Here is a 71,105-nt window from a genome sequence, read left to right on the forward strand (position 1 = left end):
AAACAGTGTTGTCTTGTAAGTTCAATACTCAGTTGGCACATACCGTATGACCTGCTCGCTACTCGTTTGTTCGTTTACGCTTTGAGGGTTGAGGACTAACATCATCACCGACAACATGTTGCTTGGGAGAATCATGCTTTGCACCCATTTCCGGTGAGCCTTCATCAACTGCGATACTACCATCAGCTTGATTGGGTCCTGACCTGCAACCGTCCACTTGTGATGCTTCCAAGTCACTTTTGACTCCAGATGGGTTGTCAATGATAGATGGCGATGCCTTAAACGTCTCGATACCGGGTTTACATTGCTTCTCAAACATCATCTGGAGGTACCTTCCTTGTTCTTCTATTCGCAACTGTAGATTTCTTTGAATCTAACAGAAAATGAAGGGGAGGACAACTATATCAGACCCGGATCGAAAAGATTTGACTGCCATAATAGAAACATGCACGATGCATCCTTAAATACATTATATAACAGATGCACCTTACCACTAAATGCTACAGGCATAATGTGTATGCCAAACAATATAAGAGAAATCAGTTCCATATTCAATCAAAGAAAAAAAAGATTCTGCATCAATAAACCTTATAACCGTATTCTTTTTATGCTATTAAGATGAAAGGAACAAAAAGAACACAATATTAAGAGAATGTGCTATGAGTCTTAAAGAAGTCAAATTTGTATCTAAAACAAGTCAAGAGTGTATGTATGGCCATGGGGTACGCATGGTGTATGGTTAGTATCTAATTTCTAATCCAAAACGAAGAGCTTTTCACATTTTTTTAATGTATATGAAACTGATTGTCTGTGTAAGAAAAACATAAATAAAATGGAAATAAAAAATACAGAGACAGAGAAAAATAGTATTGGTACAGAATATTAACTCCTCTTTAAAGGCAAGTTATATCAATTCAGTTTCTTTCTCCAAGCTCACAAACATTACTATAGTTCATTTCAATTACAATCATCAAGTCCTAACTAGAGCTAGCAGCAAACCTTTGAACCAAATTTTAGTATTTTAATTCAACTCATTGATCATATTAGAAGAAATTTGTAAACGAACAGAACTCATACCTCAAGTTGCTCATGTAACCGCTTCTGAACCTCCATTTGCAGTTGTAGAGCTTCAGTGATCCCAATACCACTGTCGACAATGCAATAATAAAGTCAGCAAAACAATTAACATTCATGAAATATGACCAGAAACTTCTATGGAACCATCAAATATTGTCACTAATGGCCTTAATCCCGGATCACTGGAAATTCTAAACAATTCACTTTCCGATCCTTATTCCAATCTAATCATTTGCGTGGTCCATGCAGCAGCCTGTGTTCAATAGTCTGGTAACAAAGCTTCTTTAAAATGAAATAAAAATTTAATCCTTATATTCATTCTTGAAAATTTCCCCTAATTGCCAGTTTATCTGAAATCTTTTCAGGTTAAGTGGTAAGATATGGGACCATAACTGCCATGAGGAGAATTGAAGTTAGAGGACTAAATTCCATATATCCTACATGCCAATTCTATGAGGGCTAGTGCCAGTCTCCAGAATGAAATTCCCAGCTCGCATTAGTGAACATGCAAACTGACATCAATGATAAGAGCCACGTTCTCTTAAAGCTTTAGGTTTAGCTGATTTTAGACATTCACTGTCAAAGCTTAGCTACCAACCTACCACATGTCGTAACTCGTAAACTATTTAACATCTTCAGAGAATGTGACATTTGTACCAGCAACATGTTAGAAAATGAAATGCTATCTAACAATTTGATGCATCAACATTTAGAGTAATACAGCAAAAAGAAGTTAAAAGTGACAGTAAATAGTTTACTTACGTTTTCAAATCCAGAGATGAAATATCTTCAATGGAACTTGTTTTTTTCTCTGTGACTCCTGCCAACAGTAATCAACAAACTATATATTAGCTGACTACACAGAGGTAGTATGGTATGGTTCTGGATTCAAAGGAACTGGCGACTCAAGAAACACCAATTCTAGACATCAAATGTTGTGCCTAAGATCAATAACATAGTTCACAATCATGCTATTTCAATTGAGAATGATCTAAATGAAATGAGCATTTTATCCTACAGTAAATTTTTAAAAAACCATCCTTAAAATTCATTAAATAGTAAGAGGTTGACTTTAAATCACATATTCACACCACTGTCAAAGGATCCTAAATGATATTATATAGAAAACGGCTACTTATAATTTATGCATCCAGGTAAATATACTACAACGTGCGTCTTATGTACCTTCAGATGACTCCGGTCTATATCGAGCGGTCCTGTATTTCTGCATTTCAAGCCATATCTGTTTCACAAAGCACTTGCCAGCAAACAAGCAATGTTGTTAAAAAAGTGCACATACCTGCAAGTGGCTTTTAACATGATAAATAGTTAACCCTTCAACTTTCATGAGCTTCAGCACACCCTTAGGAGTAGCTCCTGTAGAAAGAAAATAGAAAAACAAGGGGGAGGGCAGAGCCGAAGTTTATCAAACTAAAGTTAAGGAATTAACCAAGAGAGAAAAAGAGATGAACATACTTTCACTCCCACCAAGTTGGTTGACAGCCTCCACAAAGGCCTCATGAAGTTCTGGTGTCCAACGCATACGTGGCTTGGCAGAAGCAGAATTTGCTGAGGAAAGGGGGGCAGCACCATTGCAATTTTCTCCTGATGATGCAGGAAGGTGTTGGTGGCCATGGGCTTGATGTCCTGGAAATTGTGAAGATGGCTTTGAAACCTGAAATGAAATCTAAAGCAACAAAGTGAGATACTAAAATGTTGCTGGAATAAATTACAAACCAGTCTCCTCTGAAACTGAATCTTGAATTATCGATTTCTGATATGGAAAACTTAACCTTTGGCTCTTGGATGTTGTCAGCAAAAAGGTCGTTCCAGTTAGAAGTCAAAGAATCATCGTCATTGATTAGCTGGTCAGCCCACTCCTGCCAATCTTTTCGCTGACAATACTCGTCAGATGCCATGATATTGCAGACATCGCTTTCTACCTGACTATGACCAGTGGAGGTATTTGCAGAAAAATCCAGAAAGCTGGGTATGGAATCTGTATGGCAGGAAGCACTATTTTCTTTGAAATATGATAATGGTAATGGAGCTACGCTAGTAGTTGATTGTGAAATGAAATGAGCATTTGTAGAATGCTTTTCATGAGGTGAAAGGGATGAGTGATGAAGATCGGTCGAATATCCAGGAGAAGATGAAAAAGTATGCCCAACTACTCCATGGGAATTTGAATGAGTAAAAGGTCTTGTAATAAGCTCCTTTTCAACCAAAGCCAGTTGTGAATCAGGCAACTTGGGATATGTCGCTTCTACGGGTGCTGGAAGTGGAAGGACTGGGCACGATGAAGAAAGTGGTCCAGACATTCCCATGTTACTGAGCTGTTTCACACTTGTTCTTTCAACAGAAAAAGCAGAGCGAGCTTCCATTATTTTCCTAATTTTTTAATTAAAAAGATAAACTGTCATTTATCAGTCAACTAATAAAATTTTAGAATCTGCATTTTTACAATGTTAATTCTCACCAGCAAAATTCTACACAAATTGCTCTTTGTAGTTGATGCCCAAATCAAACTAGTTGTCATCAATTTTCAGATCTGTGAAAGGAAAACAGAATTCTATAGTCTGTAATACAAAAGGTTACTCAAAAGAAAGGAACTCACTTTAAGAGTATTACTTCTGAAGATGATAAAACATCGTAATCAATGCAAGACTAAAAGTAAAGAGCATGCATGATACCGAGTACAAACCAAAGCTTGATAGCAGGAACATACGAAAGGTAACCATCATAACCGTTGATCACAAACCTCAAAAATCCATGTACGATTAAGTATTCAGACTAATAATAATCCATACTACAAAGCAATTTATGGAAGTCACAACCCGTTCATATTAAGAAACCACTTCTTGACATCATTAGCAGAGCATTGTTACCCTTTTCTCAAATTACACAATACCTACTTTTCAAATGACATGTAAAAGTCAAACTACAGAGTACAGACAAAAAACTCAAACTTCCTTTAGGAAACATAGTAGATAGTACCTTGATCGTAAAACCTCTGAATTTCTAAAGTGAAATTCTCAATCTCTCATGTTTTCAATGTATATCAGTATAGCATTAGTAAAGCATTCTCATTCAACAATCATCTTTTCTTCTAATATTATCAATTCACCCATTTTTAAAGATAAGAATACTAATTTTAAAATTGACCATAAGTTTGGTTTACAATGTAAAAGCACTAGCAGAGATGCAAAAACAGTTTAATTTAAGTGTAGCTGATGGACTCAAAAAATCAACCCATGATGGAACTGAAACTAAAACACTGTACTGTAATAATACTATGGAGACTAGAGTAGCTCCTTAATTGAGAGGTAGACCTCTGTAATACAAGAGTAGATAAAAAAACATAAAGAACCAACAAAATGGAATTTCACAGATGGCAAGGAAATTCCCAGACCCTTTCCAACCTAACTCGAATAACTGACTATGCTCTTTCCCTCCTTACCACCCTTTATACCACGTTCCTGCATGATACGAGTGATAAAATCACCAGGCCATCATTCCCGAATCACCCTTCTTTCCAATCATCATGTGGCTGCTGTCCATTCTGTCAACTAACTCAACATTCTCCTCTTATGTCTTTCTCTCAGGTGAGCTCATTCCTTCGAAGCTTCATTCAGTGTTGAGTCCCAATTTCCTCCATTTCTTCCTTCTAAAAAGACTTGGGAAAAGGGCTTATAAACCCACAAAATTCTAAAGCCAGATTTAAGTACGAAGACTCGGTTTCCCCTTAACAAACACCAACACAAGGTTTTTATCTACAAGGAGTCTCCTCCTTCAACATTTCACAAACAGTAAAACTACCCCCTTCGCAGCCCATACACATAAAATACCACCAATACGCGCCATACAAATCCATAACTTCCTAAAGATACAACATACTATTAATTGAGATACATTACCACCTAAACATACAATAACCACATAAATACTACTAATTCAAGCCTAGCGGTCCTGGACTGCTTATCTCTATTAGTAGCAGTAGTGCAAGACCTAACGACGAAAAACATATATACTTTCCCAAGGAAATAGTGAATATAAATTTGAAGTTTTAATGAAATATACAGTGCAAGCTGACCCCATGTAGTAGGCTAAAGACTTGTTTGATATTGTTGTAATGAAATATACAATACCGGTTTTTGTCCCTATTGACTATTGCTACTATGAAGTTCAGAGAAAAAAATCATCCTACGAGACTCCCACCTAATGGGTTTGGGGTAAATATATGCAAGATTACACTCAGAAGCGAAAATGCTGTTTCTCGGATTTGAACTCATACCCTTACCTCACCCCCTCTACGTCACAAGGCAATCAACTTTAATATTGCGTTGAGGCTAACCCTCTAAAAATATTATCCAAATACATAAATAATGAAACGACAATCAAAAACACTTTTAGAAAGAAATTCAGACTCAAATCATAGAAATAAACATGCAAATAATTGCCATATCACATATGTTCCATCATACATCAAAATCGATTAAATTAACAACAAATAAAAAAAATTATCAGTAACTAACTCGGTGGCAACGAAAGAAAGAAGCAGCATCGGAGAGAATGAATGAGAAATTGAGTGAAAGGGGGAAAAAGAAGAGAAAGGAGTTATAGGAATTAGTATATTCGAAATAAGATGATAAGCAGAAAAATCTTGGCGAAAACGGTGTATGAGATTATTGGGAATTATAATTAAGAATCGATTCTGAAGAGGTGAAGCGGGTGATTTTGAATTTCATCACCGGCAAGATAGGGAAACATAAAACAAACCTCCTAAACCATTGCGTTCACCCCTCATGTGAATTATTCGGCCGAATGGTCGTTCACCCACGCGCCACTATAAGCCGCGTTTTTAACAAACACCACCATTTCTCCTTTCTCTTCAATTATCATTATATTTTCAACTATTTCTTTTTTATTTTCTTTGACCAATGACATTACACAAGAATGGCAAAAATATTTGTTTTGAGGTTACCTACTAAAATATCTGGAGTAGGTATCTATCAAAATAGTTTATGAATTGGAATGGATACACAATTACCTGTATATTTATTAATTCATTTTTAATTAAATATTTTATATACATTATTCTTTTTATTATTTTATAATTAAATATTATGTATTTTATTATTATTCTGTATTTAGTTTTGATATTAAAGTATAATGATAAATTTAATATATATATATATATATATATATATATAAATTCTGCCACTCATATAATAATTATTATGTAAATATATTATTACAAAATTTATATATCTATTCTATACTATATATAAAGGGAAAACATGGTGTAACTTTCATCATGTGTATAAGTAATCACAACCAACATATTAATTAACCACATATCTCACCTTAAATTGAATATTATTATGAACATAAAAAATATATAATATATAAATTTGAGTACATAATACCATATAATATTCAGTGGCAGACACAAAATACATATACACACTAGTATATATAAACTTAAAAATCAGTTAAGTACTTATGTCATGTGTTGTTTATAATTATGCATTAACTAAGTATTATTGCTAGTGTTATAAATTTTATAAGATAATTACCCCTATAAACACAATTAGTTACACCTCTATCTTATTTTATCTATTTGAAATTCATAATTAAAAAATGATAAGGTTTGTGAACCATTAGATTTTATAGAATAAATGATAAAAATGTAGAATAATTTTTTAATTTACTCTTAATATAAGTCGATCCCTTCCGATTAAAAATGATTTGAATTTTAAAATGTAATAATTAATTAATTTTGTTTTGCTACTCACGTAAATGATAGATAAAAGTATAACAAATTAAGAACATCAAATATATGTCGTTCAGACCTAACTTCACGTGCACAACATTAGATATTTTTAGATTACATACTCGACCACTTGCACATAATAGTGCAGATTCTCCTGTGAACACGGGATGCCTTTTATCTCCTATGTACTATAGAGTTATCATACTCTAAAAAGTTTTTGAATAATTATTCATTTTAGTCTTTCGTAATTTTTTATTTTAACAGTTTGGTTCTTCAAAAATTGAAAAACTTAAAATTATTTCAAAAATTTCAAATGTTGGTCAAATTAGTTTTTTTGGAGACGATTATTCTCTATCAAGTGTTTTAAAACATGTTAAAAATGAATAATTTGACTCACATTTAAAATTTACGTGAATCATTTTGAGTTTTTCAATTTTTAAGGTCCCTATCAAACTGATAAGGTCGAAAAACATGAGGGACTGAAATAAATATTTACTCAAAGTTTTTTTTTTTTCATATTAACAATAGTATCATTTATCCTAAGAGTGATAAATTAATCTCTTTCAAGATATATGATTGTTCATTCCTTCCAACAAGTGTTGCTTTAATGAATTAAACTTTTAAACTTTATGTCATCATGAATGAATGAGACATTTATACTACTATACCAATATAACTTTAGTATGTTATTTGAGAAGTTACACAGACATTATATTTTAGTTTTAAAAAATGATTCACAATCTTATTTAAAGATTAATTTAGTATTTTCCTTTGTTTTTTTCATAGATTTTCAAGTTGGGACTCCTCTATGTATAATTTATTTTAATATGTGCATACAAAATGCAAGCTTCCTCCGAAAGCTAAACATATTATTCCCTAATTCATTAAATACACTACTTTTAGATGATCTTTCAATAAAATCTTACCCCTTTTACGGCTTTATTCTATACACTTTGTCCATACATATATTATTTATAATCTTTTATTATTGTTTTTAGGAACATATTATATCTTTATACCAAATAAGAATAAAATTAATTGAAGTAGGTATCTTTTACTTGCAGAAGTAGAACAGAAAGCTAAATTCACCTGTCAAATTCATTATTTTATAGAAGTTATTTCTTTTATTATTTTACCTAATTTTTTCAAACACTTTATAACATTTTAAAGTAATTATAATTTCAGTTTCTTATGTTTCTCAATCTTATCAACTTAATTCCTAATAATTTTAAATTACTAATTTAGTCTCCAACAATTTTAATGTGGAAATACGTTAATCCTTTTATCTTATGTGTCACTGGATAACATGTAATTTTTATTTTACAAAAATCTTCTTTTAAAATGACATCATTTTACATTTCTTCACCCATCCCCTAATTCTTTATTTCATTGAAACCAAAATTAGAAACTTTCCTACAAATGATTCATTGGATCATTATTGAAATAATTACGTATGATACACCTTTATCGCAAAAGCTAAGTGTTAGTGTTATTCCATCTTTATATTAATATGCTTTATTTCCATTGAGAAATGTTGATTGGAAAAGCATTTTAACTTTTTTGTTGAAGAATTTTAGATCTGTTTTACTTCTATTGCTGGTTCAATCATCAACAATAGACCCAGAGAAAGAGAAGTAAAGGAGAGAAACATTGCATCGTCTGCATGAGAATCATGATTATAACCACACACACGACCACGCATGCACTAACTCATGATGTCGCAAACCAGAGTCGATAGTCAAGATGAGGTCAAATTGTCGATGACTACCAACAATGCATGACAACTGATTTTGCCATTTCTAACCAAAAATTGTAATATTAACAATATTATAAATAATACAGATAGAGATACTTTAACAAATAGTAATATTAACAGTTATACCTTGTTAATAGTTCTTTGTACCATTCACATGTTAAATTAATATTAAATTAGTCATTTGAATCATGTTGTACAATATGTGATATGAACTAATTTGAACCTAAAAATCACTAATATAATCCACATTTGAGTCAAGTTAGTCATTTTAGTATGTTATACGATATGTCATATGGACTAATTTGAACATAAAAAACACTAATATAATCTACATTTGATTTTTTTGTAAATCATTTTAGGTTTTTAATTTTTGAGGGACCAAACTGAGAATGTCAAAAAATTGAAATGAGTATTTATTCATGATTTAATTAAGATAATGGTCTATCTTAAATCTCATTCATAGTTTTTTTAGTCAAAATATTTCCTCTTGGTAGGTAATAATCTCCTTGCTCCTTTCAATCTCTCTATCTTTAAACTTAAAATACAAAAGCCAACTTGAAGACATGATTTTGATTAAAAATAATAATCAACTTTCAGAATTCCATTACCGGAAAGAAAAGGCTAAAGTATAATATACGTGTATACTTGTAGTTAAATATGTCAAAACGAGTAACTCGGATAGGTTTATATTAACCCGCATAAAGTTTAGGATAAACTGGATCGAACTAAAATATTAGGTATAATTTATGTATATCAAAATAGAGCTCAAACCCCTAGGTGGATTGCCTATTGTGGCTGGTCGACCCATATAATATTAAAAATGATATTTCAATTTTAACCTATTAATCTATTTTAACTATATATAAGTTGATATTAATATATAACTTTATTTAACACATTTGTTATGTCAAATTCAATCAAACTCATATATCTATGCATTTTGTTTTAGTTAAGGTGTGATATCAAGTCCATTTACACGACTTTTAATATTATATTCCTATTGAATTCTCACTTTCTAAAAAATATAATTTGTGATTCTATATTAATATATAAACCTTTGGACACTATAAAAATAAGATCATGTTAGTTTATAATAATGATAGTATAAGCCCAAGTGCAGAAGAAATCCTCTATGTCAAAGTATAACTAGTATCATGATATATGATCATCATTTTTTCAATTTTTGTACGGAGATCCTTTGTATATTCATTATCAACACTTTTATAATGAACCGATACAAATTAAATTTGGTTGTGAGAAGTTCCTTTAGTTTCGTTGTGAAAGTTATTGTTCTTTATTATGTTTTTGTTGTAAAAGTTAAATCTAATTAAATACACAATTAAGATAAGAAAAGTAAAATCTATATGATTGAACATTTCTTCCTATTTGGTATAATGTTTTGTTCTTGTGTTTAAAAAGACGTTATGCAAAATATGGCGAATAATATAATGTTATTTATAAATATTTTATGTTATAAATATTACTATTTTTTTATTCAAAGTTCATAATATTAATATTTAGTATATATTTTTTATTATAAGTTCATGGTACCATTATGTTGTAAAACAATGTTCATTTAAGATTTACTACAAAGTCAAAGGTACCAAAAAAGATTTTAAAAAATGGATAACTCAAGGCTGCCCAAGTAAATCGGGCCCGAACATGATTTGAGTATAGTCTCGTCAATCTGGGCTAAAATCTTATATTCAAAACACAATGAATTTTCATGGTAAAAAATTTCCAAGGACCACTTAATGCTATAGTTTATAGTAGGAATGACAACGAGATGGATCAGGGTCATATTTGTTTTTACCCAAACTCGAACTCGTAATCTAAAACTCAAATCTGAATTAAGCAGGGTTGAAAATAAAATTATCATCTCCGAACTCGTTGGGTTTCGAGTAACCTGAACTCGACGGGAACCCGTCCAAAATATGTATTATATATATATATAGGATTTATAATTATGTGGAATTTATATGTATATATTATATGTTTTTATATAAAATTTAATAATTTTCTATATATCAATCGAGTTCGGGGCAGATTTAGGGTATGATATTTACTATACCAAACCCGAAACTTGATCCCATCCATTTTGGATTAAGTTCGGGCATGTACCACATATTCGTTTTTATTGCAATCCTTAATTTAGAGAGGTGCATTGTCTCACAACTATCAAATGTGATTAGTTGAAAAAATGTATTTAACTAAAAAAACTAAATATTTTCTCACTAATTACTATTGATAAAATATGCAATGACATCAAATATAATCTTAATGTAGATACATAAAGGAGAAATAGAAATCTAGATTATATTTTTTCATTGGATCTTAACCAATGATGACAATAGCCATGTTTGCACCACTTGGCTCCAAGTTGCATCCAGCTAACGCCGCAACATAAGAAATACCTCTAAATCTCTAATGGACTAAATTATATGTTAAAAGAAAAAAAATACTATAACACATATTAAGTTAATCAATCTCATTTTCTGCTCTTAATCTCATATAATTTTTTTGTGATTATCCTATCATGATACTTTAAGGATTAACATTTAATAGATTGAAATTAATTAAAGTTTGTTTATATTTTAAAGTGCTGCCTTTGAGTTTTTTTACTTCTATTTAAGTTCATAGAAAGTATGTGATAAAAACAGGTGACTAAAACATTATGAGTAACACCAAAGTATTAACAGTGTAAATATTTATATACAATCAGTGCATCATGTATTATTCATTTATATTAGTTTTTTTGAAAAGTCAATAATAATTAAACATAAATCATAGATAATACAGTAACAGTATATAAAACTCATACACACATACATTTTTTTCTTCTTCTGGTGGACAAGTAATTAACTCATAATCTTCATATCTCATTGTTGGCATTAACCAATAATGTGTGAATATTTTAATAGAGAAAAATGACTTTTCTTAAAAAAATAAAACAAAGCCAAAATATTAAGCAATATTCATGTGTCGCAATAGTGAACTCAAACATGTGAAATGATAAATAAGAGAATCGCACATATACTCTGTATAGAGTGTGGACCGAGAAGGATGTGTGAAGAGCACCATGATATAGGTGATTCTTAATCCATTACTATCCTTAACATTCCTCATCTCCTCAACTTCATCAAAATTCCAAACTAGTAACTAAAATCAAAACTTATAATGTTACTCCGAATTGAAAGTTTTCCTATATGAATAATGAGATTTTTACTTGTAAATCATTTCTTTAACACAATTGTTGAACCCATATGTATTTATATTTTCAAATTACAGTGATGTTATATCTACATTCAATCTTGACATTCAACCTTGGTATCTGCCGAAAGCAAAAAAAACAACTGAAATAACCAATTTTATAATTTTCTTTTCTTTCCATAAAAAATAGATATCAAAGTTAAGTGTTAAAGTTGATTATTCATGTAACACTGTTCTTACATTAGTTTTCTAGTGACTTGAATCCTATTTTATATACGCTTATTTCAAAAATAACAAAAGAGAAATACAATTGTTAGATGAGTGTAAAATGTATACACTGATAGTATAAAGATTTGTACACATGTATTTTATCATCTACCGTTCATTTGGATTACCTTTTCTGAAAAGTCAACAATAATAAAAAATTAATTGTGATGATACAATGACAGTGTATAAAACTCATATACTGTCAGTGCATACATCTTTTTCTCTGGTTGGATATTGTTGTTAATTGTCAAATCATGTTGTATGAACATTTTCTTTAAATGTTTAAATAAATACATTTTCCATGTAAAGCACCCACCATTTTCTAATCACTTCCAAGTTTTACTAACACTTTTAGGAGCGCCTCACTTCCAAGGATACTTTGAAGAAGGTATTCTGCCTCTTCTGGAGTGCCTCAGTTTAACTTGCATCTGATACTCTACTAGCTCGGGTTCTTGATGCATTTGTGTGTCTACCACCACTTCATCATGATCTGACTCTTCATTAATCTAGTCAAGTTCTGTGTGAGCAAGATCTACATGTTGGTCTATCTGTTCTGGATCTATTTAATGATCAGGACCTGTTTGTTGAGGAATCTCTCCCCCTGAATCAATGCAAACTTTTGACTTGCACTCGCTTTTCTTCTGAACATCTTTGATCGTCTTGATCCTCAAAGAATACAACATCTCTGCTTCTCACAAATTTATTGTTTATCGGATCCCATAGTCTGTACGCAAATTCATCTTTTGGAGATCCAAGGTAAATGCACTCCTTGGTCTTAGCATCCAACTTCTTTCTATCATCTTTTGGAATGTGAAAGAAGGCTCTGCATCCGAATACTCTCAAGTGGTTGAAAGATACCTTCTTCTTGTACCATACTTCTTCTGGAATTTCTTCATTCAAGGGTCTTGAAGGTGTTCGATTTATGGGATCCACTATAGTCTTTACTGCTTCACCCAAGAAAGACTTGGGGAGATTGGTATCTTGCAACATGCATTTGATCTTCTCTTCAATTGTGTGGTTCATCCTCTCAGCTACTCCATTCAACTTAGGAGTATTTGGTGGTGCCTTCTCCAGTATGATACCAAAAGCCTTGCAATAGGCTTCAAATGTGCCACGATACTCTCCACCATTGTCTGCTTTCACACACTTCAACTTCTTCCCAGTCTCACGTTCTACTAGTGCATGGAACTCTTTGAATGTTGATAGTACTTGATCTTTTCTTTTCAACAAGTACACTCATACTCTTCTCGAGTGATCGTATATGAATGTGAGAAAGTAGTAGGCTCCTCCAAGAGATCTTTCAGATGGTGCACAAACATTTGAATACACCAATTCAAATACTTCATCTATTCGTTAGGGATTGTTTGTTCTCTGAGACATGTCTCACCTCCTTCAGTATATCTGGGACATGTCTCACCTCCTTCAGTATAAGCTTTTCTCCTTTGTCTGTTAGCAGCACAATATCATCAATTCTCATAATTTTGCTAGTAGCATGGTTTCCCATTTTCACAGTACCATAATCACCTTTCTTGTAGTTTGAGAAGAAACCTTTATGTGGACTTACATGGAAAGAAGCACCAAAGTCAACGATCCAAGCACAATCACCATATGTAACATTTAGGTAATTGTCTTCTCCAATGAGGAGAACATCATCATCTGCGGCGACGGCTGTGGTAGACTTATGACCATTTTTCCTTGGATCAACTAAATCTTTATGGACATTTTCAGCTTTCTAGTCTCTCTATAAGGACCTGCATTCAGATCTTTTATGTCATTCTTTACTAAAATAATAGCATGTTATTGACCTCATGCGAGATTGAGGGTGACCTCTGAATTTGGTTTTGCTTCTTCCACGAGATTCATTCCTCCAATGAGTTTCACTTCTTCCATGTCCCTCCATAATATTTGCTTCAGAGTGGAAGGATGTACTCCGTTCTTTCCTTCTAGATTCTTCATTCAATAGACTGTCTGAAACAGTGTCCATTGAGACCTTCCCATCAGGGACTGAGTTGCTGAGCATGACCACCAATGTATCTCAGCTTTCAGGCAACAAACTCAGTAACAGAAGTGCTTGCAACTCATCATCTATCTTCATATCTATCTTTGTCAATTGATTGACAAGACCCTTGAATGAATTCAAGTGCTCTATCATGCTTTGACCATCTTTGTAGTCGAGTTTCACCAGCCTTCTGACAAGAGATGCTTTATTTTTAGGAGTTTTCTTTTGAATCATAAATTCATGTTTCGACCACAACTCATAAGTATTTGTGTATGTGGACACATGCTAAAATAAACTTCTATCAATATCCTTCCGAATCATTGCAACAGCTTTTCGATTCGAAACCTCCCAATCTCTGCCAGCCTTATCTTCTGGCTTGTCTTAGCAAGAAATAAACTCATACATATCCTTGCAGTATAAATGATCCTCCATCATGGGCTTCTAATAAGAATAGTTGTTAGCTGTCAACTTGAACATATCTCTATCAATGAGATATTAGTGGCTCCTTCCATCTTGGACTACACAGGCTAAGCTCCCCGAATGAACCTGGCAGCTCTGAGACCACTGTTGGGGAATTCAAAACCAATTTTCTTCATCTGTATGATGCAAATTGGGCACTTGCGGAAGCAACAAGTGGATAAAGAAAGTATAGAAGAGTAGAAGAATAACACCAACAATTTTAACATGGAAAAACCTCCTCAATGTGAGAAGGAAACTACCACAAGACCTAGTCCAAAAAATATATCCACTATAGAAAGTAGGATTACAATATTTGACTATCTCTTACAAAGAGGATAACACTCAATCTCACCCAAAAAAGATGAAAATACAAACTTTCTAGTATCTCACTAAGAATACAAACCTCACACTATATGGTTATAAACTCTCTCACTTTCTATCTATGTTGTTTTTCTCACTTGCTTATTGTATCTCTTCCTCACAAGCCCCTATATATATAGTGAAGGGGAAGAATGCTCCATCATAAAGACAAAATGGAGGATTAATTGATGTCATACTTTTCAAGACACTTTGAAAAGTGCTACTCCAACTTTCTAAATTAGACTTCATAATCTCAAGACTTAAGTTGTACTTCCAAGACCTTGGAATAGCCATTATTAAATTATTCAATGCTTTACCAAGATTCATTACTCGTGCTTTCACATCAATTAGGAAGGATTCCCAACAAGTTTTTTTGTTTCTTTTCTCATGTGAGAAAGAATGGGAAAGTAAGAGTTTTTTTAAAGTACTAGAACACCTTAGATTTATTAGATATTCATTATTATTTATAAGAGTAAAATTGACTTTTTAATACATATTTTTCTCTCCATTTCATTTTTTCATATCTCTTTCCAACAAAATAACTCTTATAATCAACTTATTTTCTCATTTCTTTCTCTACTCACACTCTTTCTTTTCCACTTAAAGCACATGTACACATTTGCTGCATAAATAATCAACAATGTTGGTCAGAAAAATATTAATTATTAATTTTTAACTTCAAAACATTTTTCAATCAAATAAATCCACCATTACTTTCTAGTTTCTATTGCGGACCTGTAGGGCTGGAAACGAGTCAAACCGAGTCGAATCAGAGTTCAGCTCGGTTCAACTCGATATGGATTGACTTAGTTCGAAACTCGACTCGAGTTCGATACGAGTTCTTTTTTTAGCTCGAATTCGGCTCGGTTAAAGTTCGCGAACTATTCAGTTCAGTTCAAAAATATATAATTTTTTTATATAATAACAATAAATATAAAAAATAATGTACGAGTTATAATAAACATAAAAATTAGTTTATATAAATATATATGTATATATATAAATAAATAAATAATTATATATATATATATTTATTTATTTATTTATTGAGATAACTCATGAACCTAACGAGTCGAACTATATCTAACTCAAGTTCGGCTCGTTTATTTAACGAGCTCAATTTCTAGCTCAAGTTCAGCTCATTTGGTTCATGAACCAAGTTTATTGAACTAAATAACAAATCAAGTTTCGAACGAACACCGAGTTGATTCGATTCATTGCCAACCCTACGACCCGTATCACAAAATCTGATGGGGAAAATGCAGGACAACCATTTACTGACTCAATTCAAGTAGAAAATATATTTTTAGACTAAGAATAGTAAATACAACACTTGTATGAGATAATTCAACATTAGTGTAGCAAATACAACACTTTTGAGATATTCAATATGAGCACAATTTTATAGGATATTGTTATTAAAAAGAATATAGCTAGTAAACTCTAATAAAAAGAATATAGATATTACACTAACAATATTAAACTCTAATATAAAACTGAAATGAATTTATTGTTTTTTTTTAGTTAGATGGAAAAAAAGTTGAGAACAACCTCTCAAGTAGCTAATAGTAAGCAAGATTTTGGTATATATGCAAACACCACCAAGACACAACAAGCAAAGAGATATATAATTGTCCCACAAGTTATGCCAACACATGTGCCATCATATACTAATGGTGTATACAATAGTATAACTTGTGGGACAACAAATGCATATCCGATATATAGAATCCCCTCCAAAAGAAAAAAAGATTGAGATAAGTAGAAAACCTAGAAGTTAGCATGGAAAATAAATAATGGCAAGCTGACCCTTAACAGATATGATGCTTAAAAACAGGAGATAGCAGACAGCAGGCCCAACGTTCAGAATTTAAAAATTAATATGTATGCTACAGTTAACGTCGAGAATCAAAGCTTGTCTTGGTTGGGACAAGATGACACTTTCACCTTGCCAAATGCTAAATAAATGTTACTGGGGATGTGTTCGGATTTGGGCTATAGATCCAAATGCTAAAGTGGAAAAATAAGCATTCAACAGAATTTGGGCTATAGATCCATCCAAAACGGCGATACATGTTTTCACAGCACTTGGAAAAAAATGGTGAAAACCTCATGTTGTATTTCATTCATCGTGTTTCACATGACTCATAAGTAACTGATTAAGAGTGTAAAAATTCAATTCCATTCAGTTTTTGGTGCATTTTAGTAATCGAACCAATAAAAAGCAAATGATTCGGTTCCACTCAATTAACCACAAGTTTAACTATAAGAACCGAACCGCTCTTGAATAGTTCGGTTCAATTCGGATCCACTGTTTTTCCATTTACTTTTTTTATAAAAAATCTTCCATAAATTGAAAATTCAAAATGTATTACAAAATATAATGTTTATCCATAAAAGGATAAATATTACTACTACTATTATAAAAAAGTATGAATCATATTTAACAATAAAATTCATAATTAGTAATATATATATATATATATGAATTAGTAAAATATATAATATAGTAAAATATATAATAGTTACATTTCATAATTAGTAACATATGTAACAAAACATATATAACAATATATGATATATGTTAGTTTCAAACTCTATCACAAAAGCTTCAAATATGTTTCAAATAATAAGACACTAGGAAACAATTTAAACAATAATAAAACATTATTCCCTAATTCCTTGTAGATATTTCTTTAATATGTGGTTCGGTTCGATGCCAACGGTTCCTAAATTTCTAAAACCATAAACCGAACCGAACATCAACAATTCCTTTAAAAAATAACCGAGCTAAACCACAAAACTGAACCGAACAATATTTTGCAGTTTGGTTCAGTTCCATCGATTTCACGGTTTAAACCAAAACCGCTAATACCCTATAACGGATACAATTCAATTTCGATTTTGATATATGATGCACTGATGAATTTTATAAATGAAATATAAAAAAAGGATAACACATCAAAATGGAGACAATAAACCGGAATAATTCTTAACTAACAGTTAATCTCATTTTTTAAAAGCCTCAAACTGAGCTGACAAGTTGTGAAAGGATAAAAGATACTTCAGTGCATTTTTCAAGCATAAACAAAATCTGACAAATTAAAATCCTAAAAAGCAGAAACATAAGGTCATATAACTAGAACTCCCACTCAAACAATGGCATTGGCTGCACTTGCAATCCTAGGCCACAAATCAGCACACTCCTTACCAATAGGACCAGTGATAGCAGAACCTACATTTACAGGTATAATATACAAATTAAGACCACAATAAAAAAGACAGTTAAAATCATCCGTCAAGTGGCAAGTATAAAGAGACTAAGTGTTATCTATTATATTAGTAGCCCACATTTACACCATATGAGAGAATGAGAACTGCAGCAAAGTTACAATCAAATAAGCACTTTGAGGAAAAGAGTACAAGGAAAATAATTAACTACACCTATTCTGAACATCCCACATACACCCAATACTAAAGTAGTTACTTTTAAATAACTCTATTCAGTTGAACAAAGACAGGGCATATGAAGGGAACTAGAACCCAACTGAATGAGTAAACCAAGTTATGTGAATGAGAGTATGAAACTTCATAGAGGACTATGAAGTATCACTAGTTATTAGCTTTGTAGAGACAAGAACTGCTTTTATTTCTTCACCTTTGAAGAAATTATATTTCAATTTGAGAGCACTGAGATTTAACACTATCATAATGTTCACATCACTTGCCAGATTTGAAGCTGGCCTACAACAACTAGCCTAAAGTAGGTTACTTGTAGTTGGCACAGAAAAGCTCCTGAAAGTACTATTGTAGAACCTTATGTTGGAGCACTTACTTCTGGTTAGGTGTTTAACAGCCAGATAGAGCTTCAACTCTTAATCATGAAGCAAAATACCACAACCATATGTAACATAACAACGCAAAATTTGAATATGTCTTAATTTATACTCCTGTTATATTACATAAAAATACGGACACTAAGTAACATAGTTAATAATATTTGCTGTAAATATCAATGATTTGACAGAGTGATAATAATGAATATATTTAAGAGCACATATGAACAACTAAACACAGAAAAACATATGAATGGAACTTTCATTAACAATGGGAGAATTAGAAATGATACCTTTCATTTCACCCTTGGGATTCACAATGACACCAGCATTATCTGCATAATACAATGTCTTAAGTCAAAAAATACATTACAACACATAAATTAATAAAATCTCGGCTTAAAAGTTCCAGATCAAAGAAACAGAATCTCAAAAAATAAAATTTCAGCTTTGATTCCGCTTATAAATCACAGCCAAATAATATTTTCACATAAAAGCAACATTTAACAACAAAAAAGCAAAATCTACACCGTATAGAACCAACAAAACAAAACGAGAAAACTCAATTACCTTCAAAGTACATGAAAACACCGTCCTTTCGGCGCCATGGCTTGCGCTGACGAACGATGACAGCTGGCAGCACCTTCTTCCTCAGATCAGGTTTCCCTTTCTTGACGGTGGCCATGACCATGTCACCGACGCAAGCTGAAGGCAAACGGTTCAACCTTCCCTTGATTCCCTTCACTGAAATGATGTACAGATTCTTGGCGCCGGTGTTGTCGGCGCAGTTAACCGTCGCCGCCACTGGGAGACCCAGTGACATGCGGAACTTGTTACCGGCAGACCCTCCCCTTCCTCTCTTCGACATCGTTTCTCTCTCACTACTATGGCTTCTCGCTCATCTCGTGTTTTTGTTTATATAGGTAGGGTTTTAGGGTTTATATGGGCCGGGCTTAATGTTATTGAGTCTATTCAGGACCATGTGGGCTTTTTTTATGAGGAGGATACAGTAGACATACATCATTTTTTTCTGTGAAAATTCATAATAATGTTGTTAAGACATTACACATTATGAGGACAAATAAGGCGTTGATGTAACTGAATTTAACATATATTTAGAATAAGGAAGACCATGCGTTTATCTGATAGTGTACGGCGTAAAGTCTGATTAATTTCTTACTTATATAGTAATAAAATATTCTTAGGAGTACCAAAAATAATAAGGAGGGAAAACATTAAAATTAATTTGGATATAAAATATAAAAATTGTGGTAAGAAAAGTGTATATCCGTACTGATTAATGAGATGATGAAGATCAGATCAAATTTGACTTTTAGGTGTGTATTGATTTTATCTATTAATAAAGTTTTCCTATACTCTAGCTTATGTTATTGTTGGAAATAAAATAAACTTTTGCCAAGTGGACCAACCCTTGTTTAATAATTAAGATGATTTATTGGGAGATGACTTAGGAAGTTTATAATTATTTATTAATATATCATATGAAAAAAGTTAAATGTAAATATTGGTTGTGATTGGTAAAATTGGTTGAAAACTAAAAGATTGATTGAAGACTCACAAGTTACCTCAAGACCAAAAAAAGCCCAAGACAGGTTTAGAAATAAGTTGAAGCCCGAAAAGCCAGATGTTGACAACTAAACTAGCTTTCAGCTTAAAAAGTCAATAGCATGAATCTTATCACCTATAGTTTTGTAAGTTAGCTTTTATAGGGACATTTTAGTAACTTGATTTCAAGTATGCAAATGTGACTTTGATTTATTGATAAACACCATGGATAGCTTCAAGTACTCTCAAGATAAATCGAATAAAGAAGTTAAAGCTTTGAACTTATATTGAAATATCATTCGGCAAGTTTAAAGTAATCAGCCAACAAAATAGAGCATTTTTTTGAGTAAAATCATAAGCAAGTTCCTATTATGAGATAAAATACTCATTCTTGGCCTGGCCCTTTGTAATAGAAAATCTCTTACATTTTCCTAGTTTGTACCATGTGGTACACAAAACGAAGGATAGAAAGGTGAAATTTACATGTTTATCCCATGGAACCCCAACTGACCAAAAAAAAAACTTCCAAACTTAGCCAAACTAATTCAACCTTAACCAAAAAGCACAAATGGATTTATCAAAAAGAGTCAAAAGAATATGAACCTTAGAATTCTAATAGCAAAATGAACATAGTAGACGAATAATAGAAGATATGAGATACTGAGCTCATTTTTAGAAAATTTTCAATGAGAGCGAATTATTCAAGCTCACTTTGTGAGGATATGATGGAATAATCTAAAAAATGAAGAAATATTACTTTAATATAATTATAAATTTTTAAATATTTATAAATTATATAGTACATCATTTGTTTCAAGTAGATAATTTATCCAATTAAATTCAATATAATTTATTTTTTAATTTGATTTTTGACTCTTCATTTCATAATATTGCTTCTAGTTCAATATAACTTTTCCATACAAATTTTTTTATCTCTTTTCCTATGCCATGTAAGTTTGTGCTTGATGACATGTTGGCCACTGTAAGTCACATGGGTTCATAATCCAATCCTAGTAAAAAGGCATACATATGAAAAAAAGACCAGTCTATTTTGTTGCCATCAAAATATCGTCAAAACCCTCTATTAACATCCACCAATCATCTAGTACAAAATTTTGTATAAAATATTTAAACTTTATCATAAAAAAACCAATAGTGAGAAGTTGAGCTCACAATAACTGAACTTACTCGAAATTTTGTTCGAAATTTCATTCATTATTTAATTCGATAAATTTGATTTATGAACCAAACTAGCTGAATTTGAGCTAAAAATTGAGCTAATTAAATTCATGAGTTAACTCATTTATATTATATATGTACGTAAAAGTAATTTAAGTGAGAACAATTCATATAAAATATTAAAAATAATAATAAATAAGTATCATAGAAACATATATAGATGGATAAGATTAAAATTAGTTAATTGTCACGTAATTACTTCAAAAGTCATGTTCATTTATCATTTAATATTGATAATTCAAATAAGATCAAATATACATATTAATTATTTTTATCTATCACATGAATGATTGTTTTCACATCGGTCACTTTCTATACATGCAAACAATCATTAGTCATTGTGAATACTCAATTTTATCCGACCTACTTTTATAAAATCAAGAATACAAGAATTTCAAATAAAAAAATATAAAAAATAATAATAAAACTTGAAAATAATATTTTTTTTATGTTGAGAACTGATATTGTTATCTTTGTGTGTTAGATCCTTAACCATCAATAAAAAACTATTGACCTTTTTGAATTTGATTAAAAATATTTAAACAGGGGATGTGCCCTTTTGGATACTCTCTATGAGCATGGATCTAAAGGATATAATTTGTCTTGAACGTAAAAAAATTAGACACTTACGATGTTTAGCAAGATACGTGCATACTCACATTAGTGCATCTTCTCTCTGTTTTGTTTTTCTTTCTAATTATCAAATGTTTTATTTCCTTTGAATAATAGTTTTATACATTAGTTGTGATTAAAGAATTCAGATCAGTTCCTTTTAGTAGTTAATGTGTGAGTTGGGCATATCAACTTTTCCATGTAGAATAGTATTGATTTCCTTGATCATCATGAAGTTTTTTAGTAAACCATTTGTTTGTTGGGATCAATATATTGCTGGAATGATTACCAGATGCAACAAAGGTGAATCATACCATGTCAGCTTTGTAGAGATTAATTGAGCAAGGAGACACAAATAGGTAGTACAACAATTAGTCTCGGAGCCACATCTTTAATAGGCAAGTGAAGTCATAGACTAATCAAAACAACAGAGGTTGATGTTGTTGCACCTTTTCAATTCTGCGTTTTTTACAAAGACCCTCTCCAACTTCGATCTCTCTAAATCAAAGTCCACAACATCTTCAACTATAGAGGGCAGTTCAAGTTGTGTGTTACTTTTGTGCGGAAAATCAAACACAGAAAATGAAGCTGTTAAAGCTATTAAGATCAATAACACTATCAAAGTTTCTCAAAATGGAGATTTTTCTGTTATTTTAAATCTGAATTGGATAAAACAGTTATGCAACACTCTTTTGAAGTTGATTCCTTCATGAGTTATCTTTCCATCATATGAGCTTGATTAATCTTCTTCTGAAAGGGAGTGCTTAAAGGCATTTGGAGTTGAGCATAAAAGGCCCCCTCGATTATGGCCTTTGGTAAAAACCTAGCAACTCATGTTGCACATGAATTCATGAAAAGAGAGTAGAATCAGAGAGTTTTAGTATAGTGTAATATCTTTAAACAATAAACCATATTCAAACCGGATTCAGAGAGAAATAAATTGGCGTTGATGGAAATAAACCAGATTCAAACAATAAATAGTGAGACGTCGAGACTTACACATATTTTATTCCTTGTGGGTGGTTATAAAGTTGAGGCATCAATGGAATAATGTTAAGAGAAAGAAGAGTCAGGTTGTGAGTCATCAAGTAGTGGAAAGATGGTATTAATCAAATGGCATATACTATTTTCAGTTACATAGTATTAATCAACAATAAGATGCAATGTCAATGAGCAGTATCAATATAATCAAAGGAGAGGACGTCAATCAGCCGTGAAAGGATTTCAAAAGATGCATACCAACAATCAATTATCTCTGTTACACATTCATATTTATTTAGGCAACATGAATATTACAAATCATATCAGTCATGCGATGAATTTCAGAAAGGAATTGATGCTTCAGTTACAACCAGCAATAAAGTTTCAGAATAAAATCTCAAAGATGATAATTAAGAGGTGCAAATCAGAGGCCATTACACAGTTACATATGCATGATCAGAATTAATGGGCAGTTTCAAAATGAGCAAAGAGAAAGGCAAAGGTTCAAAGAGAAAGGCAAAGGATCACAGTTGGCATCCTAAAGGTTTGCTTTCAAACTGTATAAAAGGGGGATATCCATTAGATATGCATACACCACTATAAGAAAAATCAGAGAGCATACAGTTACACATGTGAAGAAATCAGAAACATTGCAATCCAAAGAGTTTTAGAGAGAACACCCAACGACAGAGAGAAAAAAGCATCCAAACAAACAAAGAGATTATCCAGAATCAACATACCACACAAATCGCATAGTGATAAAAAGAGAACATTTAGAGCATACACATAGACATTGTAACGGAGACTAGAACATAGAGAATTCAGAAAGAGATCACAACACAATAAGAAAGAGAGCATTCAACGCACATATATTGCAACATACCACAATGATAAAAACTGAGATATCTCAATCAGAAAAGGGAGGACACAACAAATACACAGGAAACATCCAAAAGGATTGACACTCAAATTTCAAAGAGGATAAGGCATATACTCAGTCCATGTTGTAAAATTGAATAAAAAGGATAAGAGATTAAAAAAGGTAACCGAAATAGAGAATGTGATTACCGTTCTCGGTGCCATCTTGTTACCCGCAAAAAATGTAGTGGCGACTCCAAATCAATCGGAAGATGTAGAAATCGAGTTCGCCTCTTCCTAAGTCATAGAGTCGGCCTTCCAACCGAAAATCGGGTTGCGACAGTCATGAATTTTAATCGATAGCTACATTTACTATTAAAATTCACAAACTTTATCTACGTGTATAAACCACCAACATTTTATAGGCCTTTAATTTTTTGTTGAATATAGACATAAATTTGAGCTTGTTAATTTTCTCGAAGGTTCATGAATTTTAATTAAGTTAAATCATCTGGAGCCAACTCTTAACGAATCAAGCATAAATCATCTAAGTTTGACTCAGATCATTTCTAGTGGAAAGTAACACAACCTTAGAGGAGTGATCAAAACCTTATCAATGGTTTCTTGAACAATTTCAGGATGCATGCTATAGCTTCTTGTTCTTGTCATGAGAACATGTGGAACTAAAACATATAGATGTTGCCTTACATTTGGGAGGTTGTTATTTGTTGCTGAATAAGGAGTGGTTTGCAACCCAAAAAAAAAATCTCAATAAGGAGAATTGCATTTACTGTTTAGTTGGTCATGTAGAGGTGCTACTTTTTTTATATGCAAAATGTATTAAACTCAGTACAAGGGGTGCTAATCCAATACAAAGAAAGATTAAACATTGATTTTTTTAGTAGCTAAAGTAATACAAGCTTTAGGATCATTATATCAATTAGCAAAAACTAAAGATGTTGGAGATATCTTAGTCATGAACCAAGTCCAAGATCTAGCTTGGATCAAATTCAAAATATGTGCATAACTAACTGCCTTTCCTGAGAAGATTAAATCATTTCTCATTATCGAAATAGACCACAAACAATAAACCAAATCATTTTCCACAACTGGGAATCTTTTGCATTAGTAAACATTAACTCATGCAAATTCCAACAATCTAATAACAAACTTGGTATAGATGAGAAAACCTGAAACCAAGAGTAGAATCCTTTCCAAATATAAGTAGCAAAATCACAAGACAAAAAAAGACATTCAACATATTCATCATGATTCAAACAAATGGCACACTTCACATCTTCGACCCTATGAATAACTTCTCTCTTAAATAATTCTACCTTTGAAGGGAGTCTACATCTAATGAGTTTCCAAACAAAGTAAGATATTTTTGAGGAAACACAATTAATCCAACAGTTTTTTAGAATGTTACCTAAAGGCAAGATACCATTATCCACTTGGATGAGATAAGCTGATTTAACAACATAATACTCAGATGCATCTAGGCTCCATTTCCACCTATCCACGACGTCCCTCTGACAAGAGTGAGGATGAATCGAATCATACAAGTTCCTAACCAACAGTTCTTCTCCTTCAAATAAACTATGTCTTTATTTAACTTCATACGATCACACATCGTTATTCCAAACACCACACTCATTCATAGTTGCCATTCTATTCAAAGCTAAAGAAAAAAGTCTAGGAAATACCTCTTTTAAGCTCTGATTCCCCACCCAAATATCCCGTCAGAAAAGAGTTTGAGTATCGTCTCCTAAGACCCTCCACACATTCTCATCAAACCGTCCCCTATGATCCCCATGAACATAACCAATTTTATAAAGATCTTTCCACCACCTAGAGTCTGCATTAGAGGCCGCAGAATCATTGAAAGTAGATAAGTCTCGGACTCCCAATCCACCAAGGGATTTTGGCTTGCAAACCTCCACTCAAGAAATCCACGCAATACCTTTACCACAACTCTTGTTACCCCAAAGAAATTTCCTTCGCAAACTAGCAAGCTTAGTCAAAACGTTGTTGGGGCTTTGTATATAAATAATAAATAAGTAGGAATATTGGAAAGAACATAATTTAGAAGAACTAGTCAACCTCCAAAAGATATATGTTTACATTTCATAGATTCAAGTCTTCTAGAAACCATATCAATTATGCTTTGCCAAGTTGTCATCATCCTTGGATTCGTCCCAACTTGAACCCCAAGGTAAAGAAAAAGAATAGTTCCAATTTTGCAAGCTAGGAAATTTGCTGCCACTGAAGTAAAGGAATCAGGCACTGCAATAACAAACAAGAAGATTTTCTGTGCATTTACCTTTAACCCTGAAGCTAATTCAAAATATCTTAGAATACTCTTTATACACCACAAGTTTTGGATCGTAGGCTTGCATACTAGAATTATGTCATCTGCAAATTGAAGATCACACACTTCCACTCCCAATCTAACAATCTTATAACCCTCACACAACCCCACACTCCTAGCTTGTCGAACCAGACTTGCAAAACCTTTTGTAACCATAAGGAAAAGAAAATACGCCATATGATCACCTTGTATGATACCCTTTGAAATAGAGAATTGGTCTGAAAGAGATCTATTAATCAATATAGACATCAAAGCAGAAATGAGACAAACACTTATCCATTTTCTCCAATTAATATAGAAACCAAATCTAGAAAACATATAATCAAGAAAGCTCCAATTAACAGAATCATAAGCTTTCTCAAAATTCACCTTGAACAAAAGGCAGCCATCCTTAATTTTCTTAGCTAAATGAGTGGTTTCATTTATAACCACTTTAGCATCTAAAATATTCCTATCATGGATTAACACCGATTGAGTAGAACTGATTAGGGAACCCATAACCACCTTAAGTATCCCTGCCAAAATCTTCACTAGGATTTTATACAACGAACCAACTAAGGAATTGGTCTGAAATCCTGGATCCTATTGGGATTTTTATTCTTCGGTATCAAAACAATGAAGGAAGAATTTGGACCCCTCAGAAGCTTACCATACAAATAAAATTCCTGCAAAAAGGATAATATCCTTCTTCATAATCTCCTAACAAGCCTGGAAAAATTTGAAATTAAAACCATATGGACCAGGGCACTTATCACCAGCACAACTCCAAACTACCGCTCTAATCTCCTCCTTAGAGAAAACAGGATATAAGGAAGTCTTATGTAACATAGATAATCTTCGGAATTCTATGCCATCCAATGTTAAATTTGCCGAGGGAACATGAGAGAATAAAGCTTTGAAATAACTAGAAACAAAATCTAAGGAAGTCTTCTCCTTCTTTGATTATTAATACAAGTACGAAAATAACTAGTGTTAGCATCACCATCCTTTAACCATTTGTGGATTTCTGCCTTAGAATACCATCCTTCCATCTCGCAACCTTCCACCAATCAATCGTTAGCGCTTTCCTAGCATCAACCTGATTCGAGTCCAAAGTGATTGATTCACCACAAAGGTCAATAGCTTGAATATCTTTAACCAAATCACCCAATTTAGTATCAATGCAACCAAAAGTATCCTTGTTCCAAATAGCCTATTTTAAGATCTTCAACTTTTTTTTTTACAATGAAAGCATTTTTTTCCCACAACTTGAGAACTCGTCCGGCTATTAACAACCACATCCATGAAATTATGATATTGCAGTCAACAATTGTTACATTTGAAGGGAATTAGACCTCTTTGAATCTTTTTGTGTCCCAGGATTATGGGACAATGATCTAGGAATTCTCTATTAAGAAGAGCCCATTGTGTTACATTCGGCCAACATGAAATCCACTATGAAGATAGAAGAAATCTATCTAATTTGCTCATGGTTCCATTTCCTGAATGATACCAAGTGAAACTTCTCCCTATTAAAGGAAGATCAATAAGCTCCATCACCCAAATCCAATCTTTAAAAACAAGGCTTAATTTATGTAAAATAGCCCTGAAGAGTACTTGGTGAGTGACACTATTTTGATTAGCATTCATGGCATAATTATTATTATATTGAATAGTATGGACAATATTGGAACTCGATTGACTAGTTGGTACAACGTTTAGAGCACGTAGGATAGTCTTGGCAAGTAAGTTATGGATTTTTGGATTCCTAAATGCTTATCGATGGACCTTCATCTCTTTTAATTGGAATGGGCTAATATTCATTCTCAAATGGTTGTTTTGATTATTTTATTAAAATTTGTCTCTTATTATTTATGTATGTTGATTTATATCACAAAGTTTTAAGATAACTTTTGATTTCCTAGCATAATTTTCACTTTTTATTTGACTTTATGATCATTAATATATAACATCAAATACATAAAGGCATGTTTCTTTAAAAAGAAGTATTACTTGAGAACTTGCGATGATGTCACTCGTTTTAGTATTACCATCGCCCAACATACTTAAAATTTACGAGAGCATAATGACATCATTTAACCATTATAGTTTGATTCTAGTAGTGTTTGGACAATATCGTTGATGACCTTTGTCAATTTCTAATAATGCATATCCTTCTTGTCTTCCTTGGAAAAAAAGGATAAAATTATTTGTTGCAAAATTTGGATTTTTTAATTTTCATGAATGAGAAACTTAATACATATTTATATTTTACTTTCAAATTATATATTTATTAATTACTCATATTTTTCACTTATATTTCTCAAAACAAATTACTTCATTTTCTAATGTGCATTATTAAATGAGAACTTTTACTTAAATTGTAAAGTAATGATATATCCTCCTATTAAATTCTCTTGCAAATCTTCCTCCCAACAAGAAAATGAAATATTTCACTTGTAAATAAATCATGTGTTAATAAACAATGTATTACTTTATAATATATTACTTTCTTGTGGATAAGAAGATTTGTAGACGAATTTAGTTGATGATATATCATTTTACTAAATTGTATTCAACTTTTATGGTGCATAACCTCAAATATGAGAGGTGTTGAAAAGTGAGAATATTACTTTTAGACATAGAATATTGCATTTACCAATAAAAAAATGATCCTTGGATTTTCCTCTTGGTAATATAATTATTCAATAGCCACACGGTTTGTTCTCCTCTTGAAACAATTCTAGCTTTTTTTCTTGTCCAAATATCCGGTTTGGTAAACATTCAGACAAAATTAATCTGGATACACATTCAAAACCGCTATTCCAAGCTGGAACACGGTCTACATGTGAATGCAAGGTTCTCGTGTACTCTTCATTGTTAAGTACTTTAGTCAAAGCATAAATTTGTTGTCTTCATACACTTCCATCATCACATAATAATTGCTTGAAACAGAACATATCCACATCAAATGGCATTCGCTTTTAAACCATAACATACAGTTTCAGCAATTAATTTAACATTTAGTCCACTACTTCAAGTTCAAGGTGAAATACAAAGATATGAAACTGTTTTTCAAATACCAATCTATTGAAAAATACGAAACTAGACTTTAGTTAATGAGACTTGGTAACTTGATTTGGAGTTTGATGCCCTTGAAATAATTTCACAGAGATTTAAATTAAACCAGATTAATTAAATTTCAAAATAATAATATTCTCGAATGACAAAATGGACCAACAAATATTTATCAACATGCTTTAGGGCACATAAAAGATCCACCATAGTGGTTCTAGCATGGAATATAAGTAATGTTTATCAAAACAATAAATTTGGGCAGTAGTACTATACTTGTATGACTAAGATAAATGTTAGTTAATAAGAATATCCATTTATCTTTTTATTTTAATTATTTAAATAAGATTAAATGATTCTTATTATTATATTACCAATTGTTTTTATTTAATTCATCAAGGAACATATATCTTCTACACCTAATTTACAAAAGGTAAAATGTTCTTCCAAAAGGATAATTACACTTTATTGACATTTCCTTTTGTAGAAAAAGCTTTTTTAGTACTAAGATTTTATGAATAATAAATTAATCAATTTTTGAGTGTGTAACTATCCTTATAATAAAGAGTTTAAAATAAACAGTTAATTTTTTTTACACTATTAACACATCATCTACCATTTATTTGTATTATTTTTAATAATATAGCACAACTTTATATTAGACCAATGTTTGTTGTTGGTAGCCTAGAAAAAGTTTGCAAAAAAAAAAAACAACAAGAACCAAAATCTCCAAAACCAAGTAAGCCAAAAAAAAATCTTCTAAAACGTTTTTGTGGTAAGTTCAAATACTAAAAAATATATCACTTTCTTCAATCCCTGAAATGGGTATGAACATGATCACAAAACGTTACTCCCAACCCTTTCTTTTTCTCTTCATTCTTTATGCGCTCTTTCTACATCATATATCAAATGCAGACAACACAAACTTGATTTTCAAGGGTTGTTCAGAAGAGAAACTGCAAGACCCATTTGGCATATGCACCAGAAACCTCAAATCCCTCTTGGTTTCTCTGGTGTCACAATCTAGACAAAAGCCTTTCTACACAACAACCTCAGGAGAAAACAAAAACATGATCATGGGCTTGTACCAATGCAAAGGAGACCTATCAAATAGTTCTTGCTACAACTGCGTTAGCAAGATTGATGACATGTTAGACAAGCTTTGTGGCAAGGTGGTGGCTGCAAGGGTCCACCTTTGTGGCTGTTACCTGAGGTATGAGGTTGTTGGGTTCAAGCAGGTACCTGAGACTCACTTGCTTTACAAGGTTTGTGGGTCCGAGCAAGAGAGAGAAGATAATGATAATGGGTTTGTGGAGAAAAGGGATGTGGCTTTTGATATGATTGAAAGTGGTGTGAAGAATGGTGGGAAATTGTTTTACAGTGGGAGTTATAAGTCTCTTAATGTGTTAGGGCAATGTGAGGGTGATTTGGCTAGTGATGATTGTGGGGATTGTGTGAAAAGTGCTGAGGATCAAGCCAAAACTGAGTGTGGTGACTCACTTTCTGCACAGATTTATCTGAACAAGTGCTATGTCAGTTACAATTTTAAACCAAATGAAATGCCCAAAGAATCATCTTCTCCAGGTAAAGGAATAGATAAAAAGTAAATAAAGAAATGATTATTTAAGCATATAGACCAGCTTTCTATAATCCTATCTTTATTTGTGCTTATTTAAGAATGATCTGATTAGAATTTAAACAAAGTAATGATTTTTTCTTCAGTTGGTGGAAAATGCAATGCAAGGTATACTGTTATATTAGTTTGTGACCTGATATGAGTTCTCATTAGTTTTAAAACTGGGTTTTGGTTGCTGGATGAGGATGTCTTTTGTTTAAAGATTTATAGCTTGATTGTGGTTTTGTTAAATCAGTTTAATAAATGAAAAAATGTTCTTCTTATCACTTATTTTATCCTGCCACTTTTTACACCAAAAGTCTAATCTTTTATCACCTATCTATTGTTATTTTGGAAGCACATGTACATATCTTTTGATGAAAGCAAAATTAGTGTGAGAATATTATTATTCAAAGCACAGTCTTTTGATCAAAGCATAACAAATCTTATATTTATGCTTAATTGTATCAGGAACAATGTTGCAACAACACACTCAGAAAACAATAGCTCTTGTAGTGGGAGGGTTTGCAGCTTTGGGTTTCTTTGCAGTTTGTGTGTTATTTCTAAAGTCAGTGTTGAAGAAAAAAGATGATATGTAATGAGGCTTTAATTGACATGTATATCCTTAGTGGTCTATTGCATCTTATAATGTGAATATAGCTGATGGGTTAGAAACTTAAAATATTAAATATATCATTTGAGAGAAAGTGAAGGGTGGGATAAAAGTTTATTGGGTAGTGTGTGAACTGTGAAAGATCTTTGTACCTGCTATAGGAATTTGATAAATAATTTGTGTGTATGAAAATCTGAAAATCAATAAATGCATCCATAGTAATGTGATGAAAATAGGTGGAGACCTAAGTTAATTGCATCAATAAATTTGTATCAACCGAGGTAATTAGATTATGTTACTTCAATTAAATACACATAATTAATGAGAAACATTATGACTAAAAACTTATTTTTGAATAAAATACATACTTAAACAAGTACTTAATATATGATATTAGCAGCAAAGAATCACATAGTAGGGAAGTGTCATAATCATGAAGTAAAAAGGAGCAATGCAGCTATAGAAAGAATGAGTTCTTGTACTGTACTGAACTTTCTAATGAATTACGTGGAGAAAGATAAGTTTTTAATTGCTTATATTATTTAGTTTGAAAATAAATAAAAACATAGACCTTTAAAAAAATTTCATGTCACATGTTAATACTTTTAGCAAATATTGAAGAGGATATGAAGAGGAAGGTCTGTATGATAAGAGAAAGAGACAGATGGTGGTGTGTACCTGGTTTGACATATCAATGTCTTATATAGTAAGAAATGGTAATAGTATTACTAATGATGACAACTTCTAGGAGGTGATAATTTATTTATTAATGATTTGTTTATAAGTAGTATGTGTTATTTTTTGTAGTAGAAAAATTAATAGGAAAATATAATAGAAATCTATAACATTAATCTTTAAAAATATCAATAGTCGATTAGGTTAAAAAATGTTTATTTATAGAAAAAGATAGTTAAGATATGAATTATAAAGGTAAAAATAATGAAAAAAAGTTGCACATGTGTTATTAGCGGGCAATGAGACAAAAAAAAATGATATTATTTTTTAAATGTCAAAAATATTCTTAAAATGAATATAAGATAAAAAATTATATTTTTATTAGTTAGTAAAAAATTAAAAGACAATTATATATATTATTTTAATCACAAATAAATAATTATAATAATGTTTATTATGAATTAAATAGAAAAAATGACTAAAATTTGGAGATCAATTTTAAAGCATATTATTGATATTTTATACACAATTGCTCTTTCTTCTCACTTTTTTCTCATCATAAGTGGTGGGGAGAATGAGTTTTTGTAAGACCTACATCTATATATATATATATTCTCAACCGTAGAAAAATTCTCTATTTCACTTCAATTTTTGTATTCCTGTATTCCTCTTTTTTCTCTTTGCTAAATCACTCATTTCAAAGGCTAAGAGATATATAAAGAGTTAATAATGAACCAAACCAATTCAATAGTTGTCTGAAACTCTATTCGTTATTTAAATTGATAAATCCCGACTCGTTTAATATACATGAATCAGTATTTTCCCATATACACGATATTAATTGAATCAGTAATGTTATAATACTTCAGAAATTAACTATCTAGAAAATCTACTTAACCTTGGTGCATGTAATTACAAAGTAATAGTGTGTTATTATGATTCTATGATATTAAAATAATTGTATGTTTTAAATATTTAATACTATAATTAACATAGATATGAGACATCTCGAGTTCTAGTTCCTTCTTAAGAAGCAAACATATTAAATACTTACAAAGGGAATTTTTTTTAACATCCATAGTTTTCTACCTAACTTAAGCGAAATTACTCTCTCCAAATATTTGTAGTTAAAAAATAAAAAAAACAAAAGTAGAATGGGTTTTGAACTTTTGATTGTTAAATATAATATTTAGTTTTTAATTCACTTCCTTGGTAAATAGTTTATTTATGCTTTCTTGGTTTAGGAACCATGATCACCTCCACCACTTCCTCCACTCTATCTTATTTGGAACCAACTAAAGATTTTTCAAATATTTCCTAGAGGATGAAGAAAAAAGAATACTCATTGAATGTTCTTAAATATTTATGTACCACACACATGTAGTCTGAATAACCTGACTTTCCTTGGTGTTCAAGTAAAGATATATAATTCATGCTTACCCCACCTTTGTTACTTCCTTGTTACTCATTTCACAATTAATAATTCATTCTCTATGCCAATAACAGCTAGGCTTTTCTGCAACTGGTTTTTCTATAAACTAAAACTATCAACTTTCATAGTGTTCTATATTTTTAAAGTGCAAATCTAGTTCAAATTCCCATTTCAAAGCATCACATAAAAGTGAGTTTTCTTCACATTGGTTTTCCTTTTACTATGGATGTTTAGAACGATTCTGCCAATGTTTTATCATCTATCATTCTTTCACTTAGTTTTTTTTTTATGAATTCCACATGCTTAGGCCATAACTATATATTTTACATTGATTTCATATGTTGTAATTGGAAAACCATCGTTTGGAATTTTCAAATAGAAAAGTTACAAAAAATGGAAGAAGATGATCCTTCTTGGCTTCATTCAGTTTTCAATTCTTCTTGCTAACTGTTATTTCTTAATTCATCATAGTAACATTTTATTTAGTCATCATTCAATAGTTCTTGTTACTGATTAAATACGTTCTTCAAATGTGTATATCTTAAGGTGTTATTACCTTTTGTTTTAGTTTATATATTTATTCATATACTTGAAATTTTGTTTAAGTGTATCCAAGAGTAAAAGTGAGAGTCACAGAGGAAGAAGAAGTCAATATTTACCAAGAAAATGATAGTGGAACTTGGATGTTTTTGAAGTTCATTGAGTCCCTATACCTTGAAGGTAAATTATTTGATTGAATACAGTTTCATTTGGTTTAGGCACAAATTCTATGTGTTACCCCTACAAAAGCATTGATTTCAAACATGAATTTGTTATTATTTGCAAGCAGAAGAGAAGAATGAGAATAAATCTCCACTATCAATTTACAAAAACAAAAAAGAATCTACCCCTGCAAATGCTACCTTAGCAATGCTTCTTTTGATAAAGGAAGAAAATGAGATATGTTTTTAATGATGTTTCAATTTCCACAGGAATATTGAAAACTAGCCAACAAGTTGGTAAAAGTCCAAAAGAAAATGTGAGAGTTAGTTCTGTTATACGCCCACGTGCAGTATTATCTAGTCCTGGTAATTCTTATTTTCTGTGGAAAATACTCATCATGTTAAACAAATTTTTTAAGATACATGCTATGAGAACAAACTTAAAGAACTAATATATACTAGTGCATACATTTTTTTCTGGTTTCAGAGAATGATGAATTAGTTGGAAGTATAAATGACTTGAACAACAATATATCCTCAACTCATAGAAAGAATGATTCAATAGGGATGATAGGAAAACCTTTGATCAAGGAGGGAGGTGAGGCACCCAAAGGGAAAACTCTTCTCAAAGCAAAGTACATTGGAATTTGATTCCTATACTAGTGTTTTTCAGTATTTGAGTTGAACCTTTTTAAGGAGAAATTATTGAAATACTTGCAATTACAAATTTGTAATTCATGTTATTTGACATTTGACAATATATTCACTTGTGAATATATTATAAGGTGAGAAAACATATATGCATGGTAAGGGTTTTCTTGTTCCATATAACCAAGATAAGAACAAAATATTAATTTGAGGTTGGTTGGATTTTCTTTCATGTTTTTTATGCTAAACTATAGCTATCAACTGTGATAAAGCGTTTGATCTATGTGATCCATTTAACCTAATGTGATAAACACTTCATTGTTGATTGTTAATTTTTTATGCTAAAGAAAGAACAAAGTCCCTATTCACTTGAGAGGGTGGTTTGAGGGGAACATATCTATTGTCGCACAAATGTATGTTACTCCATATGTTATTATTGGTCGAGAAAACATTTAAGTTAAAAATTTAATAATTAAATAATTTTTTAACCAATTACAAACAGTGACACATGACATGATACATTTTTGTGACATATATATTGTATTAACAATCAAAAGATGGTCGAAACAAAAAATATCTATTTAACATGGATTCTCCTATACGTATCAATTCAATTGAACACAAAAATGATATAGATATCCACATATTTGAGGTTAGATGTGACACACAAAATAACCTATCACCATCAAGTACATACACGTCTACATATATTATAATAATTGAGTGTATCTCTCAATATCATTACTAATAAATTGTATCATTAGCTCAAAGTTTCAATTTTCTTTGCTATTTTTGGTTGAAATCCAACCATATTGTATTAGGCGGTGGTGAGAGCCTTCATTATTTGAAGCTTCACCAACTACTACTTCCTACACCTCTGCATTTTGTTGAGGTGACTAACTCCTAACTTTCTCTAACATGTTCAAAACATAACCCTTTCAGTTCCAAAATACAGTGCTTTCCCCTGGTGATGATGCTAACAAAATTAATATGCTAAGTTGCTAACTTGTGTCAATTGAAAGTTCTTTGTGCATCCTCATTCAATGTCATTTTGAATTTAAGTCTATACCTAGTTACTTGTACAATTTGCAAAGAAGAAGAGGAATAGTATTGTACACTACTTTCTCTAGGCATATTGTTGTATTTCATCAAAATTAAATTATGCACAACCAACCACATATTTGTTGTATAAATTATATGAATTTTTATATATCAGGTTAAACCAAGTCAATAACACATGAACTTTTTCAATCAATAGGGTTGGAAACCTTGAAACTTGTTAGTGTTGGGGAGATTTACATCATGATGTCTAGTTCTTTAAGGATTCATTTGTAAGTTGATTTTTGTAAGTTAATTGAGGGAAAAGCTTTAAGCCGTCCCTAAATTATTTGTCCAACTCTATTTCATTCAATCAGATTTTGACAAATAATAAAAAATAACATGCAATTTAAATTTTGCTTCCTTCTATTTAATTTTTTGTAATAAATATCAGAATCTAATTTGATAGGGCAAGGTTGGAGAGACAATTTGAGGACAACTAATCCCCATTGGAAGATTATATTTTCGGCTCCCAAACTTAATTAAGATCCTTAAAAAACGTGTTCAGAAAACTGAATAAAACTTGTTTTGACAGGGTTATTTTGGCATAGATGATTTGTGTTTTTTCTTAAAATTGCAAATTTATGTGGAGCAAAATATTTGGAATGTTAGTCTGCCTGTTTTAATAATCTGTTCCGTTCATAAACAAAAAAATCTGTTCCACATGGAGACTGCATGTTTGCATCCTAGCTTCTTAAAATTACTTAATTTATCATTAAGAAAAGATTAGATCAATAAAAACATTGACAAACCCATTAGATTGCTCCCTAAATTATTTTCTGTTTTCATTTTGGTCTGTTAGAACGTTTTATGTTTCGTTTTATTTTTACTTGACAATAATTTTTGCATCCGAGCTCAGCTCAAATATGTTATTATTCTATAAAATAACTATATTTTTAAAAATTTCAAAAAACCAAAAAATAACAAATAAACCAATTTGAAAATATAAATTAAATTAAAGGAGTAGAAGTTAAAACCAATAATTTATAATCCAATTTTAAAAGTAAAAATAATTTAAAGGATGAATTTTGTAATTTTGCCTAAAACAAAATCATCTTCACTTTTTTTGGGACATTGGAAAGCAAAACAAACACTAAGTAATATGTCTATTTGTTTGATTTCTTGCATGTCTATTGGTGTTATCTCCCAAATCTTGAAATCTTCATAAACATTTATCCCATTTCAGCCATATAGTCTATTAGCATGTTAGCCTCCCATAGCACAAACTGAATTTCAATCTCACAATCTAGGGCAAGCAAAAGACGAACAATGTTTACCACCCGCAACAATTATTGCAATGAAACAAGTATCCTACATTAAATAATTAAATAATCTGAACTATCTCTAAATAATCAAACTCGGTAATTGGGTTTAGGCTTCCTTTCTATATGGATAAAGACTCAATTGGACAAAGTCCACTTGTCTCACTTAATCTAATGGATAAGGGTTAGATGAGGCAGGTGTGTGAAATCAATTTAGATAAAAGGAGACAATAGAAAAGTGAGAGAGAAGTTGAAAGAACTCAACCCATAGGAACTCAAAGCAACCGTGAGAAATTTGCGACTACATCTTCGTTCATCGTTGGATCGGGTTGAAATTTGGACAGCAGGTTCATAGCTTCTGGTACTTCATTCTGAACAACTGGATCAATGAGAAGTCATCCGAGGTAGTAGAAATCAAGTCATAACAGTTGTTGTTTTTCTACAACTTTGTGTTCTCATTTTCAAGCTTGTTGTTATGTTGTATACTGTATTATTGAGCATGTTTTGTGTTGTATTTTAGAGACACACTTGTATTCCTATTTTGATCGCAGTGGAACTTGATTGACTAACTTGTGCCCGTAATTTTTACTTCTCACATTGGGAAGGTTTTCCACGTTAAAAATTTCAGTGTCCCTTGATTGTTCTTAGTTACTGCATTATTTGTTATTGCTTCTCATAAATTCTAACAAGTTAGGGAAATTATTATCCACTGCGTATACTCTGTTAGAGTTTTCATTGTTATTGTGTTGAATTTTCCACCAGAATGGAATCAGAGCTCTTTGGTTTGAGGTTATTTGACTTGTTTAAATGATGGAGACAAATACATATAGAATGATATGTTTGAATGACACTAACTATCACTTGTGGAAAGGAAAACTGAAAGATTTATTATTTGTGAAGAATTTGCATATTCGTATGTTTGCTAATGAGAAGCTAGAGTCGAAGTCTGATGAGGATTGGAGTTTTCAACATCAACAAGTTTGTGGTTTCATTCGAAAATATGTAGAAGATAATGTCTACAATCACATTGTTAATGAGGAAAATGCAAAATCTTTATGGAAGAAAATCGAATCCTTGTATTCTTCTAAATTAGGAATAATAATTATACTTGTTGAATTTCTTGATGAATTTAAGGTACAGGGAGGGAGCTTCTATTTTAGATCACTTGAATGATTTTCAAGGGCTCTTAGATCAATTATTAGAAATGAATATCAAGTTTGATGATGAAGTGTTAGGACTATGGTTACTGAATTCTCTACCAGATTCTTGAGAAACATTTTGAGTTTCAATTACAAATTCAGATGGTATTGTCCCTTTGCAAAGTATAAAAGGAAGTATTTTAATGAGGAGATGAGAAGGAAAAATATGGTACTTCATCTTATTTTGAGGTGTTTGCCACTGAAAATAGGGGGAGAAGTCATAGAAAGAAAGCGAAAGGTGATAGAGAAAAGGGAAGAAGTAAGTCCAAGTTTAGATACAAGAATGTGGAGTGTCATTATTGTCCCAAAGTAGACCACATACAGAAGAATTATTTTCAATGGAAAAAGGAGAACAAAGACAAGAATGGCAAGCATAACGAGAAGAATCATGGTGATGATGATCATGTTACTACTGCTACTTGTGACGATCTTATGATTCTTCATGACCGTAATTCAGTTAATCTTGTATCAGATGAGAGTATGTGGATAATTAATAGTGGTGCTACATTGCATATTACACCAAGGAATGAGTTCTTCACATCTTACACTTCTGGTAATTTTGGAGTGTTGAAGATGGGTAATGATGGTGTGTCAAAGGTAGTTGGTATTGGTGTTATTTGTTTGCATACCAACATGGGAGTACAGTTGTTGTTGAGAAAATTTAAACATGTTCCAGATGTTCGTTTCAATTTGATCTCTGTGCAAATACTTGATGATGGTGGTTATGATAATCACTTTGGTTCTGGAAAATGAAAACTCACCATAGGTAACTTGGTTGTGGCCAGAGGTAGAAAATTTCTAAACTATATTGGACAAAAGCTTTGGTTGCTAAAGAGAATGTAAATGTCATGATATGAAGACTTCTTTGTGGCACCACAGACTCAGTCATATTAGTGAAAAAAGGTTGAATATTTTAGCCAAATAAGATGTACTTACGGGATTGAAGAGTGCAGAGTTGGAGAAATGTTCTTATTGCATGGATGATAAGCAGACCAAAGTATTCTTTAAGAAGCATTCTCCCTCAAGGAAGTCAGAGTTACTTGAATTGTTGCATTCTGATGTTTGTGGTTCATTGAAGGTAAAGTCATTTGGTGGTACACTTTACTTTGTTACTTTTATTGATGATTGTGGAAGGAAGTTTTGGGTCTATGCTTTGAAGACAAAGGACCAAGTACTTGAAAAGTTCAAACACTTCCATGTTTTGGTTGAGATACATTCTAGCAAGAAGCTGAAATGCATTCGTACTGACAACGATGGTGAGTATTGTGGCCCATTTGATATTTACTATAAACAACAAAGTATTAGACATAAAGACTCATCCTAAGACTCCTCGGCTTAATGGCTTACCAAAGAGGATGAACAAGATTTTGGTTGAAAGAGTTAGGTGTATGCTTTCTGAAGCAAAATTACCTAAACATTTCAAGGGTGAGGCTTTGTACACGATAGTGCATGTTATTAATCTTAATCCTACAGTTGCTGAATGTTGAGGTGCCATACAAGATTTGGTTTGGCAAGAATGTCAGGTATGATCATTTGCGAGTCTTTGGTTGCAAGACATTTGTGCATGTTCCAAAGGATGAAAGATATGTGAAGACAAGACAATGCATCTTTATTGGTTATGGTGAAGACGAATTTGGCTACTAGTTGTATGATCTTGTTGAGAAAAAGGTTGTTAGAAGTTGTGATATGAAGTTCATGGAAGATTAAACCATTAAAGATATTGTAAGATGAAGAAGACTACACCCGAAGAAGATAGTAGATTGTCTGATATTGATCGATTTTGGACGCATATTCGTGAGTGGATATAGTTGAGAATAACATTCAAAATGGTGAGCAACATGATTATGTTGGTGATCAGCAAGTTGGAGATGATTTAGATATTTCCATTAATATTGGTGAAGATGAACATGAGATGTCACAAGATGAGAATCTTCGTGATGCTCCTAAACCACCTCAAGTTCAACTTTGGAGGTCTAATAGGGAGAGAAAATCATTTATCTAATATTCTTCTAATGACTATGTTGCTATGAAAGATAGAGGAAAACCTGAATATTATCATGAGGCCACGGAGAATGAAGAAAAGAAGAAGTGGTTGAATAAAATGCAAGAGGAAATGAAGTTTTTGCATGATAATCGTACTTTTGATTTGGTCAAATTGCTAAAAGGGATGAAGGTTTTAGAAAACAGATGGATTTATAGGGTGCAACAAGAAAGTAATTCTACATCTTCAAGGTATAAAGCCAGATTGGTGGTTAAAGGTTTCAGACAGAGAAATGGTGTTGATTTTAGTGAGATTTTTTATCTCATGGTGAAGATGTCATTTATTACAATTGTATTGAGTTTGATTGTTACTCTTGATTTGGAGGTAGAGCAAATGGATGTAAAAACTGTTTTCCTTCATTGTGATTTGAAGGAAGAAATTTATATGAAACAACCTGATGGTTTTCTTATTGAAGTGAAAAAAGACTATGTGTGTAGGCTGAGAAAGAGTCTACATGGTTTGAAGCAGGCTCCACGATAATGGTACAAGAAGTTTGAGTCTTTTATGTTTGGGCAAGGCTACAAGAAGACTCCTTCTGATCATTATGTCTTTATTAGAAAGCTTGTTGATGGTGATTTCATCAACCTATTATTGTATGTTGATGACATGCTTATTATTGGGGAAATATTACCATGATTGACAGGTTATAGAAGCAATTAGGTTTGTCATTTGTCATGAAAGACATGAGAATTGCTAAACAGATTCTTGGTATAAGAATCATGCGAGATAGGCAAGAAAAGAAACTTTGGCTGTCACAGGAACACCATATTAAGTGAGTGTTACACAAGTTCTAGATGGAAAATGCTAAGACAATAAGCACTCTTCTTGCTACTCATTTTTAGTTGAGTGCTAAATAGTGTCCTTCAAATGAAGCTGAAAAATTAGATATGCAACAAGTTCCTTATGCATCTGATATGGGTAGTTTGATGTATACAATGGTGTGTACAAGACCATATATTACACATGTTGTTGGTACAATTAGTAGATTTCTGTCAAATCCAAGTAGAGAACCAATTCATGCTTTGACTACTAATTTGAGGCTTTGTTTTGGAGGTGATAAACCTACTATTGTGGGCTATACTGATTCTAATGTGACTGGAGACATTGATTCTAGAAAGTCCACTTCAGGTTACTTGATTTTGTTTGCAGGGGGAGCTGTGGCATGTCAACCTAGGATGCAAAAGTGTGTTGCATTGTCCACTACTGAGGCAGAGTTCATTGCCATTGTAGAATTATGTAAGGAGTTGCTTTGGGTGAAGAAATTGTTGAATGAGCTTGGTTTTGTCCAAGACAAGTACTTGTTATTTTGTGATAGTCATAGTACAATTCATCTTGAGAAGAATTCAACTTTTCATTATAGGTCCAAACACATTGATGTGGGGTATAATTGGATATGTGATGCTTTGGATGCTAGGTTGTTGGAATTGGCTAAGGTTCATACAAATGATAACGGTGCTAGTATGATAACAAAAGCCTTATCAAGGTGCAAGTTTAAAACTTGTTATGAGATTGTCGGTTTGGCGATTCTCTCCACATAGTTGTGAGGGGGAGATTTGCTGGGTTTGGACTCCCTTCCTATGTGAAGAAAGACTCCATTGGGCAAAACTCACTTGTCCCACTTAACCTAATGGATAAGGATCAGATGAGGCATGTGTGTGAAATCAGTTTAGATAAAAGGAGGTAATAGAAAAGTGAGAGAGAAGTTAAAAGAACTCATCCCACATGAACTCATAACAGCTGTGGGAAATTTGTGACTGAGTCTATGTTCACTGTTGGATCGGGTTGAAATTGGGATAGCATGTTCACAACTTCTGGTACTTCATTCTGAACGGTTGGATCAGTGAGAAGTCATCCAAGGTGGTAGAAAACTAGTCATAACAGTGGTTGTTTTTTCTGCAACTTTGTGTTCTCATTTTCAAGTTTATTGCTCTGTTGTATGCGTATTGTTAAACATGTTTTGTGTTGTATTTTGGAGATACATTTGTATTCCTATTTTGATCATAGTGGAGCTTGATTGACTGGCTTGTGCCCGAAGTTTTTACATCTCATATTGGGAAGGTTTTCCACGTTAAAAATTTCGGTGTTCCGTGTGTGTTCTTAGTTACTGCATTATTTATTATTACTCCTCATAGATTCTAGCAAGTTTGAGAAATTATTATACACTATATATACTCAGTTAGAGTTTTCATTGTTATTGTATTGAATTTTTCATATCCGTTGGTATCGTAGAGATTCATACCCCATTTCAATCTTGAACCATGTTATATAGACATTAACTCTACTAAGATAAATGATCCGATCCCAAAAAATGGTGAGTAGCCTAATATCCAAGGTGATTACGTATGTATATCTTGAGTTTTGGGCTTGAAAATATATTTTCAGATTATATTTCAAGCATGAAATATAACGACTAAAATTTGTTTGTTTTCACAATATCTTCAACTCTAAACTCCAATAATAATTCTAAAATGGGCCTCATATAATCTTTTACATTATTTCAAACTTCTTAATAATTGAAGCAGTATAATTAGAATTTATTTCTATCCACAATTTATTGACGACTCTTGAATAAACTCGTTTTATAGCTTAAGCATGCATCTCAACGAAGTAATCATACTTATAGTAACCACTAAAAAATGTCACGAACCAACCTATGCTTCCACTCTCTTCCTCCTTGAACAAACACTGTCCGTAGATTTAGTCTGGACAAAAGAATCTGATCCGTTCATATTTCAATAACACCCTAAATCCAAGGGCTGAGATTTCCTCCATAAAATAAACTCTCTCTCTCACACCCTCCCTCTCTTTCTTCATAAATAAATATATTCCTAAATCTCATCACTTTCCAACAACACTTTCTCACTAAAAGCAAGGGACAACACAAAAATAAATCACTTTTCTTCTTCTTGATTCTTCCAAAGTAAAGTTCCTCTGTTTCTCTTTACAAATTTAGGGTTTTTGTTCAATACTAGTATACTGAAAAGGAGCTCAAAATGTCTGTTAGTGCTTCCCAGGTACAATTAATCATTATAATGCAATTGTTGATAACAAAAGTTATTAACTTTGTTCTTATTTTGAATTTTTTTGATGATGTGAATCATTGTTATTGTTTATCACAGGTGGGTTCATATTTTGTTGGACAGTACTATCAAATTCTTCCACAACAACCCAATCGTGTTTATCAGTTTTACTCTGATAACAGTTCTATGATTCGTGTTGATGGAGATTCTACCCAAACAGCTTATGATGTTTTGGTACTTGCCACCTTATTCTGTTGATCTTATGTGTTTTTTTTCATATCCTCACATGAAATTATTGTGTATCAGTGCGTTTGTTTGAGATTATTTCTCTATACAAGATAATGGGGTATGTTTGGATAAGATTATGTTTCAATTATCATAAGTTACTCAATGCTTGTAGCTTTTTAAGTAACAATTGATGATTATTTTGATTTTTAAACTAAGACAAGTAGCTTCTGCTTTACATCAAAATCTATCACTTTTGTACAATCTAAAAATTACTTATTTATAAGCTTAACAAAGGGCACTGTGTCTTGTTTCTCTAATTGGACGAGTGATGCTCTTCACTAATTTTCATCAACACTTTCCATCTAAACAGAACTTGCTTAATGTATCTTGTGTTTCCCACCGTAAATTATGTTTCTCTCTCTCGTATATAGCGGGTACTTATCATTAAACTAGGTAGCAGATAAATAATCAGGTTATTATTTTTTCCCATGCAGCAAATTCATGAACTTGTCATCTCACTGAATTTTGTTTCGATAGAGATCAAGACAATCAATTCTCTTGATTCTTGGGATGGGGGTTTGGTTGTAATGGTCTCGGGTTTTGTCAAGATCAAGGATGTCAGTGGGAGGCGAAAGTTTTTCCAGACCTTCTTTCTTGCTCCTCAGGAGAAGGGTTACTTTGTGCTGAATGATATTTTTCATTTCATCGATGAAGGAGTAACATACCCAAATCTGGGATCAGTGGCATCGGAAAAGTTTGACACACAGCCTCATCTTTCTAATTCTGTTGCAGAGCGACCTGGTAATTTGACTGGTGAATTGTTTTTCCATGATATTTAATTGTAGACTAGTTTTAACTGGAAGCCTTTTTTCTGTTAAGATTATAGTATGCAGATCCGGTGGCCTCCTGTTTAGTAATGAATTTTTCGCAAATAGTTAGGCACATGCTTGTCAAATCGGAAATCAAATAATGAATCAGAACTCCGGAGGACATGTTTTCTGAATTGCGAATCAAACTATGTCATGAAGTGTAATCATTTAGGTATTAGCATTTAATAACTCGTTATACCCTTATACCGCTAACAAAGTGAAATACAAACTTAAGGAAAAAAAACAAAGTGAAAGTCATAGTAGTCAACTAACAAAAAGAACTGCACAGATTCAGGCTTAACCTCTAAAAACTATAAGAAGAAAAGGACAATATTTGCAACAAAAAGCAACAGTTTTCCAGTATCGATTATGTGAGAAGAATTTTGATGCAAACCCACAGAATAGCAACAGAGAGGAGACAATAAATAAATAACCAAGTAATAGAGGGTGGGGAACCTGCAGTCAAGGCCAGCAGAAGACACAAAAATGGTCAAGCACAGAGAGTGAGAGAAGAGCATAGCATGAGGAAGAGATTAAGGTTGTTTTGCACAAACACTTTGAATAGGTCAGATTTGGGGAAATATTTGTAGTTTCACTTGACCCCCACAAGTAAACTTGCCAAAAATGTAAAAAGAAGGATTTTCCAAAATGGATCTGGTCTGGTTTATTTCATGACCCAGCTGTGCGAAAATCTAACAATACATCCCAGAGCCGCAATTTAACCGATTCTTATGATATGAGACATGTGACTCTGGTGCGTAAACAAATCAGTTTCTGCATGTTGGACTTGTCTAATTACTTGAATTGAATATCGGTTCATGCAATTCTGATGACAACAGTTAGGCATACATAATAGCTTTTTCAGTATTATGATATGCGTTTTTTTCCAAAATAGGTAGTCTAAGATAATTACTTTCCTGGTGACAGTGATAATGAACGAAGATATATGTTACTGCTTTCTTTTTATTTACTGCAATTTGGTTTAAATGGCTTTTTTAATTTAAAATTTGGCTTTTAATAAATTCCGATGGGATTGTTTCATCCATGGAGCCAACTCCACCTAATGGGGTAAGGGTCCATTGTTGTTGCAGTTTCTATAAGATGAGTGTTTATGTGCGAAAAGTTGATTTTTTGTCATTTGCCTTTTACGCTCAAGGACTAAAGTAGTATATAAGCCTCATTTTTGTCAAGAAAAGGTATTGCCTCTCTTTGGGTCCTGAATATGTTATTTTATCAGCTTCAGACTATGGTTTGGAGGAAGAAGCTAGGGAATATGTTAACTCAGTTCATTTAGAAGATGATCCAGTGGACAAGTACAGTCTTCCAGAGCTGCAGCAGCTACAGCAAGATCATGAAACTGAAGTTTTGGTGGAGGAAACACCAGCAGAGGAGGCATCTCCAGCAATTCCAAGTGTTTCTCATACCATCCACGAAACCCCTGTTGCGCATGTGGAGGAACCTTTGGAAGAGCCTTCTAAGAAAACTTGGGCATCTATTGTATGTAACTTTTTCTTCTTTGGTAGACTTTTTCTTGAGTTTAAATTTGATCCACTGAAGTGAATATTCTAGCACTATCAAAGAAGGAGTCACATCATTGTAGTAAATGATATTTCACTTGCAATAAATATTATTTTTCACTGAATTTGAAACATGTGACATTATATGGTTCTCTAGCAGTGTAAGTTCTTTATGTTATTAGTTGATTTAAACCGAACCTTACTTTTTTGGGCGTTCCTCTTATATAATTTGTTTTTTGACATGTACAATGCATTTCACATTCATTTTTCTTTCTTTCGAGCAGTTGCAAATTTTACTTTTTCAGTACACGGAATTTTCAAATTTATAAGCCCTTTCCCTCTTTTTATAGTCTTCTCAATTTAATTGTATTTCTTTGAACATACAGTTACGAAAAGGTCAATCTGTATCATCTCCTGCTTTGCAATCATCTCTTAAAAGCGCTCCCGCTCCTTCGGAGTTAAATCGTGTTGCACAGCCTGCTATTCAGCAGTTAAGCTCTTCATCTACGTTTACTCCTGATTATGGGGTTGATGCAGCAGAGGATGGCTATGGAGTAGAGGAAGAAGGTTATTTTTTCTTACCTGCTTCCCTATCTTTGTTCACTTCCTGTCTTTACCATATGTACCATTTTGGCAAGTAAGTATTAAATATTTTAACTGACTGATAGGGTATTTTTCTTGGCACATTTTGTGTAATTGAATACGTTGTGTATATATGTTGATGATATGTGTGAAGTTTTTCGTTTTCTCTCTTTGAGGTGAGGTCATTGGTCACAGATTTTGTTACCAATAATGGGAGACAGTTGTCTAATTAAAAAATAATATCTACACATAGAAAGATTCTTTTTAGAGGGTAAGCCTCAACGCGACTATATGATTGCTGTATTATAACCTGAAAATCATGGGTTCAAATCCTGGAAATAGTCTCTCCACTTTTGGGGTAAGGTTGTGGTACATTTACCCTATAAGAAAGGTTTTTGTTTTTTGGTTAAACTTTTCTAGTCTGGGACACAAGAGATTGCTATTGGTTAGGCATAAACTTTTGATCCAAAGAATTTGAGAAATTAAATTCTAGTACTTTGATTTTCGAAATGGATTAAGATCCTCTTATCTGAGTTTTTAACGTGACAAGTTCATGCTATGAGAGGGAAATACACAAATGGTCCTACACAAATAATGAGGGATCCTACTTGTGTCCCTGTCATAAGTGATAACATGATTACATACTAACTTACTAAGTACTAACATGAAAGGACCCATATCCTTTCGAAACCTTGTTTTTTTAATAGTTTTATCTTAGTATTTTTCAAGTGTTCCCACTTTTAATCTTGAAACATCAAGTTGATACTTGATCTGTGTTTCTTCCAGTTGAAGTGAAGTCTGTCTATGTGAGAAACTTGCCTGCTAATGTTACTGAAGCTGAAATCGAGCAGGAATTTAAAAACTTTGGCCGAATTAAGCCTGATGGAATATTCATCCGGGTCCGGCAGGTAAGCTTCTTTTAGTACATCAAAATTTAATGCCTATATATACAGCCTTAAAAAAAGAGAAAAAGCTTAAATATAAATTGATGTATACAGGAAATTGGAGTTTGCTATGCTTTTGTGGAATTTGAAGACATTCTTGGTGTTCATAATTCACTTCAGGTTTGTCTATTTTGTTTTTTGTTTTCTCATTAGACATAATCTAATGAACTTTGACCTGGAGGTCAAAGGTTGAAATATCAGAAACAATTTCTCTGCTCTTCAGGTAAGGCTGCATTCAATAATCCTCACCAAATCCCAACAAGTAGTAGCCTCGTCATTGGTTGCCATTTTCTTGTTAGACTTAATCTTTGTTTGATGATCTTATATTCAATTCCTGAGATGTTCTATTTGTTGATGATTTGGTTGACTCTGCCTTCTGTTAAAGCTATGGAGTCAAGTTGGTGTATTTTCATTTTGTTTTCTTAAATTTTATGCTTCAACTTCCTTGTTATTTTTATTTTATCCTGTTCAAGAAAATCCATGGATGTAGCTTCTCACTAGTATTCCAAAATGTCGGGAATTAAGGTTGGACGGCATCTAAAGACAATATTATTATCAGCTAATGTTTTGTATTTCTCACTCACTCACACACATGTGCTGAGTATTATTATCTAATGTTTTGTAGTTCACACACCTATACACACACACATATGCGCACCAGTGGGCTTTCTTGTTTTTTTTTTTATAAATACGTCTTCATGTTAATACATTGTACTTGCAGGCTTCTCCCATACAATTGGCTGGAAGACAAGTATACATTGAGGAGCGGAGACCAAACAGTGGCATTGCAGCTCGCGGAGGAAGTAATGTCCCATTTTCTTGGAGGGATTGATCTATTTTTTTGTGCTGTGGTTTTCTGCTTTTCTTACCGGCCAATATATTATCCTATTATCTTCTTTATGTGTCCATCTTGTTTTTTCTTAATATAATCTTCCATGTAGCATAAGACTGGATTTCCTAGTTTGTGATATGAATTTTTCAATACTAAAGTGTTATCTGTTTTCAGTTTGCAGTGTTTTATCATTTATTTTATGAAGATAAATTTATTGTAATATTCATATCCACTATCTTTGTATTAATCAGGAGGAAGGGGAAGAGGAAGAAGCAGCTATCAAACTGATGCTCCAAGGGGGCGTTTTGGTGGTCGGGGCTCGGGCAGGGGCAGTTATCATGATACTGCTGACTATAACAGACTAAGAGGTGACAGTTACCCTCAGCGGGGTCCCCGATAAGTAAATGTCTAGAAAAAGCTTGCATGAAGATGCTGTTCTAGAGCTGATACAATTCCTAAAATGAGTTTGATTTGGATATTTGTTGCTGAACATTTTCCTTCTGTGATTCCATAACAAGTCCTTGCGTTTCAGGTGTGTCTTTTGATATGTTAAAAGTCATTGAGATTTCATTAGTTTTTTTATTTTGCAAGTATAGATCAGTTTGTTCCCCTTGAATGCTTTTTGATATGCCTTCACTGAGGGAATTTTGGGCATTTCCATAACCTTATGAGAGTGGTTGTGAAGCCTTTTCAATAGCAGAAAGGTGTGCTAAACAAGGAAATATGGTTGAGACATTCATTGATCTGTGCATTTGTTGTGCCTTTTTGCCCAAACTATAGTGACTTATTTTAGTAGTAGCATTACAATCTTTTTATTTATTTTCTCCTAATTTGGATTGCATTGCTGAACCTGAGGATTTCCTTAACAAACTTTCCTTTCTTAATAAATACTGAAGAAATAATATGCATATTTGACATTAAAACCAGGTGCAATATGGCCAGAGGGAATCAGACTCCTCTTCTATACTAGAGAAAGGAGTTACTGATTTTACTATTGGTTTTAAGGAGGGAATTGTCATATCATTATATTTAAACAGATAGAAATGTCATATTACATTGTGTTTTTCCTTTATTTTTTATGTACTTCCCTCTCTAGCACTGGAGAGGATCCTTACCCGGCTTGAGGTGACTTTTCCACAAGCATATGAAATATTGTTGCAAATATTCATTAGCATTTCAGAGAGGATCCCAACTACAGAGGATCCCAACTTATTCCTTTATGCCAAGGAAAATCAGAACCAGACTTTCCTCATTTAAAAAAAATGTAAAGAAAATGTTGTTAAAATATATTTTAGTATTTTGGTTAATATTATATTGGATTAATAAGTAGTTTAAATCTATTTACCTTTCACATACTTTTTATGATTAAAAAATGTGTAAAATAGATTAGTTAAGAGTTAGTTAGAGTTAAATCTCTTCTATTTTTTATAATAAGTTTGTTAATTTCTTTGTAATTCAATTCATTGATTTAAATTTATTCATTCATCAATTAATGAAATACACATCATTTTCTTAACCCATGATATTGAGGTTAATTTCTTTCAAAAAAGAGAGCACTCTAATGACATTTTTAGAATTCTAGAACCACTTAAGGAGACTGCTTTAAAGATAACATAGTACTCTGTTGTAGCACTATGTCTTTTGACATTTCAAGAAGCGTTGATGTGAATATCTTATATAGAACACAAGAATTATATCATCTTCTATCTATCTTATTTTTTATGATAAATGTGGACCTTCGTTCTTCGAAAATAATAAGAATGACCTCACATCACCCAAGTCTAATCATATAAGATATCATTGCATTATGATACTCTTATGTTATGAAGACAAAACATTTACATCTAAATAAAATATTTATAATGTGACTCATTGTCCTTGTGATAATTCTTATCATAGTGAAAATTTGGGGCAATCCAAATTAAATATTTATAGTGTGACTCTATAACATGAGAAATAGTGGGGAGTCTCTTGCAATACTAAATCTCTCTAGAAGAAAAGGAGTTGATCCTTAATTTAACTTGATTATTTTTAAATAATTGTTTGTCCAAATCCAATCATTAATGTTCCAATGCACTCTTAAACATTAGTTTACAAACCAAACCAATCTAATTTATGTTTAGCTGATTTAAGCATACCCAATTCCTATTAAAATAATTGATTATTCAAAAATACATTTCAATGAGAAATGAGATGAAATATAAATCATTTTACTCAAAAAAAAAATCAACATATTCTCATTTTCTTCAGTTTAAGATTCCTCACAACTTAATTTTCTTAAGACATTTTATTTTCAATGAATACCTCAAATTCCGAAGCCATACTTTGAAGGAAAAAATAGCAAAACCCTATCCAATTATGCAAAAGAAAGGTAGAATAAAAATAAAGAGTATTTTCCCTCTCATACATACATGATACATTCTTGTTTTTATTTTTGTACATTCATACAAAATCCGTTGCAAAATGTGGTGATTTGTAGTGAATGGCTATCTTTGTTACACATCAGAGTTTTATCTGACCACAATTTTGGTCTCTTTTATGATTATTTAGACATAGAAACCTTAGGAACTGACTCTCTTCTCTCTTATCCCTGCAATGGCAACTTTACAATCTTTTGCATTATCATCTCCTCTTTCCAACTCTCTCCACAAATCATGCTCAAGCTCAGGTACATTACTTCTCCACAACTCTATCAACTTCAATATTTATCTTTTTGGTTCTTGTCTTATTTTTCTAGTGTGTAAAGACTCAATCTGAGACTCTTTCTTTGCAAGTAGGGGTGATAAAATTAACCTGAGTAATGCATACACCCGTAACGATAAGGTTGTTGCTTAGTGACCATGAGATAATGAGTTCAAATCCTGGAAACCGCATCTTTCCACCTCACTAAGGGGGAGACACTGTCCTTTTTTTTTATTGCATGGGCTCCTATTGAATTTAATAATATATGGGTCAATAAAAAAAAATCATTTTTTTCTCTCTTTAGCATGCTTGGGGTGCCAATAAGTAATTGGTTCATGTAAATTCTGAAGTTTTACACCTCAAATCAAATTCCATAATTTCATTCAAATTATTTTTGTGGGGTTAAGTAAAGCCTTAATTTTTTTTTTCAACATGGTAGTTGGTACCCTAGAAAGATGTTAAGGGTTAGAGTCTCATATGTTTGGGTTATTCTGATATAATATACGCTTTTCAGATAATCATTTATAATAAGTTTGGCAGCGCTTACTATAACTAGCATTTGGGTTGTGCTGATATAACAGACGCTTTTCTTTAGAAATTAGAACAACATAAAATTCTTGATGTGATGGATGGGAAAATGTGTGTTGTTCCCAAACTTTTTTCTGTTTCGTTAGAATGTGAGTATCATGGTTAAGAGTGTAGATGGTTAATTTTTAGTGTTTGATGGAAGGAAGTTCATGTTGAGGACAGAAGTAAGAGGATAACTGAGATTTCAATTTTACATTTGAAAACAGAACTGGTATTGTTGGTTGTTCTAATGTGATTAAGTACATGAACTTATGAAGTAATCTTAGAATCCCCTTTAGTTTCAAACTACACTACACCAGAAGAATATGTAGAGTAATCTTATTAAGTATTATATGTAGAGTAATTCCCTTGATCCAGATCTTTCATCCCAAATCATAGAATTTATTTGGAGATATGTGTGTCTGTGATTCCTTTGCAGATGTTTAGCACTAGCAGAATAAAACATAATGCTTAAGATCTGAAGTTCATGATCATATGATAGTCTTGTTTATGCAGCCCCGCTTTTTACTTTACATCAAAGTACACGCTCCTCATTCAATGGTCGATCGTTACACCTGCCACGTTTGAGGCTACCTACCATAACGCAAAATCCCTGCACACGCGTTCCTGTTATCATGATGGTGCAACCGAAAATACAGTTTATCCAAGGAACTGATGAACAGACAATACCGGATGTGAGGCTGACTAGATCAAGGGATGGAACAAATGGCATGGCCATTTTCAGGTTTGATCAACCCTCGGTTTTCGATTCTTCGGGTGACGTTGGAGATATCACCGGTTTATACATGATCGATGAGGAAGGGGTTCTTCAGTCAGTTGATGTCAATGCTAAGTTTGTCAATGGAAAGCCATCAGGACTTGAAGCCAAGTACATAATGCGGACTCCAAGGGAGTGGGACAGATTCATGAGATTCATGGAGCGATACTCTAATGCAAATGGTTTGGAATTCATCAAAAAATGAGTTAATGTGCTAACTTTTCCCTTCTATTCTTTTTGCCTATGGTCTTGTAAGCATTTTTCTATAATTGAATCAAGTAAAACTCGAGTGAAATGGTAAATTGATGTGCATGTAACTTAAATTCACATACAAACATCCCTTCTTATTACTGCCAAAAATTTATACATTTTCTTTGTCTTGCTGCTGTTTAGTTCCCAAGTAACTGCTTCTTATACACAAGCTTCAAAGGTCATGGTTCTTATTTGTTCATGACTTCCTTGATATCTTTGTTATGTATTGAATAAAGCAAGAAACTGTGCTTCATAGTCTATATTTCTTTTTGTGACCTTTCTACTTAATAGATTATTGGAGGGTGTCTAATTACCTTCTGTCACTGTCAGTGTGCAATGTCTTTGCCTGACTAATAGAGAGGAAAATAGCTAGAGATGTGATGGAACTATTGTAGCAAATTTGATGGATGCAACAAACAAACTCATATTCTCATTGCAGAATTTATATCAGTTAGAATTGACAACTAATAGAAAGAGTAGGGGAATAGTCAGCCGCTGTAATCTAATCCGCCAATCATGGAAGGGAGGCCCAAAAGACGTCGTCAGTTATTATTTAATTATATTATCAATATATAAAGAGGGTGAGCCTCGGCACAACGATAAAGTTGATTAGTGATTAAAAGGTCAAGTGTTTAATTCTTGGATACAGTTTCTTAACTTGCAGGATAAGTATGTGTACCTCTATCTCCCAGTACCAAAGAATTGACATATATTCTCATTCCAGGAAAAAAACAGAAGCAAGTTGAACAGTTTTGACTAAAACTTGGTATGACCATATGCATATAGCATTCTAAATGAGACTACTTTTAAGACTCCATTGGTGGTATGGACTATGGAGTCTATGACTTATGAAGTACAAAGATCACATAAACATGTTCAGAAAATCTCAATGCTTGTCAAATATTTTTTTGGATGACAATGCATCCAAATAAGATGCAGAAAGATGATAACGAATGAAAACTTCATAGAAAATAGAGAAAAATTATGTCATTAAAATACCAGTTAAAAATTAAAATATGATATCTCTTATTAATTAATTATTTAAAATATTTAGAATAATGTATATAATTGTTAATAACATTATAACAATAATACATTGCAATGATTATCATGATAATTTTATAACCTTGTCTTGGTCATTAGATAGCGTATGAATTTTATACAAGATTAATGAAAATTTATCAAACTAAAGCAATCTAACTTTGAAATGTTAGCCACGCCTTGATATAAGGTCTCAACACATTTTCATGCAGCACATCAGCACAGGCCAAATGATGTCTCATCTGATATATCAAAGACTACAATGTATTGAAGTTTATCATTAACTGTAATAAATTTGTCTATATATTCTATATGAATCAAAAGAACAAAAAAATATTACCCAAAAAACGTTATTAAACTTTGTAAATTGCATCCTAGGAGTCACCAAGGAAAATACATTAGCAGAAATAAGAAAAACCTATATTCAAAAATGTGTAAAGAAAAGAATAAGTCACCATTTCTTCAATGAGGAAGTCCACTCAAAATGCAAAGACAAAATTCTGCAAAAAGTTCACAGAGGTAGTCTGAAAATCTTCCCTAATTCAGAAGAAGAGCATTTGGATTCTGCACTAAACCTCACTTCAGCGCCCGAAAGATTCCCTCTGCTTATTAACGGATTCTTTGCTCATTCTTTCAAGAATTTTTTGCACCTTCAGCAGAGGAATTATTGGAATCTTCAGGTGCCATCTTTCGGTTTTGAGAAGAAAGGATCCCATTCATGAGGTCCTACCTCATGCTTTCCCTCATCCAACAAAGCATATTTCCAACTGTTCTCCTCGATGAAGTTTTTATTGGTATGGCCTTTGATAATATCCTTCCTCAAATTTGTAACCTTGTCGATTATTGCTTGCACAGAAACATCAAATGCATCTTTAAGTGTTTCCAATTTAGAGCGAGGATCAGCATATACTAGTCTCGGAATGAGATTGATGACCTCTTCTCTCATGATTTTCACTTGCTCAGGCGGTATTTGACTAAGCCTTTCCTCTATGCTAATATTCCTCTTACGGATATCATCCTCGGGAATGAAAACAGAATACTTTGTATAAGTCTTAGGAAGATGCCAAGTATATTGTGTATATGCTGAACCTGGATGGAAGAACACAGGTATACAACCAGCCAACATTGAATCAAAAGCCGACCTTCGAGTGTATGAATCACCCTGGGGCTGCAGGCAGAAAAGTGAGCTCTGAAACATCTGCATTATGCTGCTGGGAGAATGACATTTGCTTTCGCCAAAGTCGCATTCCAACAGCTTACCAACCCGTGAACTTCTGCATTGATCAATTAACTGCCCCCGGATTGATTTCGGGTTGTCAGGACGGGGAGCTCCAGCAAAGGAGAAAAGCCACTTCCTGTCCAGTTGCCGCATTCTATCCTGCCAATTGAACACGTCAGCATCTTTCGCAGGGTGAAAGTATGTAGGATATGGAATCCCAAAATCATTTGCATTCCAGGGGCTGGACTCAACCACGAGCATGGACATATTCTTCGCTGCAGGTAAAAACAGAAGCTTATTCCCCCAGTCTGATTCTTTCTCGGATAGTCTCCTGAAATCCCAAGTTATCCTTCCACCAACAAGAAAGTGATCTTTTCCATTCATTATACTCCACTCTGGCCTCTTCATAAGCCAATTAACCAGCTCAAGCGAAGCTGCATCCCTCATCGAAATATTATAACCCCAAAGATATCGCGCAATGTCAAACCCAGCGTAAAATGGCACGAAAATTGCAGCAGCGATAGACGAATCCTGTGTCAAGCATTCATACTGTTTCATTCGGTTACTGAATATCACATCAACAGCAAACTGATTTGTCGCATACCATCCTTGATCTGAAAACACCCCTTCAACATTCTCCAATGGCGGCCCAAGTCCAGCATTGGAGGTGAACTTACACATATTGGTCCAACGACTCAAACTCTTGCACTCCCTCAACATGTCCTCATTAAACTGCGAAGGAAGGTCATGAACATAAATGTACCTCCCACCACATGGATCACTCTTGTTGTCACTAGTCCTCAACGCTCTCTCGAAAGGGAAACTCTTCTTCTCTGGAATGCGAGTATCATGATCGTGATCACGCTTATGATCACGATCATGATTACTCTTTCGGAAACCAATTTTTCTAGAATGGGTTTGGGAATCATTGGATATAGTAACATGGGTAGGGGTAGATTCATGAATAACGGGAAGAGATGGGGCTAATTTAGTTGATTGAGCAAGATCATAATTATTATTATTACGATTATGAGAAAGGATAAAAAAATGAAAGTATAAAAACAAAAACCAAAAGAATGCAGATAAAGATGCTAAACAAAAAAGACGATAATTATGATTCTTTGATGAATTCTTCTCCGTTGAATTAGGGAGAACGCCCCCCACAGGGCGCCTTCTCATTCCCAATTCAAAAATCAATGAGATTGAAACCTAAAGCATCAGAATGTGATTAATATGAGATATTTTGATTTTGATTATTTGAATCTTAAAAGATTTGGGACAGGGAAATGAATATTATTAGAAGAAAAAGCTGAGAGAAAGATGAGACTTACAATGAGAGAGAGAGAGGGGTTGGTATATGAAGATGAAGAGAGAGGAGGATGTTTCTTTTATGTCGGCGTCGTTTAGGATTGTGACACGCGCTTACGTGTCGGAATGAGTAAAAGTGTCATGATCTTCTACGTTTTTACTTATGTTTTTAATGTCAAAATTATTATTTTATTATATTGAAAAGGATAAAAATATCTTATAATATGATTTTTTTTTTCTTTGACCCTGTTTCTTCATGGTTCCTGCTACTTGGAGGCACTGCGTGAATTTGCAATAATCATCACGCCAGTAATAACTCATTATTACAATAATGTGGTTGACTAATAAAATCATACTTTATATGTCTCATTTTTTTTTATATTTTGATTTTTCCCCATATTATTCTAAAACTGTATGATACTTTAGAAGCTTAATAAATATATATGTTTTACTTTTCAATTATCTATTATTTATTGCTTCTCTATTTTACCATATATTTCTCCGTTTTTATTTAGTTGTTAATTTGATGTGTTTTAGTCAAATTATATCTAATTTTATATCATTTATTAACTTCTTAAATTATATGTATAACCTTAAAAAATTTGAATAAAAAGGGGTATTAGATAAATTATATATTTTACTCTTTTTGTTACATAACTTTTAATATTTTTATATTATTTCAAATCTCTTGATGTTTTTATAATTCAATGCATATTTATATTTTATTTTCTAATTATACCCTTATTCATTACTTCTCTTATTTTGCAACATATTTCTTCATTTATTTAATTCAATGTGCATTAAATCATCTTATTTTAGTCAAAAATGTATTCAACTGTTATATCATCTAATGGATATTAATCATCTTATGTGTTTGAATATTCTTCTTAATTATCACCCCTTCTTCTTTATATATGCAAATCATATTTAATTTGCATACAAACATTAAACTAAGTAATCCTCTAGGGGTGAGTGGAATTGCCTTAACTTATCCATTACTAAAGGTACGTGTAATATTTAAACTGAATTATATGTGTTAATAAAATTAAAGGTTATTGGTGTAATTTAATCTATTTTATTTAGTTGTGTAATGGCTCAGTTTGGTTTTTAGTGCAATTTATGAATTGAAGCAAATTGAAGGACATAGTTTGGTTGATATTGAAATTATATGTAGGAATCGAATAAAACCAAATCGATCATGAGTAGTTTAGTTAGCTTACACAACTTTTTTTTTTGTAAAAAAAAACACGGAGCCCTTCAAATCATATTATGTAAGGCATTATTTGTTCATTTTAAAATACTATTTGAGCTAACAAACTAACATAAATGCTTCAAAATTTTAAATAAAATTCATATGCATAATGATATAACACAAATTAAAACAAGTCATATTCATAAACTTGACAAAAAACTAGTACAATAAAATTGATAAACTAATTTTAAAATGACAACACAATGCTCTTAAATAATTATTATAGCCACATTATGTGATTATTAATATTTTCTTACTTCTTAAATAGTTTAAAGGAAAAATGTTAGACCACTTATATAGCGTCTCATTTGTAGTATCATGGAGACCAATATATGAGAATCAGTAAATGTTTTTCTCCACATGTATTCTCGTACTGGAGGCAATCATGTCCAATCTGAAAATATATATGGGTATGTGGGGCTAACTCTCGCAACATATATATTTTTCATCCACAAGATTCGAACCTGAAATTTTACTTAAGAGAAATCAAACATATAATATTTGAACCAACACTCATTGATAATATAAATGTTTTGGAAAGGAGCCAACAAATATTAAAAATTAATACAAAGTTTGCAGGTATTCATAGTTAAAATATTTTTTGAGCAAAATCGTCAAAATTTCATGCTAATAAAAAGGGACCATTAATTATTAATATACTTGGTAAACTATTGATTATAAGGTACACTAACTATTAATACATATTGTTATTATGCTTCAATGTATACAAGTTCTAATTTTTAGAATGTGAGAATTTCAAATCAAATAAGTAATTAGCCTTGAAGAGTAAATAATATTATTTTTTTCTTGCATCATAGCCCAAATTTGAAATATATATGATACATTTTCTTTACTCATTTACCTTATATGAAATAATGATATTTGGCTCGAACAATTTTTGAATCGCTAAAACTCTGAACCAATTTTAAATAGTTCATTTGAAAAATAATCAAACCGAAATGTGAAACTGAACCAAACGATATTTTTTGATTTGGTTCAATCTCAGTTTCACGGTTTAAATCATAATCACTTACATCTATTTACAAAACATTATTTTTTTTACCTGAAGCACAAGTAAACTAAAAGAATTTATAGTGACCATGAATTAAGAAGAAACACAAGTGGTATAGTAAAAGAGAACAGAGAGATAAGTTATTTCTTCTAGCCAGTAAAATTATAACATGTGTTATATTTAATTATTTTTTACAAAAATATATTCTAAAAGTAAACAAAATATCATATATATCATACTTTTACATGAAATAAATTATCTCCTAGTATGACAAAATATTTTATTCTCTTCATAAAATAAGTTTGATCGATGAGTAATGGACAACATTGAGGGATGCACTTCTGCTGTTCCGCACTTAGTGTCACTCCATGTGTCATGACCTTAAAATATATTTTTTCAACCAATCACAAAGTTGTAACATATAAGATGACACTAAGTGTGAGATAACATATGACACCCCCAACACTCTGAGCCAAAGTCCAGACAAATGGGCTAGATAACCAAGAGAGCAATGCCGTTGAGATTTATTCACATATCATATAGCCAATGCAACAGCAGCACGTGGCTAAGAAAAGATGAGTCCCAATTCATGCGCGTAGATCTTAAGGAAACAATTCCTTAACTTACGTTTTGTCAACAGTTGTCAAGATATTATTTTCCTTTGTCAAATACGCAGCCGACAACAGTGAAATTCTTACGCTGTCAAACTTTTACCAAGATCGAGTGATGTGGTGTTATTATTTTTCCTAAAATGTATTTTTGGTATTCAACTTTTTGAATTGTGTGATTTAGTCATTTTAGTTTCTTTATGTGCAATGTTCATATTCTAATTTACATAAATATGCAAAATAATTATTATGTTATTTTTGTCCAAAACTTTAATGTTGTTTCTTACATGACATATTTATTCCAGCATAATATTATATTTGTTGTTACTAAGTCATCCCTATAATTGTAAACTACAGTTTTGGTCCATCATATTTTTTTTTATGCAAAATGCTACCCCAATTTTATTTTTGTTTTTTCATCCTCAAATTTGGATGATTGCGGTAAAATGGTAGGAGTCATGCATGAATGAGAAAAAAAGATGAACAAAAAAGAAAGGATAAACAAGAAAGAAAAGATAAACAAGAAAGAAGGAAGAAAAAGAGAAACAATAGATAATCAAAGCCTCCATTGAAATGTAACATTTCTCATCATTATCATTGAATTGAATGAATAAGAAGTGAGCCAATATGACTTATTTATACAAGAGAAAAGAGGAAAAGAAAGCTTGTAAAACAAGTAACGAAGACAAACCTAACTAGATAATTCCTAACTTCCTAGTCAACTATCATCTTCAAAAAATATCCTCTAATATATCTTTAATACCCCCTCAAGTTGGTGAGTGAAAATTTTCACTCTCCAGTTTGGAATTGATTTGAAGTAATAACAATGCTTAATCATCAATGGCAGAAGCTATATCATCAAACGCTTGACCATCCATACCAGAAGCTATATCTTTGCTTAACCACAATGGACATAAGCTATCCATTCAATGCTTAACCATCCATGATAGAAGTTGTTTCTGAGCTTAACCACCATGGACAGAAGCGAACCAACCATTGATGATGAATGAAAGAAAAATGGACCGGAACCTCAATCGTAATGTGCAACTTCATTGATGTGAAAACACACTATAATGATGTTGTGTGTATGAGAGGGGTAAGAAAATAGCTTATGTATGAAATGGAAACTGATCGACAAAGTGAATGAATTATATGCCTCTTCTTGTCTTATGGTGTTGTGAGATAGTATTTGAGGCAATCTTGCTTCTATTTTCCTGTCTTTAGAAGCAACCAAGGACGAGGAGACTGAAGCACCAACTGCTTTGTTGCTGTTAGTGCTTGAACCAATCTCATGTTGAGATGAAAGATTTCCAAATTTGTGGCTGTTTTCACTACTTGAACCAAACACAAGTGGTGTAATAGTTGCTGCTACGTAACCTTCTTTGCAAGACTCTACATATTTAATAGCATCCGTTATAGTAATATGCTCCATTACAATCTTCAGTCGTGGAAGCCTTCGAACTAAAAGCTCTAAAATTATTTCAATGTAGACCTTTTCTCGATCAAAAATATCAACTTCTGGATTTGTAACTTCTCCATGAACCAATAATGGCAAGTCTTGCTCAACTATTTCCTCAAGAATAGAAAGAAAAAAAACTTTCCAAAACCATCAATGACACCATCTTACGAGTTTGTTGTAGCACTAGCTAGATTCAACTTCACACCATTAACAATTCCACCATTTTTTTGCAAGTTTAATTTCCTACTGTTTAATTAATATCCAAGAAAAGACAAGAAACATCGTTGAATATAATAAAAACTCATTGTTCCCTAAACAAATCAACCTTTAATTCGCTTGTGTGATTTGTTCTTTACTATAACACAAAAGTACGGACAATGGTTGATCAGCTGCTGAGGAAGGAGAAGAGGATAGTCGTCAAAGTAGCAAGATGAGATAGGAGAGCTTGACCCACCGGTGGAGGTACCTGAAAAGGTTCTCCGACGATCAAGTCAGTGTATGAACTAAGTGAATGGGAATATCAGAATAATGAAGGTAGATAGCAATAGAATGAGTAATAAAGAGTGAAGAGGTTAAGATACTTTCTGTTGGTAGAGATCCCTATTTATAGTAGGGAGAGTTGACATTGGGTTCTTGGCTGGTGGTGCGACGCATTGCCGACCAAAGGTGTTGTCGGGAGTTGCTTTTCCCGTGTCAGGCGGTCTGCCAGGACCGTACACTATGCCACTCTTGTCTTTTAGCCTGTGGTTGGTTTGGTAGCCGTTCTGCAGCCTGTCTACCGTGCTGGCAGGTGGGTTGGTGAGGTACTGAAGACATGTTGTCTCTTAGGTCAACTCTGGTGGTCCCAACACGCGGGGCCCACCTCGGCGACCAAGCATGAGACTCTTTGGTTCGCCAGGTAGGAACAGTTGCCCCCAGTCTGCTAGGATGTTGGGCGAGCATGCTGGGAGACTCTACACGAGCTTCGCTTGATTTGGGTGTGGGATCCACCCCGGCGACCAAGTTTGTGACTCTTCGATTTGCCGGGTAGGAACAGTTGCCCCCAGTCTGCCAGGATGCTGGGCGAGCATGTTGGGAGGCTATACCTTCTTCAGAGCGGTCTGACCGTATGAGGTTTGGCGACCTGAGACTGAAAGGATGTTGACTGAGTTGGCCAGGGCGCCGTGCGAGGACTGTTAGAGATGCTCCCGGACTTGGTGATTGTCTAACTGGGCGTATGGATCTATCTTGAGCAGCTTGGTGTTTCTTTGAGACTTTATGACGTGTCTCCTTAGTTTCCCGCGCCACGTGGTAGGTATTAATGACCTTGGGTAGTGTATCAGCTGGAGTGGGACGTTTCATAATTATCTACTGTGACCCTTAATGTCCGCTGAAATTTGTTGTGTCCTGGGAGTGACCGTTGGTCATTTAACTGACAGCACGTGGCACGACCTTTGGTTTCCGCCGAATTTTCCTCGTTTTTCGAGTTTCCATTGGATTGCACCTGAGTGTTTTTCTACGGCTCTGATGAGGATATGGATGGGCCTGGTAATTAGGCCCATGGTCCAGGTTCCTCTATAAATAGAGGGTCTTGTGACATTTTCTCTTTTACGTATTTTCAAAAAAAACCCCTGAATTCTTTCCGCGATTTCTTGCTTCCAGCGTGATCTTCTTTTGGATTCTTCCTAATTCCAACTTCTTCAAAAAACCCAGGTAACATTCTGTTCTTCATGGTTTTCATTTGTGATTACGAGTCTGATTCCGACGTGGAGATCCTTCCTGGACCTCCACCGTGTTTCCAGAAATTACCCCCTTTGTCTTACGCATTGGTGGAGGTTCTTGAACCGTTGAGTGTTGCCCCTCCCCTCCCCGGAGGTGGAGGTGTAGGGTTTCACTGGAGGGGTGCCGATGACTATCTGGCATCACTGCATGCCAAGTATGGGCTTAGTTTGAGCGGCAGTTCCGAGTCTGAGTCTGAGTCTGGGTCTGATGACTCTTGTGATGGCAGGTTCATGACGATGAGGATATATAAGGCAAAGGCTCCGCAACTGTCTGTTCCGGCGGAGTTGGCCGGGGAGGATTCCCGCTATTGGTGGGTTGACAGAGAAGTGTTTGGGACGCCTAGCACGTTCCCCTATGGGAGTTCCCTCAGCCTACCTGTGGCCAAAGAAACGTTTCATGGTTTCGAGGCCAGTGCCCCTAAGTCAGTGGAGAGGGTCTGCTATGACTTTGCCGAGGAGAGAAAAGATAAGTACACCTTCTTCCTGTACGAGGCGTACGTCTGACGCTTGGGGCTTCGTCTCCCATTGGAGGAGTGGGATATTCAAATTCTGGTGCACCTGCAGATGGCACCGAGCCAACTGACCCCAAACTCGTGGGGGTTTATTCGGGCGTTCGAGATTATGTGCCAGGCGGCGGACATCCTTGCACTCTAAAGCTATTCTTCTGGATGTTCCGGGTCGGTCACCGCACCAATTCCGATGAAGAAAAGGAAGGGCGTCATGGGTGGACGAGTCTGATATCTCGGCCAAAATGGGGGTTGTTCACGCCGTTTTCTTCAAATGAGAAGAAATGGAAGGGCGGGTACTTCAAGGTCAACGTCAGGCGGGCGTGGAATGACTGGTGCCTTAGCAAATCCGACGAGCCGCGATTTCCCTTTTCTTGGAAGGGGGACATCCATCAACGCCCTTCCAAGGGCTTTTTGGTGGAGACCGGGGACTTATCTCCGGAAGAGGCGAATGTTGTTGAACTCATAACTTATTGGATTGACGAGGGGGGAATTCTTCCTTGCTCGGCAATCCGCGATGGGGACGGGGCTTTAGTGGACCTTGTTGGTGGGTGGACCAGATTTCGACTTCTTTTACTGCTTTGCTTGTATGTATTTGCTTATCCTGTTATTAACGTTTTTCTTCTTCTTTGTGCAGTCGAACTAAAAGCCAAAATGAGTGAGAAGCTGAGGAAGAGCCTGTTGCTGAAAAGGACCGCCGCCTTGGTTAAGAAGGACGCTGCTGCTTCCAAGCGTCAGAAAACGTCATCCTCTGCTCCCTGTCCTACTGAGGGGTCCCCTAGTCAGACAAATGTGCCGCCTTCTTCAGAGAGTGGGGGGCAGCCTGAGAATTTGGTGGATCAAGAGCTGGTCCAAAGGGCTCCTGAGACGCCCCATGCTTTGTCTACTGAAACAGTTCTTGCTGCAGATCCTACTAGAAACCCTCCGCCCGTATCGACTGGGGAAGAAGCCGGTACCTCGGCGCCCCCTTCCTCTGGGCAGACGGCTAGAGAGGATGTTGGTCATTCCTCTGAGCCAAGCAGGAAGAAAGGTTCTAGGGGGAGTCAGGACCGCATTTCCCATGTTAGTGTCCCCAGGGCGATCGAGCAGGCACTCCTCAATGCCTATGCAAAGGAGACCTTTGACAAGTTACCCCTGTCTGTCCTGCTACAAAACGTGAAGGGAAGTGTCGTCCTTATAGCTTCCATCCAGAAGTATTTAGAGACAAAGGGGGTTCTGGAGTCACGCCTGGCGGATGACGCGATGGCGAAGCTTCGGACGGCTCATGAGGCGGAAAAGCAGAAGATGGTTGATCTTCATTCCGTCGAGAAGGCGGAGCTGGTCAGGTTGGGCGAGGTTGCCAAGGCTCAGGTGGCGGATCTATCCACTCGCGTCCGTGCCAAAGATGAAGCGCCCAGGTGATGGAATCAGAAGGGGCTGTCCGTGCCAAAGATGAAGCGCTTCGTCGGCGAGAAAGGGAGTCCGTAGCTTGGAAAAATCGTGCAGAGGCCGACGAGCGAGAAAAAGCCGCACTTCTGGGGCAAGTGCAGGCATTAGGGGAGGAGAAGGCGTCTTTGGAGGCTCGGGTGCGGGCTCTGGAGGAGGGCCGGGTGGCTGTTGAGGGTGAGAAGGAGCAGCTGGAGCAGGCTGTGGGTGAAGCCGCGGCGGATGCTTGGGAGAGTGCCCAATCCCAACTAGCTATGGCGTTCCTAGACAAAGACTGCTCTTGGATGCAGCTGGGAGCCTATGTTGAAGATGGGCGCCTGATGGTGGGGGATGACAACGGCGATCCAGTCCTATTGCCTCTTCCTGGTCAGGATGGGGGAAAGTTGTAGTTTTTTTGTTTGTTTTTGTTTTTGTTTTTAAGTACCTGTAATACTTTTCTCTTTTAAGTACATGTAACACTTTTCACTTGAATGAATGAACACTTTTTGCGATAATTTCTTAATTTAAATTCTGTACATAACTCTATGCAACTGCTGGACAATCTTGTGTTTATGAACATTTTGAGTGCGATGGATTCAATTCTGAATTCGACCGCCTTCAGCCAGGCGAACGGGCCTTTGGTGATTGTAGAAAATCAATGTGAAATGGCTCCGGGTAAAAGGGGGGCAAAGACCGGCCCCTTGGGTGAAGGTAAAAAACCATTAGGGGTTTGCACCAGGCATGGGGGGCGAAGACCGGCCCCTTGGGTGAGAGTATAAAATCATTAAGGTTGCACCAAGCAAGGGGGGCGAAGACCGGCCCCTTGGGTGAAAGTGGAAAACCATTAAGTGCACCAGGCAAGGGGGCGAAGACCGACCCCTTGGGTGAGAGTAAGAAACCGTTAAGTTTGCACTAGGCAAGGGGGGCGAAGACCGGCCCCTTGGGTGAGAGTAGAAAACCATTAAGTTTGCACCAGGCAATGGGGGCGAAGACCGGCCCCTTGGGTAACAGTGGAAAACCATTAACTGCACTAGGCAAGGGGGGCGAAGACCGGCCCTTGGGTGAGAGTAGAAAACCATTAAGTTGTCACCAGGCAAGGGGGGCGAAGACCGACCCCTTGGGTGAAAGTGGAAAACCATTAAGTGCACCAGGCAAGGGGGGCGAAGACCGGCCCCTTGGGTGAGAGTAAGAAACCATTACTGGGAAACGATCCATCAAAACAATTGTATAATATCTCAATCACATATAAGTGGAAAGGATTACAACAGATCGACCAACCGCGCATGGGGTTGCCGGTTAGGCATAGAATATCCGGAGGTTGGCGGCGTTCCAAGTCTTGGGGATGTTTTTTCCTGCCAAATCTTGAAGCTTGTATGCTCCTTTGCCGATCTTGCTGATTACGCGGTAAGGTCCTTCCAAATTAGGACCTAACTTGCCTTTCACCCGCCCTATGTCTGCTCTCCTTAATACCAGAGTTCCTTCGGGAAATTGGCGGGGAATGACTGAAGAGTTGAATTTCGCCGCAGTTTTCTTTTTAATGTTTTCTTCTCTGAGACGGGCCCTTTCCCGAATTTCTTCCACTTCATCGAGGTTGTTTCTGAGTAGGGATTGATTATCACCCTCGTTAAATTGAATTGTTCACCAGGTAGGTTCTCCTATCTCGATCGGGGTCATGGCCTCCGCGCCGTATGTTAAGTTAAATGGTGACTCGCTGGTCGTAGAGTGGGGAGTGGTTCGATATGCCCACAGTACGTGATGGAGTTGATCTGGCCAACTCGCCTTTGACTCGTCTAGAATTTTCTTTATCCCTTTCAGGATGACCTTGTTTGCTGCTTCGGTCTGCCCGTTTGTCTGTGGATGCTCTACTGAAGTGAAACGTTGTTTGATACAGAGGCCTGATAACAATTCTTGGAATCTCCGATCGGCAAACTGGGTGACGTTATCCGTTATTATGGCGGACGAGATGCCGAAACGAGTGATTATGCTTCGCCAGGTGAACTTCTGAATATTTGCGGAGGTGATGGTAGCCAATGTTTCTGCTTCTATCCATTTGGTGAAGTAATCTATGACGACAATCAAAAACTTCAGTTGCCCCGCTGCTTGAGGGAAAGGTCTCAGGATGTCCATCCCCCACCTACAGAAAGGCCAATGCGCTTGTGTTGTGGTTAGTTCTTCTAGTGGGGCTTTGTGAAAATCGGCGAAAAGTTGGCAATGAGTGCATTTTCGAGTGAGGTCTGCTGCGTCCTTTTCCATTGTGGGCCAGTAGTACCCAGCACGTAACACCTTCTTAGCAAGTGAGGCGGCGCCCAAATGATGCCCACAACTTCCCTCGTGAACTTCCCTGAGGACGTAATCCGCCCGATCCGGACCAAGGCATTTGAGCAAGGGGGTGGTGAATCCTCATCGGTACAATGTTCCTCGGACCAGGGTGTACCAAGAGGAACACCTGAGGAACCGTTGCTTTTCCTTCATGTCAGGAGGTATGGTGCCATGGAGGATGTATCGGATGAAAGGGCCCATCCAGTTGTCTGGGATCTCTACCCGTTCCACTGTCATGACGCTTGGGTGGTAGACAGTTCCTTGGACGACAGACCGATTGTTCCCGAGGCATTTGGTACTGGTGAGTTCGGACAAGATATCTGCCCGGGCGTTGCTTTCACGGGGCACATGCTGAATGGTCGCTTCATCGAACTCGGCCATGAGCTCTTTCACTTTGAGCAGATATTTCCCGAGGAGAACGTCTTTGGTTTGATATGCACCTGTAATTTGAGACACATCTGATTAAGAATCGCTGCAAATTAATACCTTATGGGCGCCCACTTCTTTTGCCAGCTGTAGTCCGGCGATGCACGCCTCATACTCTGTCTGGTTGTTGGTTGTTGGAAATATGAAAGTGAGGGAATGTTCAATGGTTACTCCTTGCCCATCTTCCAACAGAATTCCAGCCCCGCTGCCTCTCGGGTTAGAAGATCCATCAACGAAGATAGTCCATACCTGCTCCGGATCGCCCTCTCGTGCAGCCAGCTCGGCCACGAAGTCAGATAGGACTTGGCTCTTGATGGCCGTGCGAGGTTCGAAGCGGATGTCAAATTGAGAGAGTTCTATTGACCATGTGATCATTCGCCCAGCCAACTCTGGCTTATGCAAAATTTTCCTGATTGGCTGATTAGTTCTGACAATTGTTGTATGAGATTGGAAGTACTGGCGTAATCTTCGTGTGGCGACCAACAATGCATACGCCACTTTCTCCAGCTTCTGATACCTCAATTCCGGGCCTTGCAGGGCCTTGCTTGTGAAATAGACCGGGTTTTGTCCTTCTGCCGTTTCTCGTTTCAGTACGGCCGCTACTGCTCCGTCGGACACGGCCAGATATACATACAGGAGTTCGTCAGGTAATGATTTAGAGAGAATAGGCGGGGCGGCCAAATATCGCTTGAAAGTGTTAAACGCCGCTTCGCAACTCTCAAACCATTCAAACTTCTTGCTCTTCTTCAATAACTGGAACAAAGGAAGTGAATGCTTTGCAGCGGACGAGAGGAACCTGGACAGCACAGCTAGTCGCCCATTTAATTGTTGGACCTCCTTGACCGTGCGGGGGCTTCTCATGTCGATGATTGCCTGGCATTTGGATGGATTTGCCTCGATCCCTCGACTGGTCATAATTTGTCCGCCTCCACTCCGAAAGTGCATTTTTCTGGATTTAGCCGCATGTTGTACTTGCGGAATTGTTGAAAAATGCTTTCCAAAATGGATACATGATCTTCGTCGGGGAGGCTTTTGGCGATCATATCATCCATGTAGACCTCCATGTGCTCTCTAGTTTGGCCGGCAAACACCTTGCTCATCATCCTTTGATAAGTTGCCCCAGCATTTTTCAAACCAAAGGGCATGACAGTGTAGCAGTAGGCGGCTTGATCAGTGATGAATGCAGTTTTTTCTTGGTCGGGAGGGTACATCGGGATCTGATTGTAACCGGAGTATGCGTCCATGAAGGACAGGTACTGATAGCCTGAAGAATTATCCACCAAATGGTCAATGTTTGGGAGAGGATAAGGGTCTTTATGGCATACCTTATTGAGATCTGTGTAGTCCACGCACATCTGCCACTTCCCTGATGGTTTATTCACCAACACAACATTTGCCAACCAAGTGGTGTAGGTGATTTCGCGGATGAAACCCGTCTCTAGCAACTCGGCCACTTTCAAAGCGACTTCATTGGTCATGTCCGCCCCCATTTTTCGCCTTCTTTGCGCCACTGGTTTAGCACCTTGTTTTGTTGTCAGTCGATGGCAGGCAAATGAAGGATCTATACCCGGCATATCTGCTGCTGACCAAGCGAAGAGGTCCTGGTTTGCCTTCAAAGACGTCTCCAGCCATAACCTTTGGCTTGGCGGAAGGGAACTCCCAAGGTACACTACCTGCCATGGGGATTGACCCAACTGTAGAGTTGTTTTTCCTCTTCTGGTTGTGGTCGGAAGTCTCCTTCGTCCGCCCAAACGTCCAACTCTACCATGTGCACGCCCCAAGGTCTTTTGGAGGGGGGGCGTGCTGTTTGTTGAAGTGGGGGCGGAGGCTCATCTAGTAGCAACTGAGAGCCGAGTGTTGGTCTCCTTTTACTGTGCAGACTTGGAGGTTGATCGAGAGGAACTTCATGCATAGATGGGGCGTAGAGACGATTGCTCCAAGCCTATTCAAAGTTGGTCGGCCGATTATGGCGTTGTATGCTGAATCGCACTGGACGACCAAGAACTTTGTTTGGACAGTCCTACTCATGGGGTGGTCGCCGATTGTAAGCCAAATCTCTACATATCCCCTGGGAGTGATTCCCTGACCGGAAAACCCAATCAGCTGTCCATCATAAGGAAGGAGGTCGCGGTCCCGGAGTTCCATTTTTTCAAATAGATCCTGAAAAATAACGTCAGCCGAGCTACCCTAATCAATGAACAGGCGACTAACCTTTTTGTTGTTGAGTTTGGCGGTGATGACGATGGGGTCATCGTGCCCTCGGTCGACACCTTCATAATCACGGTTGTCGAAAGTAATGGGGGGAGCGGATCTGTAGTTCTGTCTCTACTGGGAGCTTCTGGCAGCGACGTGCATTACCTCCCGTACATATTTTTTCTGGGCGGTCTTAGAGGTACCCTCGGCAGCAAAACCTCATGAGATAGTGTTGATATCAACTGGGCTCCTTGGCCTTCGGTTGTCTGTCCGGTGCCTATCCGCCTGAGGACGTGGGGTAGGGCGCCGTTGTTGAAATTGTGGGGGGGACCGTCTTCTTGGAGGTTCTGGTCGACGATGTTGTGGTGATCGCCGACGTTGCTCTAGGCCTGCGATGAGTCGCTGTAGATGACCAGCCTGTATGAGATCTTCGATGGTATCCCGTAGCTGGGTGCAGTCATTGGTTAAGTGGCCGAACATACTGTGATAGTCACAATACTTGGACCGGTCTTGCGGGCCTGGCTTGGTAGGGCGGGGGCGTGGGAGTTGGACGAGGTGAGTGAAGAGGACTTCTTGCAGGATTCGTGAACGGCTGGCGTTCAGGGGGGTATAGGTGGAGTATTTGGCTTTTTTGGTTAGTGAGGGTAGGTCACGAGGTAGGTCGTGTGGTCTTGGCCGTTTGGTTTCCCGTGAGGGGTGATGTGTTTGGGGCTCGGCATGGGTGTGTATATGGTGGGTTTCATCTAGATTGATGAATTGTTGGGCCTTGGAACGGAAGTCTTCCATGGTGAGGTCGGTGTATTTGGCCAATTCTGTGCGGAAAAGACCTTCCTGAAGTCCCATAACGAGGACATGCACTGTTACTTCGGAGCTTAGGGTATGCACCTTCATGGCCTCGGTATTAAACCGATCTAGGTATGCCCGGATGGATTCATTGGATCCCTGGCGAATGCCAGACAGTGTGTATGATGACCTTTGTTGCTTCTTGCTGGCTGTGAACCTTGTGTTGAAGGCCGAAGCGAGGGTTTCCCAAGTGTTGATGTTGTTTGGAGCTAGGCGGGTGAACCATTGGAGGGCCGCCTTTTTAAGAGTCAGGGGGAAAGCCCTGCACATGATGGGGTCGGTTGCCCCATGGAATAACATAGAAGCCTCGAAGGCGTCGAGGTGATCTTGTGGGTCTGCCGTCCCATCATATTGGTCCATGTTTGTGGGGCGGTTGAAATGGGAGGGTAATGGGTAAGCCATGATGGCAGGTGTAAAAGGATGTCTAGCACCACAAGAGTGGTGCGGGGTTGGTTGGGATGGTGGGCGGGACTCGCTCGCTAATTCTTCACGGTTACTTTCGTGAACATGGCGTTCCGAGTGATCTTTAGGGTTTATTTTGGATTGGTGGAGTTCTTGTATTACGTCGGCCTGTTGCTGGATGATCCGCTCCTGGCGTTCCAGCATTTGGAGAAGGTGTTGGGTGGTTGGCTGTTGTTCTGGAGTGGTATGGTGGCTTCGGCTGGCTTGATGGGATGGTTGTCTTGGTGGGGGAAGAGTACTTGGGGCAGGGTCGACTTGGCTGGTAGATAGAGCTCGGTTTCTGGTGGTTACCATGGTGTGAGTTGGAAGCACAGACG

At 34.9% G+C, this 71,105-nt stretch overlaps 8 protein-coding genes across 18 annotated transcripts in view; 4 read left to right on the forward strand and 4 right to left on the reverse strand.

Annotated features, from left to right (window-relative positions):
* The window catches only part of LOC109336451 (protein PHOSPHATE STARVATION RESPONSE 1-like), a 7,604-nt gene extending 1,647 nt beyond the window's left edge, over window positions 1-5,957 (reverse strand). Inside the window, exons 1-9 of one of the 5 annotated variants that reach the window (XM_019573058.1) lie at window positions 5,613-5,937; window positions 3,557-3,628; window positions 2,871-3,468; window positions 2,554-2,764; window positions 2,378-2,454; window positions 2,263-2,302; window positions 1,840-1,897; window positions 1,078-1,147; window positions 304-373 (exon numbers count right to left, since the gene is read on the reverse strand). In XM_019573058.1, coding sequence (XP_019428603.1) covers window positions 304-373; window positions 1,078-1,147; window positions 1,840-1,897; window positions 2,263-2,302; window positions 2,378-2,454; window positions 2,554-2,764; window positions 2,871-3,461 — 1,117 coding nt within the window. In that variant the 5' untranslated portion in view covers window positions 3,462-3,468; window positions 3,557-3,628; window positions 5,613-5,937. Of the gene's footprint in view, window positions 374-1,077; window positions 1,148-1,839; window positions 1,898-2,262; window positions 2,303-2,377; window positions 2,455-2,553; window positions 2,765-2,870; window positions 3,469-3,556; window positions 3,629-5,612 lie in introns of all 5 variants that reach the window. The other 4 variants (XM_019573057.1, XM_019573056.1, XM_019573055.1 and 1 more) reach the window with 4 other exon arrangements.
* On the reverse strand, window positions 17,865-19,649 carry LOC109336724 (60S ribosomal protein L23). Its single transcript, XM_019573497.1, has 3 exons — window positions 19,311-19,649; window positions 19,034-19,075; window positions 17,865-18,139 (listed from the first exon to the last, which is right to left on the reverse strand). The coding sequence occupies exons 1-3, from the start codon at window positions 19,606-19,608 to the stop codon at window positions 18,057-18,059; spliced, it is 423 nt and encodes a 140-aa protein (XP_019429042.1). The 5' UTR covers window positions 19,609-19,649; the 3' UTR covers window positions 17,865-18,056.
* LOC109335689 (cysteine-rich repeat secretory protein 56-like) lies at window positions 30,153-31,736 on the forward strand. The gene is made up of 2 exons (XM_019571846.1): window positions 30,153-31,005; window positions 31,508-31,736. Exons 1-2 carry the CDS (start codon window positions 30,243-30,245, stop codon window positions 31,633-31,635), a joined length of 891 nt encoding a protein of 296 aa, XP_019427391.1. The 5' UTR covers window positions 30,153-30,242; the 3' UTR covers window positions 31,636-31,736.
* Window positions 33,858-35,172, forward strand: LOC109335693. Its single transcript, XM_019571849.1, has 4 exons — window positions 33,858-33,945; window positions 34,363-34,476; window positions 34,728-34,823; window positions 34,945-35,172. Coding segments are annotated over exons 1-4 (375 nt in total). The 5' UTR covers window positions 33,858-33,944; the 3' UTR covers window positions 35,109-35,172.
* On the forward strand, window positions 43,535-49,471 carry LOC109336591 (putative G3BP-like protein). 5 transcript variants are annotated; one of them, XM_019573278.1, is made up of 9 exons: window positions 43,535-43,719; window positions 43,825-43,959; window positions 44,448-44,766; window positions 46,060-46,319; window positions 46,726-46,906; window positions 47,708-47,829; window positions 47,920-47,985; window positions 48,587-48,668; window positions 48,949-49,471. In XM_019573278.1, exons 1-9 carry the CDS (start codon window positions 43,699-43,701, stop codon window positions 49,095-49,097), a joined length of 1,335 nt encoding a protein of 444 aa, XP_019428823.1. In that variant the 5' UTR covers window positions 43,535-43,698; the 3' UTR covers window positions 49,098-49,471. The 5 variants fall into 5 exon arrangements, with proteins under 5 accessions (XP_019428823.1, XP_019428824.1, XP_019428826.1 ...); XM_019573279.1 differs by having other exon boundaries at window positions 46,066-46,319; XM_019573281.1 differs by having other exon boundaries at window positions 44,448-44,754; window positions 46,066-46,319.
* On the forward strand, window positions 51,217-53,124 carry LOC109336747 (photosystem II reaction center PSB28 protein, chloroplastic-like). Its single transcript, XM_019573544.1, has 2 exons — window positions 51,217-51,365; window positions 52,463-53,124. The coding sequence occupies exons 1-2, from the start codon at window positions 51,293-51,295 to the stop codon at window positions 52,927-52,929; spliced, it is 540 nt and encodes a 179-aa protein (XP_019429089.1). The 5' UTR covers window positions 51,217-51,292; the 3' UTR covers window positions 52,930-53,124.
* Window positions 54,167-56,658, reverse strand: LOC109335090 (xyloglucan galactosyltransferase MUR3-like). 3 transcript variants are annotated; one of them, XM_019571158.1, is made up of 2 exons: window positions 54,710-56,658; window positions 54,167-54,561 (listed from the first exon to the last, which is right to left on the reverse strand). In XM_019571158.1, the coding sequence occupies exons 1-2, from the start codon at window positions 56,413-56,415 to the stop codon at window positions 54,555-54,557; spliced, it is 1,713 nt and encodes a 570-aa protein (XP_019426703.1). In that variant the 5' UTR covers window positions 56,416-56,658; the 3' UTR covers window positions 54,167-54,554. The 3 variants fall into 3 exon arrangements, with proteins under 3 accessions (XP_019426703.1, XP_019426704.1, XP_019426702.1); XM_019571159.1 differs by having other exon boundaries at window positions 54,167-54,557; window positions 54,706-56,658; XM_019571157.1 differs by having other exon boundaries at window positions 54,172-56,658.
* Window positions 69,703-71,082, reverse strand: LOC109335486. The gene has a single exon (XM_019571620.1). It carries the CDS (start codon window positions 71,080-71,082, stop codon window positions 69,703-69,705), a length of 1,380 nt encoding a protein of 459 aa, XP_019427165.1.

The sequence above is a fragment of the Lupinus angustifolius genome, chromosome LG20, assembly GCF_001865875.1.
Source record: "Lupinus angustifolius cultivar Tanjil chromosome LG20, LupAngTanjil_v1.0, whole genome shotgun sequence".
In the NCBI taxonomy this organism is placed as follows: Eukaryota; Viridiplantae; Streptophyta; class Magnoliopsida; order Fabales; family Fabaceae; genus Lupinus; species Lupinus angustifolius.

Coding starts and splice junctions, on each gene's coding strand:
- LOC109336724 (XM_019573497.1), bottom strand. CDS start 19,608: ATGTCGAAGAGAGGAAGGGGAGGGTCTGCCGGTAACAAGTTCCGCATG. Junction 19,076..19,310: donor TGTTTTCATGTACTTTGAAG/GTAATTGAGTTT, acceptor TGTATTATGCAG/ATAATGCTGGTGTCATTGTG. Junction 18,140..19,033: donor TCCCAAGGGTGAAATGAAAG/GTATCATTTCTA, acceptor CTGTAAATGTAG/GTTCTGCTATCACTGGTCCT.
- LOC109335689 (XM_019571846.1), top strand. CDS start 30,243: ATGGGTATGAACATGATCACAAAACGTTACTCCCAACCCTTTCTTTTT. Junction 31,006..31,507: donor CAAAGAATCATCTTCTCCAG/GTAAAGGAATAG, acceptor TAATTGTATCAG/GAACAATGTTGCAACAACAC.
- LOC109335693 (XM_019571849.1), top strand. Junction 34,477..34,727: donor TGAGTCCCTATACCTTGAAG/GTAAATTATTTG, acceptor CAATTTCCACAG/GAATATTGAAAACTAGCCAA. Junction 34,824..34,944: donor TGCAGTATTATCTAGTCCTG/GTAATTCTTATT, acceptor TTCTGGTTTCAG/AGAATGATGAATTAGTTGGA.
- LOC109336591 (XM_019573278.1), top strand. CDS start 43,699: ATGTCTGTTAGTGCTTCCCAG. Junction 43,720..43,824: donor TGTCTGTTAGTGCTTCCCAG/GTACAATTAATC, acceptor TGTTTATCACAG/GTGGGTTCATATTTTGTTGG. Junction 48,669..48,948: donor CATTGCAGCTCGCGGAGGAA/GTAATGTCCCAT, acceptor TGTATTAATCAG/GAGGAAGGGGAAGAGGAAGA.
- LOC109336747 (XM_019573544.1), top strand. CDS start 51,293: ATGGCAACTTTACAATCTTTTGCATTATCATCTCCTCTTTCCAACTCT. Junction 51,366..52,462: donor CAAATCATGCTCAAGCTCAG/GTACATTACTTC, acceptor TTGTTTATGCAG/CCCCGCTTTTTACTTTACAT.
- LOC109335090 (XM_019571157.1), bottom strand. CDS start 56,415: ATGAGAAGGCGCCCTGTGGGGGGCGTTCTCCCTAATTCAACGGAGAAG.
- LOC109335486 (XM_019571620.1), bottom strand. CDS start 71,082: ATGGTAACCACCAGAAACCGAGCTCTATCTACCAGCCAAGTCGACCCT.